The 60,948-nt window shown below is 44.9% G+C and overlaps 1 protein-coding gene and 1 pseudogene across 2 annotated transcripts; both read left to right on the top strand.

The window, feature by feature from the left end:
• Positions 1 to 358: 358 nt before the first annotated feature.
• On the top strand, positions 359 to 2,578 carry LOC123726586 (uncharacterized; annotated as a pseudogene).
• Positions 2,579 to 9,593: 7,015 nt separating this feature from the next.
• Positions 9,594 to 44,857, top strand: LOC106569974 (sodium/potassium-transporting ATPase subunit alpha-3). Of its 2 annotated transcripts, none has more exons than XM_014141771.2 (22): positions 9,594 to 10,121; positions 10,418 to 10,489; positions 18,484 to 18,615; positions 20,139 to 20,198; positions 20,409 to 20,612; positions 21,501 to 21,614; positions 28,190 to 28,324; positions 28,735 to 28,852; positions 30,579 to 30,847; positions 37,226 to 37,424; positions 37,876 to 38,120; positions 38,433 to 38,625; positions 38,737 to 39,049; positions 39,678 to 39,828; positions 40,007 to 40,175; positions 40,744 to 40,898; positions 41,122 to 41,245; positions 41,835 to 41,980; positions 42,645 to 42,775; positions 42,958 to 43,059; positions 43,308 to 43,399; positions 43,911 to 44,857. In XM_014141771.2, the coding sequence occupies exons 2-22, from the start codon at positions 10,484 to 10,486 to the stop codon at positions 43,937 to 43,939; spliced, it is 3,087 nt and encodes a 1,028-aa protein (XP_013997246.1). In that variant the 5' UTR covers positions 9,594 to 10,121; positions 10,418 to 10,483; the 3' UTR covers positions 43,940 to 44,857. The 2 variants fall into 2 exon arrangements, with proteins under 2 accessions (XP_013997246.1, XP_013997248.1); XM_014141773.2 differs by lacking the exon at positions 9,594 to 10,121 and adding an exon at positions 10,124 to 10,246.
• The last annotated feature ends 16,091 nt before the right edge of the window (positions 44,858 to 60,948 follow it).

Raw genomic sequence — 60,948 nt, 5'->3', positions numbered from 1 at the left:
GTCGGTGATTGTTTGTATGTTATGTTACGTGGGTTTGTGTATCGGTGTGCGACGGGTATACTTTACCCATTTTATTTTGTACTTTTGGTTTTGGAGTTTGTTTTAATTAAATACTCCATATTAACCAACTTGGTTTCTCCTGCGCCTGACTTCCCTGCCACCTACATACACGTATATGACAATTACCCCCCAGTCACGCCCTGAACCACTTCACCATAGCGAAACAATGGCTCTCTATGGTCAGGGCGTGACAGCTCTTAATCACTAGGCTACCTGCCACCCCATTACAGAACCCGAAACTAAGGTAACTCAACCTCTCCTGAAACTGAGCCGAATAGACTCCCCTGGAAAGGTGCCCATGAATCTCCTGGACCAAACTCAACTGCCCAGTTGGAGGAAAAGTCTATTACAGCTCAAGTCAAGTGTGAGAATCGAATGCTGGAATGTCGGAACATTACACCAGACAGGTAAACTGTCACAACTAGCCAGAGAGATGACAAGATACAACCTGAGCATTGTTGGAGTCTGTGAAAGCAGACAGTCCACTTTTGGGGAAAAAACAACCACCACGGGTGAAACCTTCCTTTACTCCGGAAACCCAAACGAAGAAAACCCACACACACGGAGTTGGACTATATCTGTCAAAATATGCAGCAAAGAGCCTCATTGAGTGGGAGCCAATATCTGCAAGAGTCATCACAGCCAGATTTATATCTAAAGGGTGGAACATTACAAGTATGCTCCAACCAACTCAGCTGACTTTGAAGAGAAAGACACCTTCTATCAACAGCTACAGGTAGTTATTAAAAAAGCACTAAAGCGACATGAATGCCAACATCGGAAAAGACAATGACAACTGGAAAGGCACAATGTGGAATAAGGGTCTAGGACAGATGAACGAGAATGGTCTTCTGTTCGCAGACTTCTGTGCTCTCAACGAGCTGGCAATCGGAGGATGTCTCTTCCCACACAAACCCAACAGGAGCCAAAGCCACCCCCATCAGAGACAAACGAGGGAAACCTTCTTACCAAAGAATCCCAACAACTGGAGCGCTGGAGAGTAGACTTTGAGGAAATCCTAAACTGGCCTCCACCAAACTTAACCCCAGACATTGTGGAAGCAACAGAAGACCTAAACACCAACTGTAGTTGGCTATCTGAGGAGGCGATCAAGCAAGCCACCGAAAAGCTGAAGCTCGGCATAGCACCAGGAAATGACCAGGCAAGTACCAACATGGAAGACAGGTTTGATTATTACAATCCCCAAGAAAGGCAACATCAGTGAGTGCAAGAACTGGAGAGTAATCATGCTCCTCTCAATCCCTAGCAAAATCTTATTTCGGATAATCTTGGATAGGATTCTGCATACACTCGACAAGAGACTCAGACAGGAACAAGCTAGCTTTAGGAAAGACTACTCATGTACAGAACACATTGCAACACTCAGGATAATTGATGAACAGTGCACTGAATGACAGACACCGTTTGACATCAACTTCGTAGACTTTGAAAAAGCTTTCGATAATCTAGACAGAAATAGTTTATGGAAACGGCTATGACACTATGGCGTCCCTCAAAAATATGTGAATCTGATCAGGAGTATGTATGAAGGGCTCACTGGCCAGGTCATCTCCAACAGAAAACTTTTAGACGCACTTCACATCAAAACTAGAGTACGCCAAAGCTGCTTACTATCCCTTCTGCTTTTATTTTCACCCCCTTTTTCTCCCCAGTTTCGATCTGGTCTCATCGCTGCAACTCCCCAACTGTCATGGTTCCTCCTGGCACCAGAGGGCGGCAGAGACCGTCCTAGAGACTATTATTGGACTCAGGTGTGTCTTATTATTTCATGATTACGTCCCTGTTAAAAGAGGTGTGTTTTCTGTCACTCTTTGCAGAAGCTGGAATTGTTTACAGTGTGTGTTCCTTTCCTGAGTGAGTTTTTGAGACGTAGTATTTTTTTTTAAGTGTACTGTGATCCTGCGGCTACCGTATCTCAGTAAATGTTTATGTTTATCCTTAACCACTGATTCCTCGTCTGATCTCTTCTCTGCACCTGGGTCCAACCTTACCACGTCACACCAACGGGCTCTGGAGAGGCGAAGGTCGAGTTATGCACCCTCCGAAACATGACCTGCCAAACCACGCTTAATAACCCAGAAGCCAGCTGCACCAATGTGTTGGAGGAAACACTGTTCAACTGACGACTGAAGTCAGCCTGCAGGCATCCAGCCTGCCAAAAGCAGCGCTATGAGCCAAGTAAAGCCCCCCAGCCAAACCCTCCCCTAACCCGGACGACACTGGGACAATTCTGGGACTCCCGGTCAGAGCTGGATGGAACCCCAGGCTGTAGTGACGCCGCAACACTGCGATGCAGTGCCTTAGACCGCTGAGCCCCTCGGGAGGCCTCCCTTCTGCTGTTTATAATAGCCATCGACTGGACCATGGATAGAACCACAGCCCACCAAAAAAAAGGGGTCCATTGGAGCCCATTCACTCAACTGGAGGACCTGGCTTTGCAGACGACCTGGCTCTGGTCTCTGAAAGTCACAAGCAAATGCAATATAAAACAGATTAACTACAGGAAAACAGCAGACAACTTGGCCTCAAAATAAATGTGTGAAAGACCAAGATACTGAAAAATCAACACCAAATCCCCCGAATAACTCACCATAGATTGGGAAACTATTGAAAATGTTCCTGACTTTCTATGTTGGAAGCAATTTCAGCTTGGCATACCTTCAGGACTAGGTATCCCCCTTTCCCTTTTCCCAAAAGTACTATAATATACATTTACTGCTTGATATCTTAGTCTGGGGCCTGGTTTCTACTTATCTTATTACAAAGCAAGGAAAGAATGTAGTTTATTGCTAAATGCAGAAGTCTAGCACACTAATGGCTGAATTAGATGACATCATTGAGGTAGACCGTTGATGATGTCATATTTTGTGCTCAAAGACTGAGGCTATGAATGATTTTCACTTTAGGTATCCTTTGTCATTTGCATAGAAAGATTCCTGATAATGTTGTGCTCTCCAAGATACCAAAGTGACAATGTCTAATAGTCATTTAAGGGGTATATGTGGCAGTAGTAGTAGTACTGGCGTTGATCTTAACAGTAGTAATATGGCACTGGTAGTGTTGTAGTGCTCAGTAACAGTAGTAGCGGTAGTTGCTGCAAGCACACAAGAACATAGAGAGAGAACATGTTTCCCATGCCAATAAAGCCCCTTGAATTGAATTGATAACATTAGCTGTAGTAGTCGTAGTAGTACTGGTAGTAGTAGCACTGGTTGTAGTATTAGTAGTATAGTAGTAGTGGCAGGAGTAGTAGTAGTAATACTGGTGTTGATCTTAACGGTAGTAGTGTGGCACTGGTAGTGTTGTAGTGCTCAATAATAGTAGTAGCAGAAGTTCCTGTGTTAAGTTGTGGCACTCGTCTCCAAAACTGAGCATCATTGTACTGCATTGTCAGTCTCATGTGGGTGGGCTGGCCAGAGCATATTTCTCTTCCTCCTCATCCCCTCGTCTTCTGTGTGATCTTCCCATACTGATCAGCCACTTCACCCTGAACAGTACCATATGCAGCCCTTATTCTCACATCTCAAGGAGCGTATGCAACAGCACAACGTGTGTGTGTGTGTGTGTGTGTGTGTGTGTGTGTGTGTGTGTGTGTGTGTGTGTGTGTGTGTGTGTGTGTGTGTGTGTGTGTGTGTGTGTGTGTGTGTGTGTGTGTGTGTGTGTGTGTGTGTGTGTGTGTGTGTGTGTGTGTGTGTGTGTCTGTGTTCTCCCTTGCCTTCCCTGGAGGATATGTCAGTGCTCTGTGGACAAACGATAATGATTTTGAGAGGATCCATGATGTCTCTCCTAACCTTCACCTTAACCTTTACCCCAAACCCCTAACCCTCCTAGTCCTAAAACTCTAATCTTAATTGTAACCCTAATTGTAAACCTAACCCCTAATCCTAAAATAGCTTCTTTCGTTTTGGGGATCGGCGTAATGTCCTTTCGGTCCCCACAAGGATAGTAAAAACACACACACACACCTTATCCTCAGTCAGACACCTGCAATTGACTGCAAAAATAAACGCATTACCTGTCTTCCTCCAAATCCCTCGCTCCTCTCTTCTCATCCTCTCCTCCCTCATTCCCACCTTCTGTCACAGTTTTCACATTCACTCCACTCCCCCCCTCCTCATTCCCGCTTTTCTTTTTTCTCCCTATCTCACTGTTCTCTGAGTCATCCTTAATGTGGCTTTCCTGCTCCATTCACAGCCTCCCTTGTCCCTGTCCTCCCTTGTTTTTCTCTCTTCCATGCCCGTTTTGTTTGACAGCATATGTCTGTCTCGTCCCCTTCCATTGTTTTATTCTGGGGGTCTGTAAAACAAACACACGCGCGCGCACACAGCACTGTGGTGATCTCATCTGAGATTGTGTCAGACATGCAGCACCCTGGATTACAGTGTCCATATTAAAGCCCCCCCCAGAGCCACATACAATTCAAAATAACCCACAGCTATGTCCTAGTAGAGTCACATGTATCGACACAGTCACGTACATTGTCTTAGACATAACATGTCAATCCCCACTGGCAAGTCACGAAACATGTGTGCGCACACTTTGCTTACTCAAAAATGTCCGTGGTTATGCTTACTATACTGTACTATACTATACTGTCATCATGTATGTGAATGGTTAGGGTTCAACCAGGATGTGGACATGAAGCTAGGGTTAGGGTTAGGGTTGAACCAGGATGTAGACATGAAGCTAGGGTTAGGGCTAAGGGTAACGGTTGAACCAGGATGTGGACATGAAGCTAGGGTTAAGGGTAACGGTTGAACCAGGATGTAGACATGAAGCTAGGGTTAGGGTTAAGGGTAACGGTTGAACCAGGATGTAGACATGAAGCTAGGGTTAGGGTTAAGGGTTAGGGTTGAACCAGGATGTAGACATGAAGCTAGGGTTAGGGTTAAGGGTAACGGTTGAACCAGGATGTGGACATGAAGCTAGGGTTAGGGTTAAGGGTAACGGTTGAACCAGGATGTAGACATGAAGCTAGGGTTAGGGTTAAGGGTTAGGGTTGAACCAGGATGTAGACATGAAGATAGGCTTAGGGTTGAACCAGGATGTAGACATGAAGATAGGGTTAAGGTTGAACCAGGATGTGGACATGAAGATAGGGTTAGGGTTAGAGTTGAACCAGGATGTAGACATGAAGATAGGGTTAGGGTTGAACCAGGATGTAGACGTGAAGATAGGGTTAGGGTTGAACCAGGATGTAGACATGAAGATAGGGTTAGGGTTGAACCAGGATGTAGACATGAAGATAGGGTTAGGGTTGAACCAGGATGTAGACATGAAGATAGGGTTAGGGTTGAACCAGGATGTGGACATGAAGATAGGGTTAGGATTGAACCAGGATGTGGACATGAAGATAGGGTTAGGGATAGGGTTGAACCAGGGTGTAGACATGAAGATAGGGTTAGGGTTGAACCAGGATGTGGACATGAAGATAGGGTTAGGGTTGAACCAGGATGTAGACATGAAGATAGGGTTAGGGTTGAATCAGGGTGTAGACATGAAGATAGGGTTAGGGTTAGGGTTGAACCAGGGTGTAGACATGAAGATAGGGTTAGGGTTAGGGTTGAACCAGGATGTGGACATGAAGATAGGCTTAGGGTTGAACCAGGATGTAGACATGAAGATAGAGTTAGAGTTGAACAAGGGTGTAGACATGAAGATAGGGTTAGGGTTAGAGTTGAACCAGGATGTAGACATGAAGGTAGGGTTAGGGTTGAACCAGGATGTAGACATGAAGATAGGGTTAGGGTTGAACCAGGATGTGGACATGAAGATAGGGTTAGGGTTGAACCAGGGTGTAGACATGAAGATAGGGTTAGGGTTGAACCAGGATGTAGACATGAAGATGTGGTTAGGGTTGAACCAGGATGTGAACATGAAGATAGGGTTAGGGTTGAACCAGGATGTGGACATGAAGATAGGGTTAGGGTTGAACCAGGATGTAGACATGAAGATAGGGTTAGGGTTGAACCAGGATGGAGACATGAAGATAGGGTTAGGGTTGAACCAGGATGTAGACATGAAGATAGGTTAGGGTTGAACCAGGATGTGGACATGAAGCGTCATGTAGATCCTTTGAGATGGGGATCATGACTGAACATGTTTTCCACCAGATGAGTTCTATTCATATCTCCCTGTCTTCCTACTGGGACTGATTATAAAACATCATCTTGTGGATGGAGGGTTAATTGCCTTTGTTCCATAAAGAAGATTTCTTTAAAAACAACAGTGCAGCGGAGGATAGGAGATAAAATCTCTCCTTCACTCTCGTGCTCACTCACTCTATTTAATTCTCTCCCTCCCAACATCTCTCCTGACCCCCCCTGCCCCCCTTCATCCCTCTTTCCACTGTCTCATCTGTTCCATTTCCTTTCATTTAGTCAGCAGTCTGATTAGGAGGCAAGGTCACCTGACAGTCATTGCCATAGCGAGCAGGTTAAGTTTTTTCCCCTCCCTTTCCTCTCCTCTCATACTTTCACTATAGATCAAGTCAAAGAAAGAGATGAAGAGAGATGATAAGGAACATGTGGTCTGGGATTTGTTTTGCTTCTACACAATCTAATATGACTCGTGGAACCTCTAGCATGGTATTTCACAATTTCCCTAGTGGAAATTCCGCACATGGAAATGTCAATAAATGTAAGAAATGTGGGGGCCTTGTGTGTTGGGAGGATGGCCGTTAAAGCAGTCCTCCATCGCTGCATATATACTACCTTTTAAAACAGTATTTACATGGGTTATTGCTCTGTAGTTACCATAGTGTCTCTGAGGGGTCAGGAGAAGGTAGGGTCAATTAATCAGAGGTCGTTGACCCTCTCACACTGTGCAACGATGAAAGATGTCTCAACCTAGGACGACAGCCTGACGATTTCACTGATCTTGAAAACTGGCGGACGACCAGCAAATCCTATCAAAATCATTACACCAGCTTAGCCAACACGGTATGCCTATTATAAGACATTAGTTCATGTTAGTTCTCCACAAATGTCTGAGACCTTCTCCTATTTTCACCATCATAAAACCAAGAACTGCCCAGTCTCATTTATACTGTCCTCTCTGTTATATAAGGTAGAGTTCTCCCTCCCTTTCCTTTCCCCTCCTCTCATACTTTCACTATAGATCAAGTCAAAGAAAGAGATGAAGAGGAACATGTGGTCTTGTTTTGCTTTATGCAATCTAACATGACTCGTGGAACCTCTCGCATGTTATTTCACAATTTCCCTAGTGGGAATTCCGCACATGCTGAAAGCATAGTGTCCACCAGGAACATAGAGACAGTCTGAGCCATTCTGTCCTCTCTGTTATATAAGGTAGAGTTCTACGTGGTCTGCTTGATCATGTTGACCTGCTTCACCAACCCTAACATTCCCCATTTCTCCAATCTGTCCTTTCACTCTCTCTCTATCTCTCCCTCTCTCTCGCTGTACGTTTGTTAGTCTTCCCTGTGTGTGTGTGTGTGTGTGTGTGTGTGTGTGTGTGTGTGTGTGTGTGTGTGTGTGTGTGTGTGTGTGTGTGTGTGTGTGTGTGTGTGTGTGTGTGTGTGTGTGTGTGTGTGTGTGTGTGTCTATGTGTCTGTGTGTTGTGAATATGAGAGAGATATACAGTGCATTCAGAAAGTATTCAGACCCCTTGACTTTTTCCAAATTTTCTTACGTTACAGCCTTATTCTAAAATGCATTAAATCATTTTTCCCCTCATCAATCTACACACAATACCCCATAGTGACAAAGCAAAAAACAGGTTTTTAGAAATGTTTGCAATTGTATTGAAAATGAAAAACTGAAATATCACATTTATTCAGACCCTTTGTTCAGTACTTTGTTGAAACACCTTTAGCAGCGATTACAGCCTTGAGTCTTCTTGGGTATGACGCTACAAGCTTGGCACACCTGTATTTGGGGAGTATCTCCCATTCTTCTCTGCAGATCCTCTCAAGCTCTGTCAGGTTGGATGGGGAGCGTCGCTGCACAGCTATTTTCAGGTCTCTCTAGAGATGTTCGATCTGCTCAGTCTCTGTGTGTGGACCTGTTTAACTATACTTGTGGGGACCAAGGTTAAATGCTATTTCTAGGGGGTTCAGGGTTAAGGTTAGAATTAGTGTTAGGGTTAGAATTAGGGTTAGGGTTAGGAGCTAGGGTTAGTTTTTAGTGTTAGAGTTAAGGTGAGGTTTTCGGGTTAAGGTTAGGGTTAGGGTTAGGGTTAGGTTTAGGGTTAGGGGTTAGGGAAAATAGGATTTGAATGGGACTGAATTGTGTGTCCCCACAAGGTTAGCTATACAAGACTGTGTGTTTGTGTGTGTGTATCATCCTCTCACCTCCTGTAGCTCTGATGGAATTCCCTGATTGTAAGTTGCTCTGGAAAAGAGCATCTAAATGACTAAAATGTCAAATGTAACTGTCAACTTGCAAGGTATGTTTCTGGATACGGAGATACGATTGCATAAAATAAATTTGAGCCAAATAAATAAAAATGTTCCAAAAAGAACCCCCCCCCCAAAAAAAAAAAATCTAATTGGCACACTTGCACTTTAAAGGGTATTTCCAGGTGAAACAAAAAGGAGTGCAGTCCTTGATAAAGTCAATCAGAAATCTATCTGGTTTAGTTTATTACAAGTTGCAAAAGAGAGAGAGACACCTCCAGCACGGCAGCATAGAAAATGTCTAATGTACTTTCTCTGAGAAGGTTCTTTTATATTAATCAGACAGCGCAAAATGTTGTCTGGGAACTCAAAAAAAGACAATGACCTTGCCAGTTGCTACAGAATCCCAGTTTATATGTCAGTATGTCCTTGTACCTCTGACGTCAATCACTATCAAACGAAATGAGAACAATCCATAACGTTCAGTAACAAGTCTAGTGACCATCAAACCCTGATACAAATAAAAGTGTCACAAATAGAACACTTGGAATCTTGTTTATTACATAAAGGGAATACATATAGATATGCTAAGCATTGTGTTAATTACTCTTAACTGGATATTAACTTTATTCATCTGAAATATTCCCTATTACACACACAAAGAGTTACACAGTTACACAACACACGCACGCGCACACACGCACACGCACAAATAATCACAAAACACAAATCCCTTTGTTCTTTCCAGTTTCAAGACACTCCAGGTACCGGCCTCTTTAGTTTACATTCATTCCACTCCTTGCCACTCCTATTATTTGCCAAAGGCAAGGAGTGGCAAGAGGTTAAAGGTTAGCTAAAGAGACTGGTACCCAGGCTACTCAACAGCAGGTGTTGGATTCAAAAATACACTTGTAAAGCCAGAGACTTATGCATTCAAGTGCGTTGAACAATACAATGATATCAGATGATTGAGTGTGTGTTCTCTCTGGAATGTTCGCATGGCATTTACATGCAAGGCGCAACAACTAACTCTGGTGTGGAGTGATAAGAGATGCTTATCAAACCTCCAGGGAGACCACAGCTGACAGTGGGAGTTTTGGGCGGAGGTAACTGAGAGGAACACTAAAGTGTTGAGACAGATTGGTCATTGGGGAGCGACATTGATAGCATATTCATATGTTCCAGAAATATGGATGACAGACTTGAGCGGAGCGTTTGTATTTATAGCTGCAGAAGAGATTCATAACATCATTGATGTATTGTTAAGTCCGTCATCTCTCAAGAGATTGCAATTTCATGTGTGAGGGAGGCTAACTGTCAAGCAAACTACAATTTAAGAACGTTTTCATAGTTGTTAGACAGCTGTTCTTTTAAACTGTCAAGTCTTCTCTTTCTTCTATTGGCCAATGTCTTAACATCCTGAAGCAGAATTGGACTGGTGATCTCTCAATTGTCTGTTTGTAATGCGACCTATTGGGGCAAAGAATGGTCTGTGGGTGGATTATAGTTACGAGTGAGACTGATTGCATGGCACACTTGCAATAGGTCTATCCTGCTTTGTGCGTCCAGTGCATCTCACACACCCACTGGCGCTTCTTTCACACGAGGAGTATTGGGGAGCGTGGAAAAGGAGTGGCACGGCAGCTGAGCGTAGCAGCGGAGGGAGACAGCATCGAATACGGTAAACAAGCGGCTCCGCTCTTCAATTTCACTGGGTATAATTTTCGCATGATACAGAGCAACGCTTATTACTAAACTGCCTTTAATTTGATAATTTTACACCTAAAACGGCCCCCTTTAAACAAGGTATTAAATGAAACGTTGTCTTCTCATGTTTTTCTGTGCCGTTCCTCTTATGAATGAGATCTGATCATGTATTATTAGAACAATAGCCAAAAGCGTCTGGAAGAAGAGCATTTTTTTCTTCTTAAATTGTACAGTTACAGTTCTCTCTTCTGTTTCTAACTATACTATCAGCTACTCTGGTGGAATCCAGCCTAAAACCTTTTCATCTGCTGTGGATACCCGACTGACTGCGCCGAGATGGGGGTAAGAGTTATTTCTATTGTGTGTAAAAATGCGTTTATGAATGGATAGCTGTAGTCAGTGGCGGTTCTAGACCATTTCAACTGGGGGGGCCAAGCTGGGGCCAGTTGTACTGTTAGAGGTGCCAGTTACATTAGACGTTATTGTTGTCATATCGTTTTCTTCATTCATTAGCAGGCAAAAGACCATGTTCATAACCATCATCGTTGCCACGGTCTAATAACGGATGTAAAAAAAGAACGATAGCAAAAATTAGTTATGTAAAAATTATTTCATACTCCACATTTAGGGGGTCCAAAATTGTTGTCAAAGGCCCCCCCCCCAGTTTAAATGTCACGCAACTGTTACTTGCGTGACAGTTAAACGCATGAAGGGTAGCTATTTCTATGTTGATTAAATCCAATTGGACCAATTACAGTCCAATACATTTCATCGCTGTCTATTCTTCTGTTAAATCACATTTTCCATGTCTGTGTTAAATAGAAACATTACTGACATTGTTCTAATCTGCTATCTGCACCGTTTTCCGAATTGCGCTCGAACGGACCGAATTGCGCACTTCCACTCCTCTCCTCTCCAGCCGCCAGCGGGTGCGTCATAATTGAGTTACGGGGAGAGGAGAATCTGGTCCCAAATTTTGATTATGAACTGGGGGATTCGAGCCCTGAATGCTGATTGGCTGACAGCCGTGGTATTCCACGGGTATGACAAAACATGTATTTGTACAACTCTAATTATGTTGGTAACCAGTTTATAATAGCTACGCGGAGTGCCTGGACACAGCCCTTAGCAGTGGTATATTGGCCTTATTGCTTAATTATATCACTAAACATAGGTAGGCTACCGAGGGATGAACTCTGTTGGGCGATTAAGGAATGTGTCGCCTGTGGGGCAAAGGCGAGCAATCTGTTCCTCGTGACAAATTGAAAACAAGCTGTTCGCCAAACCTAAATCCCAAATTAGCCAGATTTTTTTTGGCCATTCTCTACTTTTTTGTATGTATTCCATTGAATTTGAATGGCACATAGACAAATTGTCAAGAAGAATTACAATATTTAGGAAAAATGATCATATTTAGGTTAGGCTACAGAAGAAAGGCAATGGGGATGCAGGAAGGATGTCGGACAGCCTTATCCATCCTCTAAATCTGATGATCTATTAATAGGCCTAATTGCATTACATTATTAGCCTAGTTGTCATAATATTGTTTCACGTTTTGACCCCTTGCTTTTATGGCACAGTGATGGCCTCCGTGACTACCATTTGTAATTGATGAGAAGGCCACAGGGACACATTCAGAGGGTGGGGGTGGGATACTAAATGCCGGAATTGGAATATTGGAATTGTTGTCCACCACTTGTTTTATACCCATCCTACAGAGTCATATATTAAGTCACTGACACTGTGACAGTCATTGGTTATGGATATACAGATAGGGAATTAGTGGAGAGGTTCGGTTGGGGTACCAATCAACGCAGACAGTTGCGCCAAAATGGATGCCCAGTTCCCCCATGTTGATACGGGTTCGGGAGGTTGTCATAGCCTAATAATCAAGCATGTCAGCGACTGGTTGTAACAGAAAATCTTGTTTATTTCTATCTTCCATTTTGACTCGGTGTAGTGATGTTTTGACACAGACTGCCAAAACCCTATTGATTAGTCATGGCAAAAAGGACAAAATGTTCCTATTCATCTTTGTTCGGAAAGTGTTCAGACCACTTGATTCTTTTCCATATTTTGTTACATTATAGCCTTATTCTAAAATGGATTTAAAAAACACACAAAAAAGTCATCAATCTACACACAATACCCCATAATGACTAAGCAAAAACAAATTTGTAGAACATTTTGGAAAAGAAACTGGAAGATTACATTTACATAAATATTCAGACCCTTTACTGTACTTTGTTGAAGCACCTTTGGCTGCGATTACAGCCTCAAGTCTTCTTGAGTATGACGTTACAAGTTTGGCACACCTGTATTTTGGGAGTATCTCCCATTGTTCTCTGCAGATCCTCTCAAGCTTTGTCAGGTTGGATGGGGAGTTTCGCTGCACAGCTATTTTCAGGTCTCTCCAAAGATGTTCGATCTAGTTCAAATCCGGGCTCTGGCTGGGCCACTAAAGGACATTCAGAGACTTGTCCCGAAGCCATTCCTGCGTTGTCTTGGCTGTGTGCTTAGGGTTGTTGTCCTGTTGGAAAGTGAACCTTAGCCCCAGTCTGAGGTCCTGAGCGTTCTGGAGGAGGCTTTCGTCAAGGACCTCTGTACTTTGCTCCATTCATCTTTCCCTCAATTCTGACTAGTCTCCCAGTCCCTGCCACTGAAAAACATCCCCAGAGCATGATGCTGCCACCATCTTTCTTCGCCATACCGATTGTGCCAGGTTTCCTCCAGATGTGACACTTGGCATTCAGGCCAAAAAGTTCAATCTTGGTTTCATCAGACCAGAGAATATTATTTATCATGATCTGTGAGTCTTTAGATGCCTTTTGGCAAACTCCAAGCATGCTGTCATGTGCCTTTTACTGAGGAGTGGCTTCCATCTGGCCACTCTACCATAAAGGCCTGATTGGTGGAGTGCTGCAGAGATGGTTGTCCTGGAAGCTTCTCCTATCTCCACAGAGGAACTTAGAGTGACCATCAGGTTCTTGGTCACCTCCCTGACTAAGGCCCTTCTCCCCTGATTGCCAGCTCTAGGAAGAGTCTTGGTGGTTCCAAGCATTTTCCATATAAGAATGATGGAGGCCACTGTGTTCTTGAGGACTGACCCTCTGGTTTTTGTTCACCTCCCTGATCAAGGCCCTTTTCACCATATTGCACAGCTTGGCCATTTTTTGGTACCCTTCCCCAGATCTGTGCCTCGACACAATCCTATCTCGGAGCTCTGACGTGCACTGTCGACTGTGGGACCTTACATAGACAGGTGTGTGCCTTTCCCAATCATGTCCAATCAATTGAATTTACCACAGGTGGACTCCAGTCAAGTTGTAGAAACATCTCAAGGATGATCAATGGAAACAGGATGCACCTGAGCTCAATTTCGATTCTCATAGCAAAGGGTCTAAATACTTATGTAAATAAGATATTTCAGTTTTATATTTGTTATAAATTTGAAAAAATCTAAAAACCTCTTTTCACTTTTCAATTTGGGGTATTGTGTATAGATTGATGAGGAAATACATTTATTGAATCCATTTTAGAATAAGGCTGTAACGTAACAAAATGTGGAAAAAGTAAAGAGGTCTGAATACCTTCCGAATGCACTCTATCCTTCCTTAAGCCGATGATGTCATGATTCATGGTTTGTGATGAAATATGGTCCGTGCTATCCAGAACCCTTGGGACGTCCCTACCCCCCGCTGAAGTTGACATTTAAAATGGTTACGGCTAAAATTCAGGTTATGTTTATGGTTAAGTTTAGGGTTAGGGTAAGGGAAGGAACATCTCAAGGATTACGGATAGCACTGGCCAATGAAATTATTGGCATTGGCCAATACAGTTATTCCTTTAGTCGGCCCTAATTTGTGTCGACAGTTGATCTCACGGGATGAGTAGTAGGCCTTTCCTCAGCAGTAGCAGTGCAGTGTTTGCTCTATAAGTTCATTCATATGCCTTGCGACCGTGGTTTATAGGCCTAAAGGCCGAGACAATTCAACCACACCTTTGTTTTATTACAAAGCCGGATAGCAACCTCTGTCTGTTGAAGTCCACAAAGCATATTGCATGTAACATGACCTACAGCATGGTCAAGCAAGTTAATGTTTCCCACATTTTCGGACCACTAAACACATTTTTTCATTTTTTATTTAACCTTTATTTAACTAGGCATGTCAGTTAAGAACAAATTCTTATTTACAATGGCGGCCTACTCCAGCCAAACCCGAACGACGCTGGGCCAATTGTGCGCCGCCCTATGGGAACGACTATTGATTTATAACCAAAGAGAGTTACTGCAAGTCGCAAAGAATGCGGGAGCTGCCTTCACTATTCCAGCACCATTTCAACTTGATCATTTCAACATCATCAAATCACCTCTACACAAATAAATATCTCTCCGGGAAGAAGAAGGTGTATGTTTCATGATTAACTACTCATGGTTTGATTGTGATAATGTACAGGAACTCAAGTCCTTTTGTTCACCGGACCTAGAATACCTCACAATCAAATGCCAACCGTATTACCAAGAGAATTCTCTTTAGATATAGTCACAGCCATGTATATTCCCCCTCAAGCCGATACCACGATGGCCCTCAAAGAACTTCACTGGACTTTATGCAAACTGGAAACCACATATCCTGAGGCTGCATGTATTGTAGCTGGGGATTATAACAAAGAAAATCTGAGGAAAACACTATCGAAGTTCTATAGTACTCGCACTGCTAAAAAACTCGATCACTTCTACTGTAACGATCGTCTGACAGAGGGGACCAAGATGCAGCGTGGTAAGTGCTCATATTAACTTTAATGACACTTTAAATAAAACAAGAAAACGAAAGCCAACAGTTCTGCCAGGTGAACACACAAGACAGAAAACAACTACCCACAAAACCCCAAAGGAAAACAGGCTGCCTAAGTATGGCTCCCAATCAGCGACAACGATGTACAGCTGTCCCTGATTGAGAGCCATACCAGGCCAAAACAAAGAAATACAAAGCATAGAAAAAAGGACATAGAATGCCCACCCTAGTCACACCCTGGCCTAACCAAAATAGAGAATAAAACCCTCTCTATGGCCAGGTACCCCCCCCCCCAAAGGTAATACCAGGTAAGAGCACCCCCAAATGTCCCTTCCCGACCCCCTTCCCTCTGGCTTTTTTTGTAATTAATTTGAGAGCAAGTGGACTTAAGGGGACTATTAGCATAGTCAACCAGTGGTGGGCTAGGTGACTTCGGTGTTTAGTGGATGACATTTTGGCTCTCCTGTGGAGGACTCAGGGGTACTTCCTGGTTTGTATGTGTTACATGATGGGAGGCATAATCAAATCAAATCAAATGTATTTATATAGCCCTTCGTACATCAGCTGATATCTCAAAGTGATGTACAGAAACCCAGCCTAAAACCCCAAACAGCAAGCAATGCATGTGAAAGAAGCACGGTGGCTAGGAAAAACTCCCTAGGAAAAACTCCCTAGAAAGGCCAAAAACCTAGGAAGAAACCTAGAGAGGAACCAGGCTATGAGGGGTGGCCAGTCCTCTTCCAGGCTATGAGGGGTGGCCAGTCCTCTTCCAGGCTATGAGGGGTGGCCAGTCCTCTTCCAGGCTATGAGGGGTGGCCAGTCCTCTTCCAGGCTATGAGGGGTGGCCAGTCCTCCTCTTCAGAAGGAGATGCAGTAGGGAAATGAACCACCAAAGGCTCCTGTGATGCATATCTTGTAAAGGCTCAGGCTGAGTGATTTAGCTCTGATACAATGATTTGGAGTTGTCTGATAGGACAGGTTCTGTATCTCTATCTTTTGAATCTCTAACAATATCTCTTTGAGTCTCTCCCAGTGTCTCTTTGAGTCTCTCCCAGTGTCTCTTTGAGTCTCTCCCAGTGTCTCTTTGAGTCTCTCCCAGTGTCTCTTTGAGTCTCTCCCAGTGTCTCTTTGAGTCTCTCCCAGTGTCTCTTTGAGTCTCTCCCAGTGTCTCTTTGAGTCTCTCCCAGTGTCTCTTTGAGTCTCTCCCAGTGTCTCTTTGAGTCTCTCCCAATGTCTCTTTGAATCTCTCCCAATGTCTCTTTGAATCTCCTCCCAGTGTCTCTTTGAATCTCTCCCAGTGTCTCTTTGAATCTCTCCCAATGTCTCTTTGAATCTCCTCCCAGTGTCTCTTTGAATCTCTCCCAGTGTCTCTTTGAATCTCTCCCAATGTCTCTTTGAGTCTCTCCCAATGTCTCTTTGAGTCTCTCCCAATGTCTCTTTGAATCTCTCCCAATGTCTCTTTGAATCTCCTCCCAGTGTCTCTTTGAATCTCTCCCAGTGTCTCTTTGAATCTCTCCCAATGTCTCTTTGAATCTCCTCCCAGTGTCTCTTTGAATCTCTCCCAGTGGCAATGTCTAGTCTTTGATCAAGCGATGAAGACTGTAATTCAACCATGAAATGTGATTACCTTGTAGACTGCACAAGATGGATACAACATGAATGTATCAGTGACCAAACCCAAAGTCTGCTCATAGTGTCTTTTACTGTCTTACTGTGATTAAAGTTCATACGATAAATTGCCGTTTGTGTGTTTTAGGGCTGTAAACACAGACACATACGCTGAGTTTACAAAACATTAAGAACACCTTCCTAATATTTAGTTGCACTCCCTGTTGCTCAGAACAGCCTCAATTTGTCGGGTCATGGACTCTACAAGGTGTCGAGAGCATTCCACAAGGATGCTGGCCCATGCTGACTCCAATGCTTCCCACAGTTGTGTCAAATTGGCTGGATGTCCTTTGGGTAGTGGACCATTCTTGATACACATGGGAAACCATGTGTTTGATGTATTTGATACCATTCCACTTATTACGCTCCAGCTATTAACATGAGCCCGTTTGCCCCAATTAAGATGACACACACAATCCATGTCTCAATTGTCTCAAGGCTTAAAAATCCTCCTCGCCTTCATCTACACTGATTGAAGTAGATTTAACAAGTGACATCAATATGGGATATAGCTTTCACCTAGATTCCCCTGGTCATGGAAAGAGCAGGTGTTTTTAATGTTTTGTTACTCATTGTACAGTATATAGACATACAGTGTAAGAGGCATATAAACACATATAAGGCACATAGTATAACACATTTAGTATCATGGACCATTTCTCCTCTAAGGACGTTTTCAGGACTTTCTGTGGTTTCTCTGACCATCACGTCACCTGGGGCCACAGGGCCACCGTCATGCGCTTTTCATAGAAACGACCATGTGAGGTCCCTCTCACTGTGGCACTGTACTCTCACAAGGCCTGTATTGTCCATGACGAGAGAAAGAGGGAGACATTTAAAGAGAGTGTGGGAGAGAGAGAGATGAAAGGAGAGACAGAAAGAGTGAAAGAGGGTTCGGTGTGGAGGGAGTAATTGAGAAAGGGAATGGTAGAGGAAGGAACCATGTTTGGGAGCCTTTGCATTATGTAGGCAATCACTGACATACCACTGACTGTAAAATAGGGACCTTGTAGGAGTCTTAAAGGTAAGCAGCAGGAGGCAGGCGGGTAGAGGTGGTTTGATTTATTTACAACATTTAGCTAATATTCCAAAGCGACATTTGTCACTGTACATATTTACAAAGTTCAGACTTCAACCTTCAATATTTAAAATAAAAAGCCTTCAATCAGGTAAAAAAAGCTGTCTATACCATAAAAGACAGGTGGGGTATACCTGACTCGAATGTAGCCTTCCTGTTGCGATACCAAAACCGATCTGACAAGAAAATCCCCAAATGGGCATTTACTGTAAATACTGTACACTTTGTGGGGAAACAATAAATTGGGGAAATAAAACAGTCTCAAATGGTGGGAATTTGGAGAGCTCACTACCTGCAGGAGACACCTAGTAAAGTAAAGTAGCCTAGTTTTAATCCACAACCAATAGGTCTTGATTAGAAAAACCTTAAATTCTGGACCATGTTATACATTCCCTGGCTGTTATCATTTTCATAATTTTCATGTGGCATATACAAAGCTAGAGTGGCAAATATTTAGGGAGCTTTGCCCAACCATATAATTATGGCAGCCTTGCACTTAATTCTCTGTTTGCTTGTTTGATTGTGGCCTCCACTCAAGTAGCTAACAGTGATATTATCTTAGTGCATGAACTCTAGTTGTGGCTTAGCTTGTGGTGCAGGTAGGATACCAGCTGGCACCAGAAAGCCCAAGTCACTGCAAAAAACTCAAAGTTACTAGGGCAGCATTGACACGTTCAAAGCCTAAAATAGTGGATTTAGGATTAGCTGACCCACACTGTGTATTAACCCAACCTTTTTCTATGTAAAATATGGACTGGTCAAGGATCTGTTTTCTCTCTGTGTTTGTCTTTCAGTATGGACGTTCAGACAGCTACCGTGTGGCCACCACGACGGAGAAGGAAGAGAAGGAGTCCCCCAAGAAGGCGGACTCCAAGGCGGACAAGAAGACCAAGGACATGGATGAACTGAAGAAGGAAGTTCCCTTGGTATGTAGTGCATAATTCCTACTTCCTGTTTCCTGTCCGTGCACCGTGCCCTAGAGCAGTGTGTCCTGGGATGTTGCTAACTGGTCCATCAGATGGTTAGCTGAGACCAATTTAGTCCAATCTAAAGTGCTAGTTTTAATCTAAGGAGGAAGGACCATAACTTGCCAGACCCTGGTATAATAAAAGGTTGAGAAACACTATTCTAAAGAGCACCCACTGGGCGGTGGGTAGCCTATAGGTTAGAGTGTTGGGCCAGTAACCGAAAGAATCCCCGAGTGCCAAGGTAAAAAAAATCGGTCATTCTGCCCCTGAACAAGGAAGTTAACCCACTGTTCCTAGGCCGTCAATGTAAATAAGAATTTGTTCTTAACTGACTTGCCTAGTTAAATGAAACACTTTTTTTATGAATAGTAGTTTGTGGTTAGAGGCAATGCCAATGAAAACTAATCTTGATTGAAAAGGATTTAATCTGTTATGAGGTATAACGTGTACGCTGAAAGTCAGGAAGCAAGTACAGGGAGTGCAACTGTAATAATAAATTGAACATAGCACAAAACAAGAAACACGAAATGCGTACAGACATGAAACAGAAACCGAGTCAATAACGCCTGAGGAAAGAACCAAGGGGAGTGACAGATATAGGGGAGGGAATCAAGAAGGTGATGGAGTCCAGGTGAGTGTCATGAGGCGCAGGTACGCGTAACGATGGTCGCAGGTGTGCGTAATGAGACAACTGGCGACGTTGAGCGCCGGAGAGGGGGAGCAGGAGTAAACGTGACAGTACCCCCTTCCCCTCCCTGATGCGTGGCTCTAGCCGCCGGATGACGCCGACCAGAGGGACGGTCCCGAGGACCAAGAGCAGGACAGTCGCTTCTACTGAGGCGCGGGAGCCTGACGAGCCGGCTGAGGCATGGGAAGCCTGCCGAACCAACCAAGGCTTGAGAACCTGTCGAGCCAGCTGAGGCATGGAAGCCTAACGATCCAGCTGAGGCATCGCCGGTTGCTTCAGCAGCGGCACTTGGACCCGACGTCACCAGTAAAAACCAAAATCCCTGTTGCTTCCCCTTAGTGAAGCATTATTCTATAACGTATACACTGGGAGTTGGGAAGCATGTACAGGGAGTGTAAATTTAATAATAAATCAAACATAGTACAAAACAAGAAACATAAAAAGCGTACAGACATGAAATAGAAACAGAGTCAATAACACCTGAGGAAAGAACCATGGGGAGTGACAGATATAGGGGAGGGAATCAGGAAGGTGATGGAGTCCAGGTGAGTGTCATGAGGTGAAGTTGCGCATAACGATGGTGGCAGGTAATGATGAGACAACTGGCGACATTGAGCGCCGGAGAGGGGGAGTGGGAGTAAACGTGACATGAGTCATATGGTCAAACCATGAGAATATGAATTTCCTTCTGACAAACAGCCGTAAAATGTCCCCAAGCGCTATTCACAATATATTTCCAAATATTTCGTTAAAACTAGAGATTTATTCAATGTTTTTTACTTTTTTCTTTTAGACGGAACACAAGATGTCCATCGAGGAGGTATGCCAGAAGTACGCTACTGATATAGTCCAGGTAAATTCATCACCTCAAGAGTTTTCTCAAAACCTGTGTTGGGGCTTTTAAAATGAAATATATTGTAACCTTAATGGTAATATCAGTTATCACACAAAATATCTAACTAGCCAACAACCACATCACAAATGATGCCCAAGGTTGTACCCTTTTAACAGCAATCCCTCTCCTTCCTCTCTCCCTATCCCCCCTTTCTCGCCCCCTCCTCAGGGTCTGACCAACGCTAAGGCCGCTGAGTACCTGGCTCGAGACGGCCCCAATGCCCTCACACCTCCCCCCACCACCCCCGAGTGGGTCAAGTTCTGTCGTCAGCTGTTCGGTGGCTTCTCCATCCTGCTGTGGACTGGCGCCATCCTCTGTTTCTTGGCCTACGCCATCCAAGCCGCCACTGAGGATGAGCCCGCCGGAGACAATGTGAGTGACAGACACACACAAAATGGCCACCATCATCACTTGGCAGGGGATAAAGGGATGCAAGGGTATACATGGCCTTTTTGGTTCAGCTTAATGTAGTGTTTCCAAAATGTAGCATTAAGATTCAACTTGTGGAGTTGTGGCTGATTCCTACATGGCACGAAAAGATTTGGCAAACTCAATTAAGTGTCTAGTGGTCTACTGTCGATATGAGTCAATGTCCCATGTGTTTCTTAGATCCAGCTATATGCCTCAACCAACCCCAAATGAATGGGAAATATAGGCACTGTCTAAAATGATAAATGGTTAAACAATATTTCTGTCTCTCTCTCCTTGCTCTCTCTCTCCAGTTGTACCTGGGTAATACTAAATGAGGCATTTGAATTTCAATGAATTTCATTGAACGTATCAATGATTTATTTCCTATCCTATATATTTCCATTAATTCAAAGTCAAATTCAAATAATTCTGCATCCCGTGAACTATTTCAATTCAAATTCAAGAACTGAATTGGAATTCATCAGCCATTCTCAATTCAATTCTGAATTGACCTCAACCCTGCATGGCATGTGATATTTTAGATCCAGCTATATGCTTCAACCAACCCTAAATGAATTAAAAAGCTAGGCACCATAATAACACAATCAAACAATTAAGTTAGATTCTTTCCACAGCAAAAAACTGTGAAGGTTCCTACAATGTTAAGTAATATTCCAATTGAATTCCAATTTGGTTTTCAGATAACATAGCATGACAACACCTCATGAATGCTGGTAAAATATTATTTGATAAACATTAGTAGAAGGACATAATGGTTGTAAGAACGTTTGTTAAAATGTTCCAATACGGTTTGTTTTTTACATTGTTTGCTGGGTTCTCTCTCTCCAGTTGTACCTGGGTATCGTTCTCTCCGCTGTGGTCATCATCACCGGCTGTTTCTCCTACTTCCAGGAGGCCAAGAGCTCCAAAATCATGGAGTCCTTCAAGAACATGGTGCCCCAGGTAAGCAAACCTCTTCTTCAGTGCATGGCTTGGACTGAAATAGAATACAGTACTCATTTTGGATGCTGGTACTATTTACATTTAGGTACAGGAACTCCACAATACTTTGAGTTAATATTCTATAAGAGGAACAGGAGCTCAAGCAGTAGAACATTTGAGGTGCCAGTACTCAGGTGCCAGTACTCAGCAAGTCCTGCCTCTCCCGTCTCCTCATTGGTGTTTAGGAGCATATACCCACGTGGGTGATTTGAAATATAAACTGACGTCCACGCTCCAGTCGGTTGTAGTAATGCACCGTAAAGTTGGTTGCCAACCGCCATATAAAGTCCAAAGAAGTAAACAAGAAGCCTGAGGAAGGAGGAGAGATGACAAAACGGTAAACCAAATTCCTTTCTCATCTGTGGATTAATTGTCGGAGTAGAGGACCTTATGCATTTCAGGTGAAATAACAACCCAATATTTATATCCCAGGACAAATTAGCTAGCAACAGCAAGCTAGCTTGCTAAATTGCTGTAAATGTTTAACGCTTTTCGACCTGTCCTCTAATTAATATAATTTGTTCAGAGTTGTTTTTATATTTCAACCTGCGTGTCCTGATCGTGTCTGGTGTGGGGGTACAAAATCAACCTGCGTGTCCTGATCGTGTCTGGTGTAGGAGGACAAAATCAACCTGCGTGTCCTGATTGTGTCTGGTGTGGGGGTACAAAATCAACCTGCGTGTCCTGATCGTGTCTGGTGTGGGGGGACAAAATCAACCTGCGTGTCCTGATCGTGTCTGGTGTGGGGGTACAAAATCAACCGGCGTGTCCTGATCGTGTCTGGTGTGGGGGGACAAAATCAACCTGCGTGTCCTGATCGTGTCTGGTGTGGGGGGACAAAATCAACCTGCGTGTCCTGATCGTGTCTGGTGTGGGGGGACAAAATCAACCAGCGTGTCCTGATCGTGTCTGGTGTGGGGGTACAAAATCAACCTGCGTGTCCTGATCGTGTCTGGTGTGGGGGGACAAAATCAACCTGCGTGTCCTGATCATGTCTGGTGTGGGGGGACAAAATCAACCTGCGTGTCCTGATCGTGTCTGGTGTGGGGGGACAAAATCAACCTGCGTGTCCTGATGGTGTCTGGTGTGGGGGGACAAAATCAACCTGCGTGTCCTGATCGTGTCTGGTGTGGGGGGACAAAATCAACCTGCGTGTCCTGATCGTGTCTGGTGTGGGGGGACAAAATCAACCTGCGTGTCCTGATCGTGTCTGGTGTGGGGGGACAAAATCAACCAGCGTGTCCTGATCGTGTCTGGTGTGGGGGGACAAAATCAACCTGCGTGTCCTGATGGTGTCTGGTGTGGGGGGACAAAATCAACCTGCGTGTCCTGATCGTGTCTGGTGGGGGGGGACAAAATCAACCTGCGTGTCCTGATCGTGTCTGGTGGGGGGGACAAAATCAACCTGCGTGTCCTGATCGTGTCTGGTGTGGGGGGGACAAAATCAACCTGCGTGTCCTGATCGTGTCTGGTGTGGGGGGACAAAATCAACCTGCGTGTCCTGATCGTGTCTGGTGTGGGGGGACAAAATCAACCTGCGTGTCCTGAACGTGTCTGGTGGGGGGGACAAAATCAACCTGCGTGTCCTGATCGTGTCTGGTGTGGGGGGACAAAATCAACCTGCGTGTCCTGATCGTGTCTGGTGTGGGGGTACAAAATCAACCTGCGTGTCCTGATCGTGTCTGGTGTGGGGGGACAAAATCAACCTGCGTGTCCTGATCGTGTCTGGTGTGGGGGGACAAAATCAACCTGCGTGTCCTGATCATGTCTGGTGTGGGGGTACAAAATCAACCTGCGTGTCCTGATCGTGTCTGGTGTGGGGGTACAAAATCAACCTGCGTGTCCTGATCGTGTCTGGTGTAGGAGGACAAAATCAACCTGCCTGTCCTGATCGTGTCTGGTGTGGGGGGACAAAATCAACCTGCGTGTCCTGATCGTGTCTGGTGTGGGGGGACAAAATCAACCTGCGTGTCCTGATCGTGTCTGGTGTGGGGGTACAAAATCAACCTGCGTGTCCTGATCGTGTCTGGTGTAGGAGGACAAAATCAACCTGCGTGTCCTGATCGTGTCTGGTGTGGGGGGACAAAATCAACCTGCGTGTCCTGATCGTGTCTGGTGTGGGGGGTACTAAATCAACCTGCGTGTCCTGATCGTGTCTGGTGTAGGAGGACAAAATCAACCTGCGTGTCCTGATCGTGTCTGGTGTGGGGGTACTAAATCAACCTGCGTGTCCTGATCGTGTCTGGTGTGGGGGGACAAAATCAACCTGCGTGTCCTGATCGTGTCTGGTGTGGGGGGACAAAATCAACCTGCGTGTCCTGATCGTGTCTGGTGTAGGAGGACAAAATCAACCTGCGTGTCCTGATCGTGTCTGGTGTGGGGGTACAAAATCAACCTGCGTGTCCTGATCGTGTCTGGTGTAGGAGGACAAAATCAACCTGCGTGTCCTGATCGTGTCTGGTGGGGGGGACAAAATCAACCTGCGTGTCCTGATCGTGTCTGGTGTGGGGGGACAAAATCAACCTGCGTGTCCTGATCGTGTCTGGTGTGGGGGTACAAAATCAACCTGCGTGTCCTGATCGTGTCTGGTGTGGGTGGACAAAATCAACCTGCGTGTCCTGATCGTGTCTGGTGTGGGGGGACAAAATCAACCTGCGTGTCCTGATCATGTCTGGTGTGGGGGTACAAAATCAACCTGCGTGTCCTGATCGTGTCTGGTGTGGGGGTACAAAATCAACCTGCGTGTCCTGATCGTGTCTGGTGTAGGAGGACAAAATCAACCTGCCTGTCCTGATCGTGTCTGGTGTGGGGGGACAAAATCAACCTGCGTGTCCTGATCGTGTCTGGTGTGGGGGGACAAAATCAACCTGCGTGTCCTGATCGTGTCTGGTGTGGGGGTACAAAATCAACCTGCGTGTCCTGATCGTGTCTGGTGTAGGAGGACAAAATCAACCTGCGTGTCCTGATCGTGTCTGGTGTGGGGGGACAAAATCAACCTGCGTGTCCTGATCGTGTCTGGTGTGGGGGTACTAAATCAACCTGCGTGTCCTGATCGTGTCTGGTGTAGGAGGACAAAATCAACCTGCGTGTCCTGATCGTGTCTGGTGTGGGGGTACTAAATCAACCTGCGTGTCCTGATCGTGTCTGGTGTGGGGGGACAAAATCAACCTGCGTGTCCTGATCGTGTCTGGTGTGGGGGGACAAAATCAACCTGCGTGTCCTGATCGTGTCTGGTGTAGGAGGACAAAATCAACCTGCGTGTCCTGATCGTGTCTGGTGTGGGGGTACAAAATCAACCTGCGTGTCCTGATCGTGTCTGGTGTAGGAGGACAAAATCAACCTGCGTGTCCTGATCGTGTCTGGTGGGGGGGACAAAATCAACCTGCGTGTCCTGATCGTGTCTGGTGTGGGGGTACAAAATCAACCTGCGTGTCCTGATCGTGTCTGGTGTGGGGGGACAAAATCAACCTGCGTGTCCTGATCGTGTCTGGTGTAGGAGGACAAAATCAACCTGCGTGTCCTGATCGTGTCTGGTGTGGGGGTACAAAATCAACCTGCGTGTCCTGATCGTGTCTGGTGTGGGGGGACAAAATCAACCTGCGTGTCCTGATCGTGTCTGGTGTGGGGGGACAAAATCAACCTGCGTGTCCTGATCGTGTCTGGTGTGGGGGTACAAAATCAACCTGCGTGTCCTGATCGTGTCTGGTGGGGGGGTATAAAATCAACATGCGTGTCCTGATCATGTCTGGTGTGGGGGGACAAAATCAACCTGCGTGTCCTGATCGTGTCTGGTGTGGGGGTACAAAATCAACCTGCGTGTCCTGATCGTGTCTGGTGTGGGGGGACAAAATCAACCTGCGTGTCCTGATCGTGTCTGGTGTGGGGGGACAAAATCAACCTGCGTGTCCTGATCGTGTCTGGTGTGGGGGTACAAAATCAACCTGCGTGTCCTGATCGTGTCTGGTGTGGGGGGACAAAATCAACCTGCGTGTCCTGATCGTGTCTGGTGTGGGGGGACAAAATCAACCTGCGTGTCCTGATCGTGTCTGGTGTGGGGGTACAAAATCAACCTGCGTGTCCTGATCATGTCTGGTGTGGGGGTACAAAATCAACCTGCCTGTCCTGATCGTGTCTGGTGTGGGGGTACAAAATCAACCTGCGTGTCCTGATCGTGTCTGGTGTGGGGGGACAAAATCAACCTGCGTGTCCTGATCGTGTCTGGTGTGGGGGGACAAAATCAACCAGCGTGTCCTGATCGTGTCTGGTGTGTGGGGGACAAAATCAACCTGCGTGTCCTGATCGTGTCTGGTGTGGGGGTACAAAATCAACCTGCGTGTCCTGATCGTGTCTGGTGTGGGGGGACAAAATCAACCTGCGTGTCCTGATCGTGTCTGGTGTGGGGGGACAAAATCAACCTGCGTGTCCTGATCGTGTCTGGTGTGGGGGGACAAAATCAACCTGCCTGTCCTGATCGTGTCTGGTGTAGGAGGACAAAATCAACCTGCGTGTCCTGATCGTGTCTGGTGTGGGGGTACAAAATCAACCTGCCTGTCCTGATCGTGTCTGGTGTGGGGGGACAAAATCAACCTGCGTGTCCTGATCGTGTCTGGTGTGGGGGGACAAAATCAACCTGCGTGTCCTGATCGTGTCTGGTGTGGGGGGACAAAATCAACCAGCGTGTCCTGATCGTGTCTGGTGTGGGGGGACAAAATCAACCTGCGTGTCCTGATCGTGTCTGGTGTGGGGGTACAAAATCAACCTGCGTGTCCTGATCGTGTCTGGTGGGGGGGACAAAATCAACCTGCGTGTCCTGATCGTGTCTGGTGTGGGGGTACAAAATCAACCTGCGTGTCCTGATCGTGTCTGGTGTGGGGGGACAAAATCAACCTGCGTGTCCTGATCGTGTCTGGTGTGGGGGGACAAAATCAACCTGCGTGTCCTGATCGTGTCTGGTGTGGGGGGACAAAATCAACCTGCGTGTCCTGATCGTGTCTGGTGTAGGAGGACAAAATCAACCTGCGTGTCCTGATCGTGTCTGGTGTGGGGGGACAAAATCAACCTGCGTGTCCTGATCGTGTCTGGTGTGGGGGGACAAAATCAACCTGCGTGTCCTGATCGTGTCTGGTGTGGGGGGACAAAATCAACCTGCGTGTCCTGATCGTGTCTGGTGTAGGAGGACAAAATCAACCTGCGTGTCCTGATCGTGTCTGGTGTGGGGGGACAAAATCAACCTGCGTGTCCTGATCGTGTCTGGTGTGGGGGGGACAAAATCAACCTGCGTGTCCTGATCGTGTCTGGTGTGGGGGGACAAAATCAACCTGCGTGTCCTGATCGTGTCTGGTGTAGGAGGACAAAATCAACCTGCGTGTCCTGATCGTGTCTGGTGTGGGGGGACAAAATCAACCTGCGTGTCCTGATCGTGTCTGGTGTGGGGGGACAAAATCAACCTGCGTGTCCTGATCGTGTCTGGTGTGGGGGGACAAAATCAACCTGCGTGCGATTTCCGGACACAGGTGTCCAGTTTGGTCAACACGTTAGATCTCCTTACCACCCTATCCGCTTGTCTCCTACAATACCACCACCACCACCACGGTGATCTGCTACCCCCCCCCCCCCCCCAACCGAGTTTTCTGAACCAAAAACAAATAAAGCATTGTTTGTTTGTTTGTTTGTTTTTTGTTGGACATAAAACATTATTAAAAAACTGCAAATCAGCACCAAGTGATTTAAATTATGGAAATCTGTTCCAAAGTATTCCCACACGTCATATACAGATATATGTGATCATATAAACAAATGTAAGGAAGGTTTGAAATGATTATGTTTTAGTCATCTGTTTGGGCTTCTTGTGGTCTACAAATGATTTGTAATTATGTTCCATCCCCCTGACCCTCCGCTCAAGAAAAAAATCATCCCGCGGCCCTGACCATAGGGCCCAGTGTCAATCATCCTAATTACAATCCTATTAGTCCCATCATAAGTGTTTTACAAATCTTAATCCTAACTTGTTTTTCCTAGATGACTATGGGTGGGGTAGTTGTGGCAGGGACTCAAAATAACCTGTGACCCTAATCCAGATGTCCCCCCCCCCTTCTCAGAACACACGACATTGTTGTGGCCATTGTATCCGTGGTCAGTTAGTGATTAGTCTATTCTACATATTCGCGAGTGAATATGATGCATATTGATCATTCAGTGGTGAGTTAGTAGCCACTCAGACATTGTCTCATATGATCAGTCTGTATGCAGTTCATACGTCTTGTCTACCCGCAGTCCGTCTATAGTCAGTGTCAGTGGTTAGTCGCTTACTTTACTCCATTATTTATCTGCCAATCTCTATGCAATTGCATAGTTATAACATAATAACCCGTCGTTACTGGTTAGTTTATGGTCAGTGATAGTGTGTTGTTTGTCTATGATCAGTCTGTGGTTGCTAGTGAGTTTTACTGTTACCTCAGTGTTACACCTGTATTTATAGCCAGCTAATGGTTGGCTTATGGCTCCTGCTTCACCATTGGGGTTCCTCTGTCCGTCAGCAAGCGCTGGTGATCCGTGAGGGTGAGAAGATGCAGATCAACGCCGAGGAGGTGGTGGCTGGAGATCTGGTGGAGGTGAAGGGAGGAGATCGGATCCCCGCTGACCTCAGGGTCGTCTCTGCTCACGGCTGCAAGGTAAACACACACACACACACACACACACACACACACACACACACACACACACACACACACACACACACACACACACACACACACACACACACACACACACACACACACAGCATATGTTTTACTATTGTTGTGGGGACCTGAAATGTATTTCCATTTCAAATCCTAACTCCTAAACCTATCTCCTAACCCTAAACCTAACCCCTGACCCTAACTCCTAACCCTAATTGTAAACCTAACCCCTAAGCCTAAAATACCCTTTGTCCTCGTGGGACCCTTTCCCCCCACACACACATACACACACACACACAGCTCACATTAAAATATAGCACACACTCACACAACTACACATTTGACATACACGCTTTTTAAAATTGTGAACAAGTTCCCTGGATTTTGTCCTTCTCCTATAGGTGGATAACTCCTCCCTGACAGGCGAATCAGAACCCCAGAGCAGGTCACCTGACTGTACCCATGACAACCCCCTGGAGACCCGCAACGTCGCCTTCTTCTCCACCAACTGTGTGGAAGGTACAATCGTGTTGGCAACTGCGTCCTCCTCATCTCCATCCTCCTCTTCCTCCTGACCCCTTTCCTTTTTCTCATTGCCATCGCCATAATCCTCATCATCGCTGTCGTCGTCATAACCAGCATTCCCTCATCACTCTGTTTTCTTTCTTTCCTTCCCTCCCTTTCTCTTTATCCCCTGAACAGTGTGAAGGGGTAAATTGTGGCTGCCATAGCAACAAGGCACCCACCATTTTAACAAGCACTCTACCCAGCGCCCACACACACACTCTGTCTCTCTCTCCTGCTTTCTTACACCCTCTCTTTTCCTCTCGCTTCTTTGAATTCCCCGGGTGCCTTTTCCTTCCCATCTGTCTGCATCTTTTCATCGTTGAGAACACTCCATCTGGTGTAAATATTACCTTATCTCCCTACGGCTCAGTGGTCTAATGGTAGTGTCAATACAGGATGGCATACATAAACGGCTAAGGTCTAGATTCAATCAGATCCACATTAACCCGCGGTAGCCGACAACGGCATAGCCTATCTTTTGGTTTTTGTTTAGGCGGCGTCGGAGTTGTAACTGTGTTGGAGCTGTCGAATCCACAAGCGGCCCCATCGTTATACCTGCTGCGGACATTGCCATTGGACGCTCCGAGGGTCATTAGTAGAAATCCCATGCAGCCATCTTACATTGTGATCTACACTTGGATTAGGCTGATAGAAATCCTTATTTTGTTTCATGATTTTTCAATGTGAGTGTCATTATTTCTATGTAGCCTAGACTTTCTCTTTGTAAACTTCTGACACGGGTGGGAAGGGTGTGGCTTCGTGACAATGACCACCAGAGCAGCTGCTCACCGATTTGACAGCTCTAATGCAGTTACACCTCCGACATCATCGCCGAAACAATAAACAATAATATGCTATGCAATGTTTGGTTCCGGCAGGTTAACGCTAATCTGATTGAATCTAGGCCATCATTGTCTGATGAAGCTAAAGGCCTCTGGTTACCTGTAGGCCCCAAATCTATTTTACCTCATAGAATGGTAGATGCTGCCCCCATGTGGTCTGGATGGTGTATTGCACCTGAATTGGTGGCAACAAGAAAAACGTCAGTGGTATTTGAGTGAAGAACACTTCAGGAATTCCCTATTAGAATCTTTTTTGAATGATTACTTTAGGACTATTCATTATAAGGGAGTGACAAGTTATTATTAAAAAATGTATGATTTAATGGAGTCCCATAGGGTGGCGCGCAATTGGCCCAGCGTCGTCCGGGTTAGCTAAGGGGTTGGCCGGGGGGGGGCTTTACTTGACTCATTGCGCTCTAGCAACTGCTTGTGGCGGGTTGGGCGCCTGCAGGCTGACTGCGGCAGTCAGTTGAACGGTGTTTCCTCTGACACATTGGTGGGGCTGGCTTTCGGGTTAAGTGGGCGGGTGTTAAGTGTGGCTTGGCGGGTCATGTTTCGGAGGACGCATGACTCGACCTTCGCCTCTCCCGAGCCCGTTGGGAAGTTGCAGCAATGAGACAAGAACGTAATCACGAAATTGTGGAGAAAAAAGGGGAAGAAATGACAGCAACAAAAAAATATTACAAAAAACGTATGATTTACACTCAAACTCAGTTCTTTACACTGAATGGGGGTAACGCACCATCATTTTACGCAACATACCACAAATGGTATTACAAATATAATATACTGTAACATGTCATCTAACATCCTTCTCTCGTCCTCAACGTCACCAGGCACGGCGCGTGGCATCGTGGTCTGCACCGGTGACCGTACAGTCATGGGCCGTATCGCCACCCTCACCTCCGGCCTGGAGTCGGGCAAGACCCCCATTGCCAAGGAGATCGAGCACTTCATCCACCTGATCACAGGCGTGGCCGTGTTCCTGGGCATCACCTTCTTCATCCTGGCCGTCTGCCTGGGCTACACCTGGCTAGAGGCCGTCATCTTCCTCATTGGCATCATCGTGGCCAACGTGCCCGAGGGCCTGCTGGCTACTGTCACTGTGAGAGGATATTTTGGTGGATTTTTATGTTGTGTAGTGTGATGTGGGGTTGGAAGGGGTAGTTGGGGGTAGTGAGGAGTGGAATGTGTGTGTGTGTGTGTGTGTGTGTGTGTGTGTGTGTGTGTGTGTGTGTGTGTGTGTGTGTGTGTGTGTGTGTGTGTGTGTGTGTGTGTGTGTGTGTGTGTGTGTGTGTGTGTGTGTGTGTGTGTGTGTGTGTGCGGACGGACGGACGTGTTTAACTACTCACAAGAATAGTAAACAAACAAACATTTGACCAACTGGGGATATTTTGTTTGTCCCCATGAGGTAAAATGTTATTTCTAGGGGGTTTAGGGTTAAGGTTACAATTAGGGATAGAATTAACGTTAAGGGTTAGGGTTAGGAGCTAGGGTTAGGTTTTTGGGTTAAGGTTAGGGTTAGGTTAAGGGTAAGTGTACGGGTTAGAGGTTAGGGAAAATAGGTTTTTGAATGGGACTGAATTGTGTGTCCCCGCAAGGTTAGCTGTACAAAACTGTATGTGTGTGTGTGTGTGTGTGTGTGTGCGTGTGTGGTGAGGAGAGGTGTGTGTGTGTGTGGTGAGGAGAGGTGTGTGTGTGTGTGTGTGTGTGTGGTGAGGAGAGGTGTGTGTGTGTAGTGAGGAGAGGTGTGTGTGTGTGTGTGTGTGTGTGTGTGTGTGTGTGTGTGTGTGTGTGTGTGTGTGTGTGTGTGTGTGTGTGTGTGTGTGTGTAGTGGGGAGAGGTGTGTGTGTGTATGCGTGTGTAGTGAGGAGAGGTGTGTGTGTGTAGTGAGGAGAGGTGTGTGTGTGTGTAGTGAGGAGAGGTGTGTGTGTGTAGTGAGGAGAGGGGTGTGTGTGTAGTGAGGAGAGGTGTGTGTGTGTGTAGTGAGGAGAGGTGTGTGTGTGTAGTGAGGAGAGGTGTGTGTGTGTAGTGAGGAGAGGTGTGTGTGTGTAGTGAGGAGAGGTGTGTGTGTGTGTAGTGAGGAGAGGTGTGTGTGTGTGTAGTGAGGAGAGGTGTGTGTGTGTGTAGTGAGGAGAGGTGTGTGTGTGTGTAGTGAGGAGAGGTGTGTGTGTGTGTGTAGTGAGGAGAGATGTGTGTGTGTGTGTGTGTAGTGAGGAGAGGTGTGTGTGTGTAGTGAGGAGAGGTGTGTGTGTGTGTGTGGTGAGGAAAGGTGTGTATGTGTGTGTAGTGAGGAGAGATGTGTGTGTGTGTAGTGAGGAGAGGTGTGTGTGTGTGTGTGTGGTGAGGAGAGGTGTGTGTGTGTGTAGTGAGGAGAGGTGTGTGTGTAGTGAGGATATGAGTGTAGTTGTTTTCTGTGTCTGCTGTGTGTAGTGAGGAGAGGTGTGTGTGTGGTAGTGAGGAGAGGTGTGTGTGTGTGTGTGTAGTGAGGAGAGGTGTGTGTGTGTGTGGTGAGGAGAGGTGTGTGTGTGTGTGTGTAGTGAGGAGAGGTGTGTGTGTGTGTGTGTGTGTGTGTGTAGTGAGGAGAGGTGTGTGTGTGTGTGGTGAGGAGAGGTGTGTGTGTGTGTGTGTGTGTGTGTGTGTGTGTGTAGTGAGGAGAGGTGTGTGTGTGTGGTGAGGAGAGGTGTGTGTGTGTGTGTAGTGAGGAGAGGAGAGGTGTGTGTGACTGGGGATATGAGTGTAGTTGTTTTCTGTGTCTGCTGTGTGTAGTGAGGAGAGGTGTGTGTGTGTGTGTGTGTAGTGAGGAGAGGTGTGTGTGTGTGTGGTGAGGAGAGGTTGTGTGTGTGTGTGTGTGTGTGTGTGTGTGTAGTGAGGAGAGGTGTGTGTGTGTGTAGTGAGGAGAGGTGTGTGTGTGTGGTGAGGAGAGGTGTGTGTGTGTGTGGTGAGGAGAGGTGTGTGTGTGTGTGTGTGTGTAGTGAGGAGAGGTGTGTGTGTGTGGTGAGGAGAGGTGTGTGTGTGTGGTGAGGAGAGGTGTGTGTGTGTGTAGTGAGGAGAGGAGAGGTGTGTGTGACTGGGGATATGAGTGTAGTTGTTTTCTGTGTCTGCTGTGTGTAGTGAGGAGAGGTGTGTGTGTGTAGTGAGGAGAGGTGTGTGTGTGTGGTGAGGAGAGGTGTGTGTGTGTGTGTGTGTGTGTGTAGTGAGGAGAGGTGTGTGTGTGTGGTGAGGAGAGGTGTGTGTGTGTGTAGTGAGGAGAGGAGAGGTGTGTGTGACTGGGGATATGAGTGTAGTTGTTTTCTGTGTCTGCTGTGTGTAGTGAGGAGAGGTGTGTGTGTGTAGTGAGGAGAGGTGTGTGTGTGTGGTGAGGAGAGGTGTGTGTGTGTGTGTGTGTGTAGTGAGGAGAGGTGTGTGTGTGTGGTGAGGAGAGGTGTGTGTGTGTGGTGAGGAGAGGTGTGTGTGTGTGGTGAGGAGAGGTGTGTGTGTGTGTAGTGAGGAGAGGAGAGGTGTGTGTGACTGGGGATATGAGTGTAGTTGTTTTCTGTGTCTGCTGTGTGTAGTGAGGAGAGATGTGTGTGTGTGTAGTGAGGAGAGGAGAGGTGTGTGTGTGTAGTGAGGAGAGGTGTGTGTGTGTGGTGAGGAGAGGTGTGTGTGTGTGTAGTGAGGAGAGGTGTGTGTGTGTGGTGAGGAGAGGTGTGTGTGTGTGTAGTGAGGAGAGGAGAGGTGTGTGTGACTGGGGATATGAGTGTAGTTGTTTTCTGTGTCTGCTGTGTGTTCCTCTGCTATGTGTTGTTGGTCTCTTTTTCCTCTGTGTTGGTGTCTCGTGTTTTTGTACTTACTCTGTGTTCCATCTCTCTCTGTCTGTCATTGTCTCTTCCTCTGTGTGTTCCGTCTGTCTGTCATTGTCTCTTCCTCTGTGTGTTCCGTCTGTCTGTCATTGTCTCTTACTCTGTGTGTTCCATCTCTGTCTGTCTGTCGTTGTCTCTTACTCTGTCTGTCTGTCTGTCTGTCTGTCTGTCTGTCTGTCTGTCTGTCTGTCTGTCTGTCTGTCTGTCTGTCTGTCTGTCTGTCTGTCTGTCTGTCTGTCTGTCTGTCTGTCTGTCTGTCTGTCTGTCTGTCGTTGTCTCTTACTCTGTGTGTTCTATCTCTGTCTGTCTGTCTGTCTGTCTGTCTGTCTGTCTGTCTGTCTGTCTGTCTGTCTGTCTGTCTGTCTGTCTGTCTGTCTGTCTGTCGTTGTCTCTTACTCTGTGTGTTCTATCTCTGTCTGTCTGTCTGTCTGTCTGTCTGTCTGTCTGTCTGTCTGTCTGTCTGTCTGTCTGTCTGTCTGTCTGTCTGTCTGTCTGTGTCTGTCTGTCTGTGTGTCTGTCGTTGTCTCTTACTCTGTGTGTTCTGTCTGTCTGTCTGTCTGTCTGTCTGTCTGTCTGTCTGTCTGTCTGTCTGTCTGTCTGTCGTTGTCTATTACTCTGTGTGTTCTATCTCTGTCTGTCTGTCTGTCTGTCTGTCTGTCTGTCTGTCTGTCTGTCTGTCTGTCTGTCTGTCTGTCTGTCTGTCTGTCTGTCTGTCTGTCTGTCTGTCTGTCTGTCTGTCTGTCGTTGTCTATTACTCTGTGTGTTCTATCTCTGTCTGTCTGTCTGTCTGTCTGTCTGTCTGTCTGTCTGTCTGTCTGTCTGTCTGTCTGTCTGTCTGTCTGTCTGTCTGTCTGTCTGTCTGTCTGTCGTTGTCTCTTACTCTGTGTGTTCTATCTCTGTCTGTCTGTCTGTCTGTCTGTCTGTCTGTCTGTCTGTCTGTCTGTCTGTCTGTCTGTCTGTCTGTCTGTCTGTCTGTCTGTCTGTCTGTCTGTCTGTCTGTCTGTCTGTCGTTGTCTCTTACTCTGTGTGTTCTGTCTGTCTGTCTGTCTGTCTGTCTGTCTGTCGTTGTCTATTACTCTGTGTGTCTGTCTGTCTGTCTGTCTGTCTGTCTGTCTGTCTGTCTGTCTGTCTGTCTGTCGTTGTCTCTTACTCTGTGTGTTCTATCTCTGTCTGTCTGTCTGTCTGTCTGTCTGTCTGTCTGTCTGTCTGTCTGTCTGTCTGTCTGTCTGTCTGTCTGTCTGTCTGTCTGTCTGTCTGTCTGTCTGTCTGTCTGTCTGTCTGTCTGTCTGTCTGTCTGTCTGTCGTTGTCTCTTACTCTGTGTGTTCTGTCTGTCTGTCTGTCTGTCTGTCGTTGTCTATTACTCTGTGTGTTCTGTCTGTCTGTCTGTCTGTCTGTCGTTGTCTATTACTCTGTGTGTTCTGTCTGTCTGTCTGTCTGTCTGTCGTTGTCTATTCTCTGTGTGTCTGTCTGTCTGTCTGTCTGTCTGTCTGTCTGTCTCTGTGTGTTCTGTCTGTCTGTCTGTCTGTCTGTCGTTGTCTATTACTCTGTGTGTTCTATCTCTGTGTTAGTATTTCCCTGTGTCCCGGTATCGTTGTGGAATTATGCATCTCTCTATCTGTAATAGACTCTCATGCGTTTGTATCTATGTGTCTTCTGTGATGGTTGTGGTGGTGTATTGTATCTCTCTCTTTTCTCTTTCTCTCTCTCCATAAAAGGCAGCCCATTGTGTTTTGTGTACACGTATCTCTCTTTTTTCTCTCCTTCCCTCTCTCTTTTTCAGGCTGTTTCTTTTTTCTCTCCTTCCCTCTTTGTGTTTGTCTCTCTTTTTCAGGCTGTCTTTGTGCCTCGGTCAGTGACACTCCCTGGTCAGTTGTCTTCTATGACAACTGTTAAGAGAGATTGACATATGCTAGGCTAATGTTAATATATATGCTAGGCTAATGTTAATATATATGCTAGGCTCATGTTAATATATATGCTAGGCTAATGTTAATATATATGCTAGGCTAATGTTAATATAAATGCTAGGCTAATGTTAATATAAATGCTAGGCTAATGTTAATATAAATGCTAGGCTAATGTTAATATATATGCTCGGTTAATGTTAATATAAATGCTGGGCTAGTGTTAATATAAATGCTGGGCTAGTGTTAATATAAATGCTGGGCTGTTGCCACTCTCGCTGCTTGGCTAGTTGCCTGTGTCAGCCATGATATTTTGAAAGTAGCATGATACACCGGCGCCTGCCTTTTCACTGCTTTTACTCTGTGCTTGGCTTTCCTACTCTTTCTATCTTTCTGCATTGCAGCTCTGGGCTGTGAAATATATTTGAGTATTTTATTTGACTCTAGCGCATTTGAATGTAGTGGAGAGGTGGGGATGTGGACTGACGGGGTTTACACAACTCCAAGGGTAGGGGGGTCATTTCCTTTACATTTCCTTTACGATCCTGGAGATCTACCGTCCTGTGGGTTTTCAGTCCAACCCTCTTCCTGGAGATCTACTGTCCTGTAGGTTTTCAGTCCAACCCTAATTTAGCATATCTCATTCAGCTAGTTAAGGTCTTGTTGAGCAGCTAATAAGTAGAATCAGGTGTGTTACATTAGGGTTGGACTGAAAACCCACAGGACGGTAGATCTCCAGGAAGAGGGTTGGACCGAAAACCCACAGGACGGTAGATCTCCAGGAAGAGGGTTGGACTGAAAACCCACAGGACGGCAGATCTCCAGGAAGAGGGTTGGACCGAAAACCCACAGGACGGTAGATCTCCAGGAAGAGGGTTGGGCTGAAAACCCACAGGACGGTAGATCTCCAGGAAGGGGGTTGGGCCGAAAACCCACAGGACGGTAGATCTCCAGGAAGAGGGTTGGACTGAAAACCCACAGGACGGTAGATCTCCAGGAAGAGGGTTGGACTGAAAACCCACAGGACGGTAGATCTCCAGGAAGAGGGTTGGACTGAAAACCCACAGGACGGTAGATCTCCAGGAAGAGGGTTGGACCGAAAACCCACAGGACGGTAGATCTCCAGGAAGAGGGTTGGACCGAAAACCCACAGGACGGTAGATCTCCAGGAAGAGGGTTGGACCGAAAACCCACAGGACGGTAGATCTCCAGGAAGAGGGTTGGGCTGAAAACCCACAGGACGGTAGATCTCCAGGAAGAGGGTTGGACTGAAAACCCACAGGACGGTAGATCTCCAGGAAGAGGGTTGGACTGAAAACCCACAGGACGGTAGATCTCCAGGAAGAGGGTTGGACTGAAAACCCACAGGACGGTAGATCTCCAGGAAGAGGGTTGGACTGAAAACCCACAGGACGGCAGATCTCCAGGAAGAGGGTTGGGCAGCCCTGGTATAGGGCGTCCACCCCTGGAGTTGTGCACCCCGTGTCTTTATTTTTCTCACTTGGTACTAATCTTTTATTTTATCCTCTCTCCTACTTTCTGTCACCCTGTCTTCTTTTCCCAATCCCTGTTGCATTCTCGCTCTCTTTGTCTCTCGCTTTCTCTCCTTTTCCCTTCTTCTTCCTCTCTCTCTCTCTCTCTCTCTCTCTCTCTCTCTCTCTCTCTCTCTCTCTCTCTCTCTCTCACTCACTCACTCACTCACTCACTCACTCACTCACTCACTCACTCACTCACAGGTGTGTCTGACCCTGACCGCTAAGCGTATGGCTCGTAAGAACTGCCTGGTGAAGAACCTTGAGGCTGTGGAGACCCTAGGCTCCACCTCCACCATCTGCTCTGATAAGACTGGCACCCTGACCCAGAACAGGATGACCGTGGCCCACATGTGGTTCGACAACCAGATCCACGAGGCCGACACCACTGAGGACCAGTCTGGTAAGAGAGAGAGGGGTTTAAGTTCACTGAACTCATTTATGGCCTTACTATATAATAGCAAAGTAAATATATCTTGGCTTTGCATATCGTGATCACAGTTATTGAGATGGTTGCAACGGTTAAGGTGATTTAGATAGTCTTGTATATTGATTGTTCCCTCCTTGGAACTGACTGGAATTAGATATCATTTTGCAAACCAGCATAATGTGGCTTGCAGGCCTGATGAGGCACCCGAGCCAGAAGTTTCAGACCACTGTGTGAGTGAATAACTAGGCCATCAAAGATTGGCCTTATGTTGTTTGTAACGTCTTGTAGCAAGGGCTTTGCATTTTTAATGATAGTAAGTTTACTTATGCAGGCCTTGATGAAGGCTTCAAGGCTGCCTGTGGGCACATGAACACAACAACCATGTGTCTGTCACTAACAATTCCACCCCCCCCCTTCTCCCCAGGCGCCTCCTTCGACAAGAGCTCGGAGACGTGGTTGGCGCTGGCGCGGGTGGCGGCCCTGTGTAACCGGGCGCAGTTCAAGGCAGCTCAAGACCAGCTGCCCATCCTGAAGAGGGACGTGGCGGGGGACGCCTCCGAGTCCGCGCTGCTGAAATGTATCGAGCTGTCCTGCGGCAGCGTCAAGCAGATGAGGGAGAAGAACAAGAAGGTGGCCGAAATCCCCTTCAACTCCACCAACAAGTACCAGGTGAGTGAGCAACACGGAGCACAAGCGTACACCCTGGATCCTGTAGGTGTCAAACATCTCATAGTGGAAGTGCTGATCTAGGATCAGATTCCACCTATCTATGTGATCTTATTCATTGGGGTATAAAGGGCAAAACAGATCCTGAATCGGCTTGATACATACGGCCCCAGGTCTGACCTGGGTCTGGGTTAGGGTTGAGGGTTAGGGTTTAGCCGGGGTGTAGACATGAAGCTAGGGTTAGGGGGAAAACAAGGGTTTGTATAAGAGACTGAACACAAGTGTGTGATTGTGCCCCCCACCACCAACCCCCAGCTCTCTGTGCATGAGACGGAGGATGACAACGACAACCGTTACCTGCTGGTGATGAAGGGAGCGCCAGAGAGGATCCTGGACCGCTGCTCCACCATCTTGATCCAGGGCAAGGAGCAGCCCATGGACGAGGAGATGAAGGAGGCCTTCCAGAACGCCTACATGGAGCTGGGAGGACTGGGAGAGAGAGTACTTGGTGAGAGAGAGGGCGGGAGAGATGAGAAGAGAGTAAGAAATGGGAACCTAAAGAGGCATTTCAGAACGCATATACGAATAATAATACCAATCTGATACTGTCACTCCCCAGGTTTCTGTCACCTGCTAATGCCTGAAGACCAGTACCCCAAGGGCTTTGCCTTCGACTGTGACGATGTCAACTTCACCACAGAGAGCCTGTGCTTTGTGGGCCTCATGTCCATGATTGACCCTCCTCGTGCCGCCGTGCCTGATGCCGTGGGCAAATGTCGCTCCGCTGGCATCAAAGTCATCATGGTGACCGGCGATCATCCAATCACAGCCAAGGCTATCGCTAAGGGCGTGGGCATCATCTCCGAGGGCAACGAGACAGTGGAGGACATCGCCTCCCGCCTTAATATCCCCGTCAGCCAGGTCAACCCCAGGTAAGAGATATGAGGAAGGAGTGTGTATGGGTGTGTACCTACTCATACTCAGTCAGTCAGTCAGTCACTCACTCAGTCAGTCAGTCAGTCAGTCAGTCAGTCCGTCAGTCAGTTAGTCACTCACTCAGTCACTCACTCAGTCACTCACTCAGTCCGTCCTTCCGTCAGTCAGTCACTCACTCAGTCACTCACTCAGTCACTCACTCAGTCACTCACTCAGTCCGTCCTTCCGTCAGTCAGTCCGTCAGTTAGTCAGTCAGTCACTAAGTCCGTCACTCCGTCAGTCACTCCGTCAGTTAGTCACTCCGTCAGTCACTCCGTCAGTTAGTCACTCCGTCAGTCAGACTGACTGACTATCTGACTATCTGTCAGTCAGTCAGTCACTCAGATACTCAGTCAGTCACTCAGATACTCAGTCAGTCACTCAGATACTCAGATACTCAGTCAGTCACTCAGATACTCAGATACTCAGTCAGTCACTCAGATACTCAGATACTCAGTCAGTCACATCCAAATGCTTGAATACACTTATTCACCAAAAACACTCACTTTCTGCATTTCTGTGTGTGTGTATCAGCGATAGCAAACATACTCTCACTCACTGTCTTCCTGTGTGTGTGTGTTCCAGGGATGCCAAGGCGTGTGTGATCCACGGAACAGACCTGAAGGATCTGTCTCAGGATCAGATGGATGACATTCTGAGGAACCACACTGAGATTGTGTTCGCCAGGACCTCCCCACAGCAGAAGCTCATCATCGTGGAGGGCTGCCAGAGACAGGTGAGGCGCACGCACGCACACACACACACACACACACACACACACACACACACACACACACACACACACACACACACACACACGCACACACTTCCTACATATTCTATTACACATTAGTAGATAAAGAGGAGGCTTTTCACAATATTCACTAACACCCCCCCTCCTCCCTGCCTCTCAGGGTGCCATTGTGGCTGTGACTGGTGATGGTGTGAACGACTCTCCCGCCCTGAAGAAGGCTGACATCGGTGTTGCCATGGGGATCTCCGGCTCAGACGTGTCCAAACAAGCCGCTGACATGATCCTGCTGGACGACAACTTTGCCTCTATCGTCACCGGAGTGGAAGAGGGTGAGAGAGAGGGAGGGAGGGAGGGAAGGAGTGAGGGAAGAAGAAAAGGGAGGGAGGGTAAAAACGGATATCAGCAGGGAGGAAAAAAGGTAGGAGGGAAAGAGGTATACAGATGTTGAATCTTAATTTGATCACCCTGTTGCAATACAGGAAATGTAAAACTTGTAGTGTATTTGAGGTTTAACAAGGCTTGTGACGTTAGACATTTCAGACTTGATTTTCCCTTACGAAAAATGTATCATCCAACACAAAAAAATGCATGTTTTCCTGTTACTGCAGGATTATTTTCCTGCTGTATCAAACTGGCTCAAATTAAGATCATACATATTTTGGGAGGAAGAAAACGAAGGAGAGAAAGAAGGTGGTATGAATGACGGGTAGGATGGAGAGAGTAAAAAAGGTCAGCTAGAGGAGAGGAAGGAGGGGTAATGGAATATTTGGAGACAAAAGAAAAGGTGCTGGTTAGAAAAATAACTCCTGTAATATGAGCCCATTGTTTGAAAATCAAATATATAATGATGCTGTCCTGGGGTAGCCTATACAAGCCTTTTCTCTTGTGTCCCTCCAGGCCGTCTGATCTTTGACAACCTGAAGAAGTCCATTGCCTACACCCTGACTAGTAACATCCCTGAGATCACCCCCTTCCTCTTCTTCATCCTGGTCAACATCCCACTCCCCTTAGGGACCATCACCATCCTCTGTATCGACCTGGGAACCGACATGGTGAGATACACAACACACACACACACACACATGTATGGCACACGAACACACAGGCAATTGTAGTTTGTTCAATTCATACACTATGAGGATTAAAAATACAATTTCAAATGAAGGTCAGTCGTCTTATCCAAGTGTGTGGTTTGGTCTGTTGTCCTTTGCACCACAATGTGAGGCAGTGTATTGATATCCACTGTTTTCTCCTAACCCTACTGTATGTCTACAGGTGCCAGCTATCTCTCTGGCCTACGAGGCAGCAGAGAGTGACATCATGAAGAGACAGCCCAGGAACCCAGCCAGGGACAAACTGGTTAACGAGAGGCTGATCAGTATTGCCTACGGACAGATTGGTGGGTCTTTAAAAGTCTATCTCTGTGTTCAGGTCGTTAGTGTCACGACTTCCACCGAAGGTGGTTCTTCTCCCTGTTCGGGCGGCACTCGGCGCCCGGCGCCGCCGACCTACTAGTCATCACCGATCCCTTTTTCCTTTTCCGTTTGTTTTGTCTGTGGTTCTTTCACACCTGTTTTCATTTGCCTTCATTTCTGTTTGTATAATTACCCCTGTTTGCCTGCCTAGGTTTGTGCGGGATTGTTCATGTGATGTTGTTCGCTAAGGTTGTGACTTATTGGTACTCACGTATTATACATCGTGTGTATACGTTTAGGAGTGTTGTTTTTTGTTTCCCTCCTTCCGTGAGTAACTGGTTTTCTCTGTTGTCAAGAGCGTTTGTTTTGGTATTGTAACTGACCTGTATGTTTGTGGGACTTGGCTATTAAATACGCATCTCGGACATCTCTGCTCTCCTGCGCTTGACTCCTTCACCTACCTCTACACAATCCCATCACAGTTAGTCTGTTTTGGATTGACTCCCGGCCTAATTCTAATTCTATGGGCATAATAGATAAAGCTAACACATCTTCCTCCCTCTGTCTCTGTAGGGATGATCCAGGCTCTGGGAGGGTTCTTCTCCTATTTTGTGATCCTGGCGGAGAACGGTTTCCTTCCCTCTTTATTGGTGGGTATCAGGCTAAACTGGGACGACCGTTCGAACAACGACCTAGAGGACAGCTACGGACAGCAATGGGTATACTAGATTGCCTCTTTTTTTTCTCTCCTTTTTCATGTTTTTCTTTCTTTCAGTTTCTTTCTCTCTTTTTTCTTTGCTCACTCACTTTTACCACTCTTTCATCTTATTTTCTTTCATCCGGTCCTTATTAGTCTTATAAAATGAATTGCTTTCTTAGTCATCACCACCACCTTTCCACTTAGTCGTCACCACCACTTTCCACTTAGTCGTCACCACCACTTTCCACTTAGTCGTCACCACCACTTTCCACTTAGTCGTCACCACCACTTTCCACTTAGTCGTCACCACCACTTTCCACTTAGTCGTCACCACCACCTTCCACTTAGTCGTCACCACCACCTTCCACTTAGTCGTCACCACCACCTTCCACTTAGTCGTCACCACCACCTTCCACTTAGTCGTCACCACCACCTTCCACTTAGTCGTCACCACCACCTTCCACTTAGTCGTCACCACCACCTTCCACTTAGTCGTCACCACCACTATCCACTTAGTCGTCACCACCACCTTCCACTTAGTCGTCACCACCACCTTCCACTTAGTCGTCACCACCACCTTCCACTTAGTCGTCACCACCACCTTCCACTTAGTCGTCTCTACCTCTACTCTCGTTCACTCTTTAACTCTCCTTCGTTGTGATTTTCTCTCCCTCCCATGCCAGACCTATGAACAGAGGAAGATAGTGGAGTACACCTGTCACACAGCCTTCTTCGTCAGTATTGTGGTGGTACAGTGGGCTGATGTCATCATCTGTAAGACCAGGCGCAACTCTGTCTTCCAGCAGGGCATGAGGTCAGAGCCCTTTATCTTTGCATCTGTCATCTAATGACACAGACTTTAGCATGACTAAATAACAGACCTCTTCATTTCTCCATTTAGACGAACCATGTGTTTTGTAGGGTTATGAAGCCCCTCTACTTTATGTCTCTCATAGCTAGGATAAATGTTGAGATTAATTATTTGTTTGTTTACAGGAATAAGATCCTGATATTTGGGCTGTTTGAGGAGACGGCCCTGGCTGCCTTCCTGTCTTACACCCCAGGCATGGACGTGGCTCTCAGGATGTACCCCCTCAAGTAAGTACACCAGCCTCTGTGTCGTCATTCACACATAGCAACAGCACCCTCTACTGAGTGATGTTTATATCGCAGTTACTTAACAGTAATGTACCACTGTGTGGACTGGAGACTATTTCAATCCATGAATGTGAAGAAAAAAGAATTCCTCTTTAAGGACAATTATTAATTCAACTGAATGGCACTCTGGCTGTAACTAAAATGTATTTTTCTTCTGTGTTTTCTACACCCATCTCTTTCTCTCTCAGGCCCAGCTGGTGGTTCTGTGCGTTCCCGTACAGTTTCCTCATCTTCGTTTACGATGAGATCCGCAAACTCATCCTGCGTCGGAACCCCGGAGGTACTACTCTCTCACAAACACACTTAGTGTACTCACACAAATCTATAGCACAATGTACTACAGTACCCATAATAACACTTACTAAGATAGAACCAGATATCTTTTACAGAGCATTGTGGGTACTGTTGTACATCATGCTACAAAATCCTACATGCACAAACCCACGCAAACTCACATACAAACATATAGAAAAGACATGCATGTTAGCATACACTAAACCAGGGTTCTCCAACCCTGTTCCTGGAGTGCTACCCTCCTGTAGGTTTTCGCTCCGACCCCACTGATTCAGCTTATCAACCTGCTAATTATTAGAATCGGGTGTGCTAGATTAGTGTTGGAGCAAAAACCTACGGGACGATAGCTTTCTAGGAACAGGATTGGAGAGCCCTGCACTAAACCATCTTAGGGGAATTCAAGTTTCCTTTGATACAAATGTTTGCTATTTCAATAAAAAAGTATTTATCTTTCTTTCTCTCTGTTCCCTTTCTTTTCTTGTTCCCTTTCTCTCCAGGCTGGGTGGAAAAAGAGACATACTATTAAATTATCAAACCATTCTTCTCTCCCCCTTCCTCCCCTAAATTCATTCCCTTCTTTCTCTCCTCCCTACCTCGGCCCATCCCTCTAATCACATACCAACCACACGAGAAACCACATCTGAAAACTCCTCCATTCCCCATCCTGTATGTTCCTCCAACATCGCCTTGAGGAACAAAGAACCAACTACAGAGAAGGAGAGGAACAGGATGATCACGCCAGATCCCTGCACCCCTCTCTGTCTCGCTGACTTTTCTTTCAACCCAAAGACCACAGCAGAGTCAACACTGTTTACTATACTCTTATAATAACACTGTTCATAAATGTGCTAATGCACTGTAATGTACAAAATACCGGTGTCACTCGTCTCTATCAATAACAAAATGGCAGCTGCATCTAGATCCCACGGTGAGCGCTGTGGCGTCGTTGTCACCCGTTCTACCCCGACGTCCACTCTTGACACTCTCACTCCTTCCACCAATCTTCGACTTAACGTTCCCCTCCAGCCACTCCAGTAAACGTGGAATACTCACTCACTCCCTCTGCAGGGGGAAAAAAATGTCCCTCCTCCTTCCTGTTCCCCTCCCTCTTCCTCCTGTTTTGCCAATGTTGTTGTTTTATATTAGAAGACTGAGCTTTTTTTTTTAAACAATTGTTCGTAACATTTCTGGGTTTCTTTTTTTTTTATGCTAGGAGTGGTTCTGAGAGCTACTTGTCTGTGAGAACCGTGCGACCTCCCCTGTCCTTGTAAACTTCCCCCCTCACTCCCCCCAACTCACCCCTGTTGAAAAAATAGAACATTCTTTCTGTGTCCTAGGAGAAAGAGATTTCTCTCCAATTTCATTATTTAAATAAGTGAAAAATGGAATTAAGCTCTGTACCGTATATGCAAAACAATTTATAAAAAAGAAGTATCCCTCTTTTTTTTCAGTTTGGCCTTAGTTATTTTTTTTGTATGTGGTGTTTGGCAGAGAAAGACAAGACTGTAAATACATCTTTCATACTATCAATGCTCCTGATACCACTTTAAGGCAGACAGAATGTCTCAACTTACATACCAGGGGGATTGAAGGGTTGTCTGCAATGAGGTGCGTTGGGAGCGCTGATAGTGAGTGAGCAACACTTCTTACTACACTTATTTTCGCACAGCACACAATTATGCTGCTCTACCTACTCACTCATCATGCGTTGGGCAAATAAAAAATAACACAAAAAGGTCATAAAGAAAAATCTAATCAAATCATGGAAATATGCTCATGAATAATATAGATAAAGTAATATTACATAGGTATCCAGTCACCACCTCTGCAGAATACATCTCATACATACATACGCTCACATCCTCTCTGTACGCCGCCAGTCTGTCACATTGCTGTAGGTCCATTGCTGTTTTTTCTCTCCCATTTAAATCCTGATACACTGCTAGTGCAATGAAAGCCTTATAAGTCCTGAGGAACATATACACACACGAGTCCTGAAAACACACACACATATATATATATTTCTGAATATTAAGTCCTTAGATATATAAATATATGAAAGTCCTGAAAACACAAAGTGAACACTTTTGAAAAACACATTTCAATTCTAACAACATACTTTGCAATATACTACGCGATATGAATACTTAAGGAACCATGGAAGATCAAGAGCTTGATTATAGTATGTTCAATAATGAGTTCCTCACACGAAGCTGATAAACTCAGTCATACTTCCCTTTATTTGAATGGGTATAGGAAGGTCCCTTGATATTGCAGAGCCCACACATGATTTGATACAGGCATTTATTAGTATTCATGAACCACTAATCATAATGACATATTGTGGTTGAGATTTATTACGTTAATGTTTATTTTAAAATTATATTTGAACATGTATGCCTATAATGTAAGCCTTAGGGCAGTGTTAGGGGCCTGCATTTCTGAAGGTTTTAACTGTTTATCTCATAGGTTTACGGCGAATGGTGTGTGTGTGTTTGTTTGCTCTAGTAATTGGCCTCTGACCGTGTGTGTGTGTGTGTGAGAGAGAGAGGGGGAGAGTTTGTGTTTCATGAATACTATTACAGGGCTGAGGTAGCCAATGATGGCTTGCCCATTTGTCGCACACAAATACACACAAATACACACACACACACACACACACACACACACACCTATATCCTGGGGATATAGGTCACCCCATTTGCACTGGATCCAGTTTTCTAGACCTTCTCTCTCATGAGACTGTCTTCTGATCTCTCTTCATTGTCTGTCAATTACTAGAAACCAGTTTCACCTAAATGGGGCACATATAACCCTTCATTGTTGCAGCACATAAATTACTATAGCAGCTCCTGGAGCTAGGGGCCTTTGTGAGCCTATGAAATGCACAACACATCTTTAATTGTCGAGCTCACACTATTTCTTCATATTAAACACAGTTCACAAACACAAACGGTAGCATCTGCTTCTTAGCATAGAAAAACATACCTTGAAGCTAGCTACTGTACCTCTCAGCACAGCACAAATAAGTCTGCTCATTATGATGCGCGCACACACACGAACATACACACACACACACACACACACACACACAGGGGCTCTCTTTGTCAGCCGTCCTCTCCCCTCCACTCTGTAATCTCCCCGCACCGTGCCCCCCTCTCTCGCGCTCCACTGTTCTGTGTGATAGAATATCGATCGCTCGTCTCGGCGCGTCATTGAGGGGGGAGAAGGGAGGGTATGGTCAGACATGCTCCAAGGTTGTTTCCTTGGCAACAGGAGGATGGGTCAGAGGGTTGCCATGGCTCCTAGGTCGCCGGGGTCAGGTGGTGGGGGAGGGGTCAGTGGGTCGGCCAAATCTGTTTGGGTGTCGCTTAATGGGTAAGGGGGGTGGGGGGTGGGGGGTGAGGAGAGCTCCTGCAATAATGGAGTGTCGGTAATGAATGTGTGGATACAGGGTGTGACATCGTCATGTACATTTTACAGGCCTTCTTTCACACAAACACACACACACACAAACACAAACACAAACACACACACAGGAAAATATGAGCCAGTTTGCTACAGCAGGAAAATAATCCTGCATCCACAGAATATGTGAATTACTATGTGGATTATAATGAACGGCCCTTTTTGTAGGGGTTGATTCGTTTTTCGTAAGGGAAAACGAAATACGAAATTTCTAAGTGAAAATTACCAACTTCAGAAGCTTTTTTAAACCTCAAGTACACAATCAGTTGTAATTTCCCTGCATTGCAGGAAAGTTCTCCTGCAACAGGTTGATCAAATTTAGATCCTACATCTGTGTATAGTCAGCATATTTTACAGGTGTAAACCGTATAACGAGAAAAGACAATGGCCACATGATTTACAGTAAATCCTTCTAGAGCAAGCACCTGAACAGTGTACAAATATAATTTTTTATCTTCACAATGTAGTAATACAACTTTATTTACATGCACCAACTGAAAAAAAATAAAACTTTAGATGTAAAAAAAAACAATGCTTAAAGCACAAACTTCTGGGAAAGGACCATTTTCAGTGACATAAAGAAATAAAGAAAATGTATCCTTGGGTAAGGAGCTGGCTAATGAAGTATAATCTATATAAATGAAAAAGGAAGTCACACACTCACCTCTCCTTGCTGTGGATTTTGGCTAAAGAGCCTTCATCAGGGTGTGAGGACCATTTTTAGACATAAAGGTCAAAGTTCACGGTCTTCACTGTGACTTCTTCCATTTATGAGGGATGATCCTGCTCCGTTCTATAGTGAGCACAGCACAGCGCAACCACTGCAAAATGGGATCCAAGTAAGGGTAAAAGCACAGTTCGGGGATGGGAAAGAGACAATAGTCAACGGAAGAGAGATCAAATGTGGATACTCAAAGTGGTTCCATCCTGACGTGAAGGGTGTGCAACACTTTTAGTTTTATGTAGGTCTACAAAATCAGGATCGTGGGTGGTCTTATGAGTAAGACAGGAACCCATCATTTGGACTGTAGGTATAAAAGGAATTGGGGCTGCTAGGGGATCATGTAGTTTTTTTTAATGTTTTTTTAAAATGTATTTAACCTTTATTTAACTAGGCAAGTCAGTTAAGAACAAATTCTTATTTACAATGATGGCATACCCCGGCCAAACCCGGACGACGCTGGGCCATTTGTGCGCCGCCCTATGGGACTCCCAATCCCGGCCGGATGTGATACAGCCTGGATTCGAGGCAGGGGCTGTAGTGACGCCTCTTGCACTGAGATGCAGCGCCTTAGACCGCTAACACGGTGAAACGCATGACTATCGATCCATAGCTGCACAGTTAGTGGCCAAATCAGAATAATGACCCTGAGAATGTAAAATAATTATTTAAACTTGTTGTTTCTCTAAAGCTCAGACCATTGACTGACATAACATATCATTGGCTTAGACACAGCAGAGTTTAGGTTTTAGCATTGTTCTCTGAAAATGTATTCAATGTATTCAACCCTAAAATAGTTGAAAAGAAAATCATGTAAACTGCAACAGGCAGAACCCTGGACAGCTATATTTTCTTGGATGACGTTTAAGATTGAAGAGCACTCACTATTGTTGGCAGCCGTGTTGGGTAACTGAACCTATGAAATAGGAAGATGGAGAGAGATAATCCATTCCACGCATGAGGGGAAATGACAATGAATCTATTGTCATACGAATAAACCCCAAACCATTGCCATTCATGACTTGGAACTTATTCATAAAAAATAAGAATAAGAACAGGTAATAAGTCATGAAAAGTGTCAAGTTTCTCCAGCATCCTAATGATCACGAAGCCAAGCATCTAATAAGCTTTTGGATTCATCTAGTCAGATTGCAGAGAGGGTCTGCAGCCAGAAGATGGCGCTGGCAGTATGACTCCCATGACACCTCTTGCTTTGCGGCGCCTAGTAAGAAGTCTGAACCTCACCTGTACATTCTCAGTCCCCCCCCAAAAAGGGCTGCACTTTACATTATTCATTGTTCCAGGGTAATAACAGAGAAGTCATTGACACAACTACATCATAACAGGTGAAAATACAGGGAGTTACACGGTAGGAAACGAATGACTGGTAACTATGTTAGCATAATTGCTCTGTAATCAATGTACAAATATTGACTTATTACAGAGAAATTATACAAGGTATTCCTCTGAGTGACTCATTATAAGGCCCTACATTTTGATATACAAACTTGAATCTTGTACGAAATACATTCTAATGGCTTCTCCACAAATCAGATAATCAAGACAGGAACGTAATAAGATTAACAGGTCTAAAGTAAGGTTATTTGAGCCGTGAAAGCAACAAAAGAAAGTATATCTTTTTTAATAATAAACATATTAACGTTGCATAGCCTACCCAACAAAAGTCAGAATTAATTCATTGGTTGTGTTCCCCTGCTCAGACGTTGCATGCATCAACCAATGGTTGCGTGCCAAGTCATCGACTGACAGATTGCTAAAGCATATGCGTCAGCAACGCCTGGGCAAAGGAACGTGCCCAATATCTGCATTGAAAACAGTGGGCGCATTTCCTTTGCCCAGGCGTTGCTGACGCCTGTCAGATCTTACAACGCCTGGATAGGTATTTTGCGCATCAGCTAACCACATCATATGTTATAGCAATCTGGTACCCGGTGGCACAATCGATGACATGGCACGCAACCATAGGTTGATGCATGCGAAGTCTGAGCAGGGGAACGCGGCCAATACCAGGCTGGTTGCTCCAGAAATAACATATATTTAAATGTCTTGAGCGCGCAGAGCTTCTCTTGAAAAACTTTTGCAAGGTGATCGACTGCTAGTAGTTCGTTCGTCGCGGGACAAAATGTCTTCATTTACAAAATGCGAAGAAAGATAACATTGCCACAGTTTTAGCGTTCAGGGATACATTTAAACTTCTCTCTCTGTTGTGATGGTAGCCTAAAATTATTTACTATGTCTCCATTTTAAAATGTGTGCCGTATTTCTGTCTCTAGGTATGCTCCTAATCAGGCAATCACAGGTGTAGTCTTCTTCTTCTGCTGGTTTTCCGGCAGACTAGACACTTTATGTATTGCTGCCTTCACTGTTAGGAAAGTGCATTGCAAAATTGGTTCACAAAAAAGGGAAATGGAAAATGGGGGAAAAGGAAATTGTACCACCATCTAACCGTATATATATATATACTGTTTATATACCACCATCTAACCGTATATATATACTGTTTATATACCACCATCTAACCCTATATATATACTGTATATATACCACCATCTAACCCTATATATATACTGTATATATACCACCATCTAACCCTATATATATACTGTATATATACCACCATCTAACCCTATATATATATACTGTTTATATACCACCATCTAACCCTATATATATACTGTTTACATACCACCATCTAACCCTATATATATACTGTATATATACCACCATCTAACCCTATATATATACTGTTTATATACCACCATCTAACCCTATATATATACTGTATATATACCACCATCTAACCCTATATATATACTGTTTATATACCACCATCTAACCCTATATATATACTGTATATATACCACCATCTAACCCTATATATATATATACTGTTTATATACCACCATCTAACCCTATATATATACTGTATATATACCACCATCTAACCCTATATATATACTGTATATATACCACCATCTAACCCTATATATATACTGTTTATATACCACCATCTAACCCTATATACTGTATATATACCACCATATAACCCTATATATACTGTATATATACCACCATCTAACACCATATATATACTGTATATATACCACCATCTAACAATATATACTGTATATATACCACCATCTAACCCTATATATATATTGTATATATACCACCATCTAACAATATATACTGTATATATACCACCATCTAACCCTATATATATACTGTATATATACCACCATCTAACCCTATATATATACTGTATATATACCACCATCTAACTCTATATACTGTATATATACCACCATCTAACCCTATATATAAACTGTATATATACCACCATCTAACCGTATATACTGTGTATATACCACCATCTAACCCTATATATACACTGTATATATACCACCATCTAATCCTATATATATACTGTAAATATATACCACCATCTAACCCTATATATACTGTATATATACCACCATCTAACCCTATATATACACTGTATATATACCACCATCTAATCCTATATATATACTGTAAATATATACCACCATCTAACCCTATATATACTGTATATATACCACCATCTAACACTATATATATATATATACTGTATATATACCACCATCTAACACTATATATATATATACTGTATATATAACACCCTCTAACCCTATATATATATTGTATATATACCACCCTCTAACCCTATATACTGTGTATATACCACCATCTAACTCTATATATACTGTATATATACCACTATCTAACCCTATATATATACTGTATATACTGTATACATACCACCATCTAACCCTATATACTGTATATATACCACCATCTAACCCTATATATATATACTGTTTATATACCACCATCTAACCCTATATACTGTGTATATACCACCATCTAACCCTATATATACTGTATATATACCACTATCTAACCCTATATATATACTGTATATACTGTATACATACCACCATCTAACCCTATATACTGTATATATACCACCATCTAACCCTATATATATACTGTATATATACCACCATCTAACCCTATATACTGTATATATACCACCATCTAACTACTATATATAGCACCATCTAACCCTATATACTGTATATATACCACCATTTAACCGTAAATATATATACTGTATATACCCCAACAGAGCCCCTCCTCTAACCCCCCCTCTAGTTTTTCTGCACTAAATTCTCTGAAACTCCATAAATGGTCTATTGCTGCTACTACCAATTCAATCTTCTGGGATTTCCTTTCCATCTGTGTGGGACACTTAATGACCATAGCAATAAACACCAAGAAGCCAACCTTACTAAAGCACAAACTGTTCAGGGATGGCCTACTACTCACATGGATCCTCTCAGGCTCCCTCACCCTTAGCCCACAATCCTCTACTTTCCCCACTGCCTCAGCATATGACACTTTCTGCACTGCTCTCACCCTGGAAACTTCAACCTGTCTCACTCGCACAGGACATTTCTGATCCCCAGCAACATGACCACCCCCACAATTGAAACACCTCTTTTTTCACTGAAATGACACACTCTTTTGCCCCATGCCCTCCTGCACAATTCTCACACCTCGGAAATCTCCCTTCTACATACTGCAGCAACATGACCATAAACTTGGCACCTGAAACACCGTAGTGGGTTCGAAACAAAAGCTCTCACAGGATAACTTATATACTCTAGCATGACTTTATCCAGCAAACACTCTGCATCAAAACTCGGAAGGACAGACAGGGTCTCCTCAGTCTCGCACTCGCCATCGGGTCTGTGTCGCACCAAACCGCCTGCATTACAGACAATGGGGATCCTGAACTTCAGTCAATCCACCTCAACACTCAACGCCACCCCAGTTATCACTCCTTTCAGCGGCGCTCTGTTCCGGAGAGCAAAGCAGGACACAGCTCTCGTCCTGAGACGCGAAACCGTTTCGCCCACTCCCTCTGGGCAGCAGACACAGAAAATGCTACACCAGTCCACCTCTGGATACTTTGACTGAATTGACAGAACCCATCTCCTTCCTCACCCAGCCTGATACCACAAACCGATTGGCCAAACGGCATGGATACACTTTCAACTGGGCCAGAGTCATCGATTTTTGAGATTTCACTATCCGTCTCTTTTCAGGAGAGCAACATGTAATTATCTCTCCTGCTGTAATTGACTCTAATGAGAAAGTACTCGGCTTGTATTTCACAGACGTCGGTTTGTAAGGTTTGTACCTCGCGCCCTTCTTTCTGCCTTGTGTCATCTAGCCATCTGCCACCTTTCCTCAATGTTTTCTGCCCACAGATGTAGTCTGTCTCCTAACATCCATAAACCCATTAGCAGGCCAGAGGCCAGCCTTCACGCGAGAATTTGGTTCTGGTGTTTGAGAAGATCACAGGTGTGGCCTAGGGCAGGCTTTCTATTGAATTGAAATGTCTATCTTTTTCATATTAATGGAATTTACAATTTTATCTCTCATGAACCTGCACATGGCAGCAATTAACAAGGCTATTTCCTATATCAGGCTTTCTACTCCATTTTCAGTAGGCCTTCCCAATCTTTTTGATATTGAGTTTATGTTCCACTGAAATGAAACAAGAAACATAATGTGTGAATGCCATAGATTCAGTTGTCACTGTCTCATACTCTTTGGCTGTAATAGTTTGCTTATCTGATTAAATTAATTCAAAATAAATAAATAGAAAGTACTGTATTGACATTCACATTATATTCCCCTCTTGAATATAATTATGAAAGAACAACGGTTATTGTCGAATAACTTCTTCCTTTAAAGCTTAGTGGTTGGGCCATGAGCTGATGTCCATCACCTGCTGCCCCAGCTTTATTCTCCCTCTGTACACACACACACACACGCACGCACGCACACACGCACGCACGCACACACGCGCGCACGCACGCACGCACACACACGCACGCACACACACACACTCACGCACGCACACACACACACACTCACGCACACACACACACACACACACGTGCCCCCTTTCCCCCTTTCTCTCTGTAGAGCCGGCAACTCAGTTGTCATGGAAACAGCCAAGATGCGGAGTAGGAGAGAGAGGGAGGATGAGGGAGAGATGGAGCACAAGAGGTATAGAAAATGTGGCTGAAGGACATGTACAGATTAAAGGTGAGTGTTTTTTAACGCTACTTGTGTATGTGACGGGCCTCTTTTAACCCACCAGGTCTTAACTGTGGCTGTTCAATGAAACTACCTCAGTGGCTGCGCCCCCACACTCGATTTTCCCTCAAGGCTGCCTCTCTCTCTCTCTCTCTCTCCCTCTCTCTCTCTCTCTCTCACTCAAACCCCCTTCCACACCTTTGCACTGCTGCCTTAACTATTAGTTTCACCACTTTCCTCTCTCACCTGCTTTCTCTCCCTCCCTCTGTTCGTCGCTCTCTCTCTGAAAAAGCCAGATGGACAGAGGCCCTTTTATTCACAAGGGGCCTTATGCACGTGCCTCAGACAGAGTACCTTAAAGCGTTAAATTCATGAGACAGACCCCCCCCTCGCCTTCCTTACAAGGGAGGCCCCAACAATCCTCTCTCTCTCACTCTCTTACAGACAGACACACACACACACACACACTATTGCTCTCTTGCTCTCTCTATCTCACCCCTTTGGCAGTGCAAAAGGCTCTAACAATCACTGATTCACCATGCTGTTAGCTGAGGGAGGAGGTGGTGGTGAGGGGGGTTCTAGATGTATCCCTCCCTACCAACACTGAATTGCAATCTGGCAACCCAAAACTAAAAGTAAAGTTACTAGCTACATATCTATACTCCCTCCCAAAGTGGAGCTCTTATTATATGCTGTTGTAATGGAATAACTTCTTAATAAGATCTAATTTAAACATATTTATAAGATTGTGCATTTACAATTTTGGTGTTCTATTTTTTTGTAAACGCATGTTGTGGTTTTGTCAATGAATCTATGGTATACAGCTCCGTTTCTGCCTGGAGGTTATATATTTTAATGAATCTATGGTATACAGCTCCGTTTCTGCCTGGAGGTTATATATTTTAATGAATCTATGGTATACAGCTCCGTTTCTGCCTGGAAGTTATATATTTTAATGAATCTATGGTATACAGCTCCGTTTCTGCCTGGAGGTTATATATTTTAATGAATCTATGGTATACAGCTCCGTTTCTGCCTGGAGGTTATATATTTTAATGAATCTATGGTATACAGCTCCGTTTCTGCCTGGAGGTTATATATTTTAATGAATCTATGGTATACAGCTCCGTTTCTGCCTGGAGGTTATATATTTTAATGAATCTATGGTATACAGCTCCGTTTCTGCCTGGAGGTTATATATTTTAAGATGAGGGTTAGCTGCTACACAGCAAACTACATGAATGAAAAACAACAGAATGTTTTCCTGTATTTGTTATGGATTCGATTTTATAGACATTCAGCGGCGTCCAGCTGAATCCACAGCATCCAGAGACCTCTGAGAATTGTGATATATCAATAGGAGCATGTAATTAGAATTTTAAAACATGTTTATACCATATGAAATAGGCTGCACTACACATCCAAGTTCCAGTTACACGTGTAAAGTCCAATTACACGGAAATGACATTCCTATAAAACAGAAAATGCTTGATATTTCATCAATTTCATCAACATTTCCATGTACTATTCATCAATTTTGCAAACAAGATTAACAATAAAACAGATATAAATCAATTACTACAGTTCATCACAGTTTGTAGGCCTTTATAACTATATGTTTATCCTCATGTTCCAATTCTGCCACTTTGAGCAGGCTTGTGACCCATGACAACGCACACAAGATGGTCGGTCAGCCATAATGTTGGGGGTAAACTGCAGCTGTAGGCCACTCATTTGGACACTGCCCACGCCATAGGCTTTTGACCTTCAGGTGCTCCATGCCACCGGGGAGAGAGAGCACACTTTTGTTGTAAAGCTTGATATTTCACGAGGAACTTAGTTGTAGGCTACCGACATAATCAAAATGTGATTTAAACAGATGCGGTTTTTACAGGTAGATTCTAGTGATAAGCTATAATGATGACCTCATACTGCACTGCCGGTCGAGGTGCCTTTGTTCCTGAACTTTGATTATTTACTGCTGTTGAACCGTAATTATTATCGAATGTGGTCAATATTTATTCCGGGGCACTCCAGATGACTTCGGTAAACATGAAAATAATAAGGCTCTGTGAGCAGACCAGTGTGTTAGCGTATATCCAAGGCCGATACGCTGTCATGGGAAAATCGATGAACAGACTGAGTTAATTATGAGAAATCAATTAAGAGGAGGGAATTGTCCCTTTAAAGAGCGCCCTGCAGTTGGCCATTTATAAATTGTCAGAGATTACGGAGAGGAAGCGACTCACTTGGCTCGGCTGTCCGCGTACAGTTCTAAGCTCCTGTATCTTTCTCACCCGCGCACCTGCTACATGTTATTTCAGCCAAGCGAGGCACAATGGGAGGCCAATGGGAATCCTGTGTTTCTGTTGTATGGCAGACACTTGGCAGTTGATTGAAACCTAATTAAACTTGTTCATGGTATTTTTGTTGCTTTGTTTCATGTCAATTGCTTCGTGTTAATTTGCTGGCAATGTGAACTTCATTATGGTCTCTCTGTCTGTCTGTCTGTCTGTCTGTCTGTCTGTCTCTCGCTCTCTCGCTCTCTCTCACACACACACACACACAGAGAGAGAGACACACACACAACACATAAACACAAACACACACACACACACACACACGCACAGTCATTACAGACTTATATACAGTCTCTCTGACATCAAAGCTGTCATGATAATAACACATATCAGGTAGAACACATGGCAGTGGCTTGTGGTCACTACACATTTCAGAATAATTCCCTTTCAAGCAGAAGCTATAGGCTGATAAATAAATAGAAATCCTATCGGTCAAGGGTGTTCCCCACAACGTCAATTTGATTTCACCCCTAGTTAGAGACTGGGTTAACGATGAACACATAGCCAGAAACACATTTTCACTTTACATTTTTCTCCCTCGCAGCTTCACAAATTCCTCAGGCTGTTTTTGTTTCTATTATTATTATTATTATTATTATTATTATTATTATTATTATCATTCCCCCCAAAAATGTCAGTTAAAATGTTGAAGACGTAACATATTTTAGCCTTTTAACTCATGTTACATTGTTGTAGATGAATCAGTTGTGGACATCATTTACATACTTAAAAATAATTGCCTCACATTAGGTTGATTGTACTCACGTGATATGAAACCAAGTGCACTTTAAGTCAGCTTTTTGTCATTTCTATAGAATAGCCTTACAAACTCGCAGTAAATCTCACTGTGTTGGTAGGCTATGGATGAAAACGGATACGTCATGTAAATGAGTTCCAAAGTCGATGAATGTACAACCATGTAACATGAGTTAAAAGTGAGCACTACTAATGGTAACTCTTTACTTTCTTAAAGCGTGAAGGTATAATGGTTTATGCTTTACATGGGCCTTTATAATGTATTATTATAAGTGTTAGGATAAAATTTGTTATGTGTGCACTTGTTTTGATATCATGTATACAATCAACCTAATGTGAGCGTTTTTTTTTTTTACCAAACCTTATTGGAAGTTAGCCTACTTCATGTATTTGGGCTACTAAAGCAATATTGGATATATACATTTACATGTTTTGGCATTTAAAATGTTTCTCAAGTAGGCTAGATATGCCAAATTATGTTAATATTCATATTCATATTCATATTGTACGCTACTGAAATGTGCATATGCTCATATGCAATACATCTATTCTTAGTAGCCAAATGAAATAATTCTTACCGTTCTCTACCAAAGTATAAAGTCGATACGATTTTATTTAAATAATGATTAACTGTATGAAGTGGGCTTTCCTCAAGCAATATGAAATATATATATTTTTTTATTCCTGTAAATTGAAGATGAATTCCAAATCCTATTTTATTCAAAATGCAATACAGTGATGATGTAGGCAATAGGCTATTTGGCATCATGTATTCATTCTGATCAATGTATTGATCAAGTAAGCGATTTGAATGAACTTGACAAATGCGGCTTAATTTGGGCAGAGTTTGGGTAATGCCTATAACGAGAAGATCCTTGACGACTCATCGTTAGATGGACGTAGAAAGCGAATGAGCATGTTCCTCTTTTTATAAAGCAACAAGTATAGTTGCTCCATGTTTTGACATTCATTTAACGAGGTTTTTACGTGGGAAAACGTAAAACATCATTGGATTTAGTAGGAAATGACCGTCAAAGGATTTTCGAATTTTATTTAAATAACTAGGCCTAATTATTTTGCATATGAATATTCCCCCTGAACATTGCATTTTAATATAATGTATTTGTATGGTCGCTACTTCCGTCTTCTTCTTTAGTGTTGTAAAGGTCGGAATGAATTGACAAATGTTTCATCATTATCCACTGATTTTACAATAAACAACTGTGTCAAATGCATATTAACCGATGAGTAATAATAATAACAATCACCATCCTAATAATCCTAATAATATAAATATGATTCAAGAATAATATAATGATGTTATTTAAATGAACATAATAAATGCGTTATGGACATTTCATTTATAGTTTTAACATGCATGAAAATAACGTGCCAGCCCTTTATACAAGATAGTAGCCAACATAATAGGCAACACCTCTACTGAATGTAGGCCAACCTATTGTTCCAGAAGTCAAGGTTTCACGAGTACGACTGTGCCGCAGAATAACTTAGACCAGGGCTCTCCAACCCTGTTCCAGGAGAGCTACCCTCCTGTAGGTTTTTGCTACAACCCAAGTTGTAATTAACCTAATTCAGTTTATCAACCAGCTAATTATTAAAATCAAGTGCGTTAGATTAGGGTTGGAGTGAAAACCTACAGGACGGTAGCTCTCCAGGAACAGAGTTGGAGAGCCCTGATTTGGATAGATCATAAAAACCTAATACACGTATCGAGATAAAAGCCTATCCATTGCAATATAACCGCATAAATAGTGATCCTACAATAACACTAGCAAACATCAAAACCAAACCTGTAAATAATTAATGAAAGCATTTCTCTAATTTTACAAAAGTCTTAAAGCTTGCAGGAACACACTAAACATCTAACTTGTCACGGTAGATATTTATTATTATTACCGAAAGAGGGTGTTTTTAGTATTGCCTTTTTCATCAATTTTTGGAGAGCTTCTGTCACCCACCGCCGCCAGACCCAGCCCATTAGAACGACCCGGTGTCAAAGGGCAGGTGGTCACTCTCGCGAATGACGACAGACCTCAACTGCAAAGTAGGCAGCCTATATCCTGCATCGTATCCGCTCCTCCTTTTGCTATAACGTCGTCGTTACGGTGGACACAATCAACACCACAAAACGAATATAAATATTGACCTTTGTTCACACGTGAATAAAGTTTTTGGAGGAAAACTTTTGCTCTTCTGTGAAGGACTGTCATACAAACCGGCACCTTTTCCCCATCCAAAATATATGTTAGTCGACAAAGCAAATGTGTTCGCTTTTATCAATCAGTTCTGCTGAATTTGCATCGTTGTTATTTATTTTATGCAATTTCAGCATTTTATCTCTCATATGCAATATGGACGATGTATTTTCTTGATAACAAATTGGGAGTTATGTGTTTAAGCTCCCTAATAAACATCTACATATAGCCTTCATTTCCTGAAGTATCCATATAATTAATGGTTCTGAATGTGGCTAACATTACTCAATGAATTGTGGAAACACTATCAAGAGCAAAGTCAGAGAAAGATTTAACCCGATGGATAGATTTATGCAGGCATGGGCATTGGTAGTCAGACCGCAAATGGACTGGAAATGCGATAGCATGCCACAGGGGCTAATCAATGTCCCTATGTACTGATTATTAGTATTAGTAGCCAGAGGGTAAGAGTGATGAACCAGATATTACTTCTGATCAAACAAAATGGCTGCCGCTGACAATCCGCAGTGAGGAAATAATTCCGAACGAGAAACGGAAAGTCAATTTTGTGTTAAACATGATTTTAACCAGTAGCCCCATCTATACAAAGTGGTGTATAAATATTCTAGCATCTTGTATACACATACACACACAGTCGCACAATCTCAAACCCATAACCACCACTGTCTGCGGGTTCATTGTCCAGGTGATTGGGATGCAAGCAGGCATCAAGCAGAGGGGGCCAAGGGTCAATTTCATCCCAGACGGCTGACCTCATTCGACTGAGGCTGACCCCTGTGGTCAAGCTGCTGCTGGCGGGGGATGTGGAGTAGAGAGGGAGAGAGGTAGAGGGAGGAGGGAGGGGGTGAACATCGAACTTGCTCCGCCTGGAATGTCCTGCTCCTGTCCCTCAGCCACTGGTGTGGTGGTGGTGATCACCCCAACCTCTCCCTCCTCGTTCAGGCCACTCTCCCTACATCTCTCCTCCCCTCGCCGTGTGGCGAATTAACACTTGACCTTGACTGGTGTACCCCCTCGACCCCTGACCCTCCTCACACTCCACACCCCTCATCCCTCAGCCCCTGACCCTCCTCACACTCCACACCCCTCAGCCCCTGATCCTCCTCACACTCCACAGCCCTCATCCCTCACCCCCTGATCCTCCTCACACTCCACACCCCTCATCCCTCAGCCCATGACCCTCCTCACACTCCACACCCCTCACCCTCAGTCCCTGACCCTCCTCACACTCCACACCCCTCACCCCTCAGCCCCTGACCCTCCTCACACTCCACACCCCTCATCCCTCAGCCCCTGATCCTCCTCACACTCCACACCCTTCTCCTCAGCCCCCGATCCTCCTCACACTCCACACCCCACATCCCTCAGCCCCTGACCCTCCTCACACTCCACACGCCCTCATCCCTCAGCCCCTGATCCCTCCTCACACTCCACACCCCTCACCCCTCAGCCCCTGACCCTCCTCACACTCCACACCCCTCATCCCCCTGACACTCCTCACACTCCACACGCCTCATCCCTCAGCCCCTGACCCTCCTCACACTCCACACGCCTCATCCCTCAGCCCCTGATCCTCCTCACACTCCACACCCCTCATCCCTCAGCCCCCCGATCCTCCTCACACTCCACACCCCACATCCCTCAGCCCCTGACCCTCCTCACACTCCACACGCCTCATCCCTCAGCCCCTGACCCTCCTCACACTCCACACGCCTCATCCCTCACCCCCTGATCCTCCTCACACTCCACACCCCTCAGCCCCTGATCCTCCTCACACTCCACACGCCTCATCCCTCAGCCCCTGACCCTCCTCACA

This window comes from Salmo salar, chromosome ssa14 (genome assembly GCF_905237065.1).
Source record: "Salmo salar chromosome ssa14, Ssal_v3.1, whole genome shotgun sequence".
NCBI classification, from domain to species: domain Eukaryota; kingdom Metazoa; phylum Chordata; class Actinopteri; order Salmoniformes; family Salmonidae; genus Salmo; species Salmo salar.
This window is presented reverse-complemented; position numbering and strand designations above follow the sequence as displayed.

What these genes read in the sequence shown, in the direction of transcription:
- LOC106569974 (XM_014141771.2), top strand. An exon ending in CACCACTGAGGACCAGTCTG is followed by an intron (nt 37,425 to 37,875) that starts GTAAGAGAGAGA and finishes CCTTCTCCCCAG; the next exon opens with GCGCCTCCTTCGACAAGAGC. An exon ending in TCGACCTGGGAACCGACATG is followed by an intron (nt 40,899 to 41,121) that starts GTGAGATACACA and finishes GTATGTCTACAG; the next exon opens with GTGCCAGCTATCTCTCTGGC.